Source organism: Coturnix japonica, chromosome 12 (assembly GCF_054131305.1).
Source record: "Coturnix japonica strain WE chromosome 12, WE-NBRP24, whole genome shotgun sequence".
Lineage (NCBI taxonomy): Eukaryota > Metazoa > Chordata > Aves > Galliformes > Phasianidae > Coturnix > Coturnix japonica.
In genome coordinates this window covers 20,046,737-20,118,825 of record NC_140674.1, presented here as the reverse complement: position 1 = coordinate 20,118,825, position 72,089 = coordinate 20,046,737, and the positions used below count along the sequence as shown (strand labels likewise).

Below are 72,089 nucleotides of genomic sequence, written 5' to 3'. Positions count from 1 at the left end.
TGGCATATTCCTATTTCAAACAGAAAATTCTAATTTGTTCTTGATTCCCATACGTATTTGAAAATAATAGCGTTACATTTATGCTCTGGAGTGGTAAATGTTAGCTTTACCGGTTTGTCTCATTAATTTCTAGCATATCTCTTATTGATCAGCGTAAAAAAAAAAAAATAAATAAAAAATTGGCTTCTTTCACTTCACCCAAGAAATTTTGCTTAGGAAAGCTTAATTAATTTTTAATTCTTTCTTACCATGATAGTCATACTATTCAACTTGTGATCACGGTGCTGTTATGCGGAGATTTGTGTGAGTAAGGGTAACCCAGAGACCTGGCAGTCAAATAAGCCAAGAAAGAGAGTGGACAACAGGGTAGTTCTACACTGAGACTGCTCAGTGCAGGACTAGAAATGAAAAACATGGCTAATCTGTTTTAGCTTAGTGCTGCCACAAGAGAAAAGTACAAAACAATATCGTGGAAAGGATTCAGAGAAAGGCTAAAAGCTGATATGGTATCCAGTTAGATACTTGAATACCCCCCTTGATACTTGGGGGGGTGGGTGCGGCTGGAAGGACCTTTGCTCAGTTCATCTTAGTTGTATATATGAAGGTGGTAAGGCACTGGAACAGCTTATCTAGTGCTGTGGCTTATGTCCCAGAGACTTTCAAAGTGAGGTTGGTTCAGGCCCTGAGCAACCTGTTCTACCTTTGGTGTCCCTGTTCATTGCAGGAGAGTTGGTCTAGATAGCCTTCTGAGGTCCCTTCTAACTCTAAGGATTCTACGATATGATAAATTCAAGCAGGTGTATACCAGAAACTGCCCTGACACCCTGTTCTCTTAAAAAATATATATAAATAAATTAAATAATAATTTTTAAAAAAAATTAGAAAGAAAAAAGAGAGAGAGTTGTATTTGTTCTTTAGAAAAGTCCTCAGAAGCATGCAGGGAAGATGAAATTTTCCTTGGAGAGAGAAACAATATCTGAAATTGAACACGGAAAACCTTTAAATTCCCGCATGCTTCTTACTTATGCCAGAAGTCACTTTGAAAAAATTAAATGTAGGTGAAATCCAAACAGGCACAGAAAAGATTTTTGGAGAATAAGATTTATAGCTGTGAAAATCTGGACTTTTCACTAAAGTACAGGAAACTGTTTTTTGTTTGTTTGTTTGTTTTTATAACTCAAAACATTGTAACATAGGGATGCAGAGATAATGAGTCAGAATGATAGTTCAGTCTTTCTTTGGTCCCTCCATCTTCAGTGAAGCTTCAGTGATGACCTCATTTCTGGTACAATATGGTATAAAACAGTGAGCTATGTATGAGGCTTCTCAGCAAAAGGGAGTCTCAGAACTGAAGACAGAAACCCAATTTTCCACTGGAAAGCTTTACTCATAAATTTGAGACTGCCCTTTCCCTTCCTGTATATATTTCACTTGAACTTGGGTTTTCTTTATGTTGGTTTTATTATCTTGCCATTTCCAGTGAAATATATTCCTCCTCTCCATGCACTCACCCAGGATTAAAAAAGACAAAATCTGCCAGAGGAGGAAATTCCTTTATATTCAGAGGATGGATTTTGCTGCATCCCACACACAAGGACCTCGAGTACTCAAATCCTGTTCACCCTAGGACAAGCACATACTGCAAGCCAATGTGATTAAAGCTCTGCAGTTTACAAATCAAAAGCATACCAAGAAATTGTGTGGGTAGCAGCATCAGATCTCTTTGTCTTTGGATCACCCTGTCCGTAGCGCTCTACATTCTGTGTACTTTTAGATCAAGTGAAGATTTTGTTTGGCACGTGGTTGTGCTGTGGAACTCATAAAAAGATGCAACACTTTTTCCTATGTGCAGATCTTGACAGCTGTTCACTTTCCAGGCTGGACGAACCAGCTATGATGTTCTAATGGACTTGTGAAAGGAAATGAAAATTAAGCCACATTTTCAATCCTTATTCTTATGTGAGGTAGTTCACTTCAACTGTACTGTAAATTATTCTTTTTGAGGAAATTACACATCTGAAGCAAAGAAACTCCTTACACATCTCCTCAGTGGGGATGATGGAACACCTGAAATGAGGTAAAATCTCCACTTTTGGAAGAAACCTATTCATTTCAATATCCTTGTCTTTCTGAAGCAATGGCACTACTTCTGGTACAGCTGTGAAGTTCCAGAGACAACTTGCATGACAAATGTTGAAAGAGATTTAAAGCTCTATGTGTTGTTGTAATAATCACTACCAGGAAATCTGCAAATTCTGTTTTTTCAGTTGCTGACTTGGGCTCGACTCAGAATCTCTTAATGCCGTTGCAAGATTTCTTATGGGAGATTGGTTTTATTTTTGCATCAGCTCTTTCTGATCATGCTGGTTTTACTCGTTAATAGGTGTGCTTGTAAACAATTCTAACCCAAGCTATTCATTAACATTGCATGCTGAAAATATTTTAATCATTAGACAGTAAATTAAAAGAATTTCTGTAAGAATGTGGTTATAATTGAAGTCTCTAACTAGCCTTTCCTCAAAAGATCCATATAAATGAAACTTCTCTATGCATTTTTTCATAATCAGTCCACTCCTATTTTGCCCATTGGAACTTCATTTAAAAAATTATTCTGGCCTCCCTAGTGGAATATACACCATATACTTAAGCCATTCTTCACCTTCATTTGACATGATCTGCCTGAAGCACTGCTCTGTCCCACTGTCAGATGGCCCTGTCATGTATACATGGGTCAGCTAACAGAGCAGTACAGTTCCTAAGTGTCTGATACTAACTTCAAACAACAACAGCTCCAACTTCTAACTCAGAAGTTTGTAGTTTTGGGTGCTGGTCAAAAATGATGCTGTCAAGCCGATATAAACCATCTGCTATTATATTTACCTTTTTTGTTGTTGTTGTTTTTTGAGCTATATGGGACTCTGGGTTGGAGACAAGTCCTTCAGCTTAGTCCTTTCCTTATTGAAATTTATGTCAAAGCTTCCTTAACCAGATAACAACATTTCAAATGTTTAGCCATGTGGTTCAAGGCTATTTCAGCTGGAGGATTTAATCAGAATACTAAAATTTCCACCACAGAGAACACTGGGAGAAGTTTTATCACAGTGTTTTGGCAGAAACATTTAATCTAACAGGATAAACACAAGCAAAAGGCAGTGACAAAGCTACTAGCAGAATTAGTTTTCTCAAAGGGGATCTGCCCCTGCCTCACTGTGCAAAAAACACCTGTAGAGAAAAAGGATTTTCACAGTTGACCTGCTGCTAATATGGCTAATAACATAAGTCTGTAGCAATTCACTGTTTCACGATATCCACAAACAGTAAAAGTCAAGCTAATCAGCAACATCACAATTTCAACCAGTATATCAAAAGCCCACAAGAAATAATCTCTCCACTGTGCTGCCATACAGCGGTCACAGATCAGTGTCAGCAAACCAAAGGCACAGTCCAAACTCTTTCATTTTTCAGTATGACGTGGGAGAGAAGTGGTAGCCTGGAAAGTGAAGTTTTTGTATAGACAAGTCACTTGGATATCAGTTTTTGCCAGAGTTGACAGAAGGAAAAGGACAGCAGAAGCAAGATGATGATTCTGGAAAATCCAAATAATAATAAAAATCCACTAGAAGTAATAATGGTTTAAGTAATCTACTTCACCAGACCTCAGAGCATGCCACTCTATAATCTCCACAAAAATAAAACATCAGTATTTATCTGTCAACTCCACTTAATATATAGTCAGCAAAATCAGAAATAGGTCCGCATGAAATAAAATCTGGCAAAAGCACAGAGGCTGCTTTCCATCCAGCACTTTTCAAAATGTCATTGAATGACATATTATTGTATTTTGCAGCACAGACCGCTGCTGCCCAAGTCCTGAGATTTAAACAGACATATTTATGCGATATTCCTGATCTTGTCCATCAACTAATTAATAGTCTTTTTTATGCTTGAAATGTGTTGCAGAACTTTGGAAAATGCTGATTAATTTGCCACAGGGCTTTTACCCGTGGACCCTGTAATGCTTTAAGGAAGAGTTTGGCTAAATGAAATATTTGGCCTGAAATAAAAGTAGTGGAAGAAAATAGAGGCTTTTGAACCTCCAGCCCTCTCCGTGTCATAAGATTATGCACAAAGCACAGAAATTATTTCAAAACCAAGCATTGTCTCTGTGTGTAATGGATGCAAAGCCAGAGCCCTTTGGCTTCCACAGCACTCAGCATCACAGCCAGAGCTTGCAAATCCTTCCACAAAATTGTGACAAACCTGATTACTAAAAAGCCATCCAATCTTTCCATGTCACGTGCAAATCAGCAATCAAATAGCAGCCTATAAGAGCTTATCTGATAAATTCTGTTTCTCAGCTTTGTTACCAAAGGATAAACAGCTAAAACAAAACCTGCCCTTGGCTTTTTCACCATTACTTAGGGTTTCTAGGAGAGGCAGTTTATCTATGTCTATCTGAATGGAAATCATAGTCGTGACCAGGGAGAAAAATGGAATGGAGCCATTTTAAGCATGAGGATTAAAGAAACTGCTCAGAAGTCAAAAAATAATCTGTTAGAACAAGCTAAGTGTAAAAATCGACATCTGTTGTTTTTAGCTTTGGTCTCTTTCTTCTTTCCTTCCAGCATCATCTGTGACTGCTGTTGAAACTATGGATATGATTAAGGGTTCATGCTAACTTATTGCTTCAACGTCATTTAATATCATTACGTCACACGTATAATAATGATGAGTCATGGCACTGCCTTGGATGGAAGACATTTGAAAATAGCATTAAATATTCTTGCAGTGTTGTATTCAAATAAGTGTGCTTTGTTATCTCTTGTGCCTCGGCACTCATTTTTTAGTACTGGGGCAGTTTAAGCAATACTTTACTGAGACAAATGTGTGTGGAAATAATTCTGAAATTATTGGTGTTCAGAAAACCTGTTTGCAGATAAAAAGAGTGATTGTGCAGGGACTAGAAGCATTTGTATGCTCAGGCTAATCAGGCAGAAAGATACAGCTGCTAAGGAAAGACAGAGATAAAGGTAAACATCCGCAAATAACCATTTTCTTCAGGATTGCCCTTATAAACAGTTCTCTGTTAACTGTTAAATTTATTATGAGAAATGTTTTATTTTTGAGCAGCAAAGATACATGATACTGATGCACAGTTCCACACTGCTAATTATGCAGTAATATTTCTTCCAAAGCTGAATCTTTGGCTCTCACTTGTGGGTTGGTTGTTTTGCTTTATTTTTTTTTCTGAAAGAAGATAAAGGACAATGCTGGAAATCTCATCTTAGGAAGACATTCTCCATTCTCTAATAATGTTAGTTTTATCACCAAACAGCATACCATATACATGAGTGGGTAAATCATATTCACTGCTTTGACAGTGTACAGTATATGCACCATGTTTCATCCAATATATTAACACTACACTAACTGTTTATTAACATTAATATATTTTAATGTGCAATATCAGCAGCTTCTTTATGCTAATAATGATTAACTGTACTTCTATTTTGGAAAACAACCTACCTTCCAGAACTGGCAACTGGCCTTAGCCTATCTTCTGCAAACCTTACAAATAGTTTAGTTATACCACAGTGTAGCTGACAAGGTCAATTAGTCTTATTAATCTCAAGTGGCTTTTATAAAACTATTATAACTATAATTTTTTGCTATTTTCTACCAAATGTCTTTCTCGATATCATCATTCAATACCATGGCATCCTAAATCAAGACCTCTCCCAGGCCTACCTCTATAACTTCACTGATGTTACACCATCCCTTATTTAATGCAAACACTTCTGGAGTTCTGATGCTCCATGTCTACACCTTGCTTAAAGAAATGAATATGCAGAAACTTGATCTGAAAATAATATCTGATTGATGTTAATACTTGTTAAGAGGAATTTAAAACTTAGTACACAGTCAAGATTTAAGCCCTGAAAGGGGTCCAAACAACAGAAATTTAGTTTGGATTCTGAGTTACTTGGGAAGTCAAAATAAGATTTATTTAAGTGCTCATAATATGATTGGTCCATGACACGGTGGGGAAGGGTTCATAAAAGTTGCTCCTATTCTCAGAGGGATAGTTTCATATTAATTTTATTTCTAAAATAGGTCACTCTTTGTTATTAAATTACTATTGCGCACTTGATTTCTTTCTTTTATAAAGGGAAACTACAAGACTGACATGAAACTTCGGAGATATTTTTGACTAGAATGTACTTTTAAATGAGACCTACTTCTACTCCTCCTACTCCTTTTCTACATCTGGTATTAATTCCCCTTATTGAACATTCAAATTCAGGATGAGATTATGCCCTAATTTATTTTCTCTTGCTCTGGGTTGGCTGCAAAGCCATTTTTTCCCACTCTATTCAGACTCATCATTTCTTCAAAAGGGGAAGGGATGAAAGGATTATTATTATGGCAGCTCTTTATGATTTATTTTACATTTTCTTAAATGTGTGGCATGGCAGCCCAGGTCCATGGGCGCACACCTACAGATGAATTCAGGAACAGGAGAAGTTAACTAAAGTTAGCAAGTAGATGATGTCACAATTTACAGTGTCTTGAGGGTAGAACTTGAGTAAGGTTATTTTTTACCTAACAAATTGATAAGAATGTGAAAAGAATTCAAAATATCAAGTAGAAAGCAATGAGACCCAAGAAACACACTATGTGCGTGAAACCATGAAAACAGACTCAGACACAGATCATCCAGATTGTGGAAAGAAAGTTCAGAAAGCATTTCCAAGGAATTTGCATGAGATATGCAACCACACTGCAGCTATGCAACCAGCAATGGGCACCATGAGGCCCCTGGCAGTGTCCATCACCACTCACACCCATACAGATGAAGATGTGTCCACTCTATCACAGCTACTTGGAGTTTTGTTTCCTAAGTGGAGGGAGGTGTTATTTTAATTATTATTGTTATTTGCTTTAACATGAGCAGTTTTGTCCCTCTTCTGCTTACTACAGCACAAGAATATCCACTGTAAAGATGGCAAACATGGTAATTGTAGCTATATAGTTATATAGCTCACACATGAGCACACAGTCCCCAACTGAGCAATATTTTCCCACTTCTACCTTTCATTTTCCTTCCCAAATAAGCAAAGTGTCATTTAAAATGCCCACCTTAATTGTAAACCTCCATTATTGTTTAGGAGAGGTGGTCTAGATAGGAGAATGCACTCCAGAATTTTTCCTAAATATTCTGGGAGTGAGCCATAAAGATGAATTCTTGCACTGCACTTGTGTTTGAAATGTAAGCTCATTAATATTATGTTTAAAATACTGGATTTAACACTCTAGCTTATGCATTATTTCCCAGCATTGCCATGTTGACTTTGGAAATAGGTGACGTATCAAGTTATTAGAAAGGACATATTTTCACAGAATGACCCGGGTTGGAAGGGACCTCAAGGATCATGTAGTTCCAACCCCCCCCCTGCCTAGCAGGGCCACCAAACATACACCTTTACTAGATCAGGTTGCCCAGGGCCCTGTCCAACCTGATCTTGAACACCTCCAAGGACGGGGCATCCACAACCTCCCTGGGACAAATTTTCTTAGAATTCTGCCAGCTAGAGGCAATTTCACGGTAAACATATGGTAGCTTTTCTGTGCTTGCTCTAACCTATCCTTGGACTAAAGTATTTATTGTATGCAGCATCTTAGGAAGTACGTGGCCCTTGAGACAACTGAACTGGCGTAACTGCCAAAATAAGTTACGTTACAGCTAAACAATGTTACAGCCAAAAGAAGATCACTGTGGTAGGGGAAGCAGTGGGAATAGTTTTAAAGGGAGCTTAGTTTTCCCAAAGGTCCCATGTTTCTCTACCTTCCACTCTTATCTTCAAAAAACATTATCTCTATTACCTCAACAATCCTTTTAAAGACATTACAGATTATTTCTGTGCGCATCTACATTTCGGTGGCTTTTTTTTTCTTCTGCCTTTGCTCTCTTTAATGTGCAAGAAAAATAACAACTAAAAGCTAGGTGAAAAGGCATCTCAGATCATTACTTCATTAATCACCAGTACCAATAGTCATGAAAAAGAAACAAAAACAAATCCCTCACATTCAGAATTCTCACGTGGATTCTCTTAGACAGCAAAAAGCATAAAAACAAAACCACAAAACTGCTGCATTAAAAAATACAAAATGTTTCAATCTACTGTTTTCAAGGCCTCATTACTATGTTACCTAAATTTATCTGATGACAACAGGTTTACTATACATGTAAAGCAACATATTCTAAAGCAAAAGTAACCTGGTACACAATTGAAGCATTGACACCAAATAAAGTTATAGTTTGTGTATCCGGTTTTCCCATGGTATTTTGCATCTTTGTGACTAACAGTGTACTGAAGAACAATATGCAGATGTTTAATTTACAAACTTCAGTTTGTCTAAGTTTCTTACTCAGCATTAATCAAATAAAGTTCTATCATCATTTAAATGTAAATGACATTTTGTGCTAATGAACATGAAGAAACTACCTTTTAGCCTGCATCCCCTGCAATAAACTCTGCTTGAGCAATTCCTGAGCTCACCCCAGTGAGGCGGTGTAGCACAACAGCATCAGATGCTGTTGGAAACCTCCTTACTTAAGTAAATTTCATAACTAAATACAAAGAAAAGTATGAAAGTATAAAGGGACAGATAGTGAATTCTGGAGATTCAGCACTGAAAGCTCCACAAAAGAAAATCTTTTATAATCTCTCCTTTGTCCGGATTAAACATAATTTTAACAAAGTTTTAAAATAATCCAACAGACTCAATAAATAAATAAATAAATGTCCTTTCTCTCCCAATCTGGTATAGAGCTATAATGATTTTAAGTTTTCATTCAGATGTCAACAGCCTGTATTGTTTTAAACTCTTTTTCTATTCAAGCACTCCTTTAGAAGCTTTGCAGCTCCACTGCAAAAACAGTCTTCACATCTAAAAAGGAGCACTGTAAGGATATAGGGAACTTGTCAAGATACTCATTAATTGTTCTTAAAAGGAAGAAAGATCCCATAGGTCTAATTATTCCCTGAGCCAAGGGTTACGTTTCATATGAGATGACTAAAATGGTAGGGTGTCATCATATTTGTAGCTATCAAATGCATACCATAACAAGCATGAGTGGCCATAGTAATTGAGAACACTCTTTTTGAAGAAAATAAAGCCCAGAGTGGTTAGGACTCAGAGCTGGACTTCATCTGAGGCTCTACCCTGGGGCATACAACTTGCTTTTAAACAGGATATAGTACAATGACAGGTCTCTTATTTATTAAAAACTGGTAATTTCTACTGCTGGTCCAAACTGCAAGTCTGGAGTGCAAAACCTTAGGGAGAATATTGTGAGGGCAACAGAGAGTTTCTTGTGTTCCAAAAGTGAAGATTATACTGAGGCTTAAAGGATGAAGTGTTTGTACTAGAATGATAAATTAGTGCAAATACTTCAAACATCTGTTTTATAAACAATCATTAAATTACAATATGTAATTCAAATCAGTACTGTTTAGTTCCTCTTCAGAGTTAGTTTTCCTTAATCAAGGGCTCTAGACATCTATGATGATGACCTCTGACCCTTCATAACAAACATGAAATAAAAAAAACAACATGTTGCAATACTGTGCTTCAACGGTTACTGAAGTTTAACACATATGTTCTAGAAACCTCATTTCTGTAAAACGAGGAGTTGATTTTCTTCTCACTGAGGTAATTTCCCAAGTGTCAGTGAAGATACTCCTTGTTCATATAGCTGTTGAAAAGAAAGGTCTATAGTGTTTGCAATAAACTTTGATGCCTGCCTTAAGATAGAGCGGCCAGAATTACATTTGCAGCAGAAATAACAATGGCCTCTATTGTATTGATTTTCTATGCTATTGCAGATCTGAAATATTGTCTGCTCCTGTCCAGCTGGAGGTGTTCTGTGAATTTCTAAAATTTAAATATTCATCATCCTTTCAATAATTTCCTCAAAGTTTTAATTAATTTTTTTATTTATTTTTAACTTTTTTGACTTCCCTAAATCTTACACATTCTAAAGCTATAGGAAGTAAAAACTTTAAAGCTGCCAAAAGCCAAAGTATTTTTAGAGAAGGCACTACATATTGATTATAGCCAAATCTCAGTGGACTAAGACACTACATTATTGTCAGCAATTTTACTGCTGCCATTGCTTTTTCTTTTTCCTTTTAATAGTAACAAGTGTCTCCAATGTATTTTATAGGAAACTGTTCTGCCAGCTAGGAGGCACTGAGGACTTTTCATAAGAATGGAATCTAACTTTAAGAGAGAGTAAATTAATATAGTTGCTGTATTTCAGTTTTTATATTACACTGTCAGTCCACAACAAAAACAGAGATACGCTATTTCTGTTGTTTTCGAGGACTAACAAAGATAATCTTGTTCTTTCTTGATCTAGCTATCCTGCTGCAGACTATGAATATCTTATATATAATATAAAAATGTTATGGAAATTGAAATGTATGAAAAACAGAGAGAAAATAAAATATAATATACATCCATCAAGACACAGAGAAACAGGAACTCATGAATATCAGGGGAACTGGGCACAGGCTGTGTACGGACAGTTTGTGAATGACAAAGATTCAGCCCATCTGGAAAATTCTGCAAGACATCCCATTTGGTGCATACTCTGACAGGCAAAGTTCCTTGCTTCTGTTTTCCTCTGTTTGGACAGCTTTCATCCTTTCACCTTGCATACAGCAGAATGCCAAAGGGAGGCTGGGTGCTCATCTCTATCTTTCTTTCCTCATAGGCTTTATCTTTATATAGTGCTAGGCCTTGGTGTGGGGAGCAGGGCCAGACCTCACAGAAATGCCCGGATTACCACTTCTAAAATAAAAAGACTGTGTGACTTCTGTGGTATTTACACCATGCATACTACACTCCTCACTGATGGAATGCTATGGCATGTTTTTATTTCTTCTGCTCCTGCTGGCTCAGATTGACACAGGGGGAACATGTGTGGGGACGGTGTGGCAACTCAAGCCAGATTTCTAAAGTCCCTGGTTGTCCTCTCTCATTTTGAAACGTGCCATGCCTGAGTGTCCCCTGTAAGAACAGCAGCCTGGAGGAAGGGCACCCAAGGCTGTTCCCATAAGGGTCATGTCAAAGCAGAAATGCTGCAGCTGGCTTCCACATGCCCATGGATGGGACAGAAAACCCTTCAGAAAGTAGATGGGGAAGTAACTGATCTGCGCTTCAAAGGACTTGAAGATGCATAGTAACTCAGGTTACTGGGATCAATGAGACCAGCCTGACTTAGGCAGACCTGGTGGGCTGCTTTCACAGTGTACATTACCAACATCAGCACTCTTTCCTCAGAAAAATACCTCTTTTCCTCTTTAGTTTTTGTGGTGTCTTAGGCAAGAAGCAACATGGAGCTATATGAATTCCAAGAACTTTTTGGTGATTTTATGAGCCTTCATGCTTCTCTTCACCAACTCTGGAGAGTGCCCTTCAAACAACTGCTGCAAAGGCAAAGCTTCACATTACCATAGTGCTCATCCTTTAAAATAATACAGTTTTCTTAGCAAAGTTCTAAGCAAAATCTAAAGTCTTGCATAAATTCTGCATACCCAGAGAGCTGTTACAGAGAAAGTAATATGGATCACATCATGAGTATCCCAGCTAAATTCCTAATATACAGCATGGGGCAGCAGAATAGTTCTATGGTGAATTAAATTAGCAGTGGTTTTCTTTCAGCATTTGTTACAAACAAATTCTTCTTTGTACAAATACTGTTATTTTCTTTCTGCTTTTGCTCGTATTATTCCCAGTGGCTCTCTTTATAGTGCCATTTTGCCATTTCTTACAGGTTCCTCTGTACTGTAATTATGCCAGTTTGCTTTTCACGTACACTTCTTGGCACTGAAATACAAAGGTTGGGACTGCACAAAGAAAGGCAGAATAATATTCACAGAATTATTTCTGTCTCTTCAGAGACTGCACTGTTTTTACAACTTTCCTTGTTTTCTCCTCCCTATCCTTGCACATATTTGGCAGACACTTAGACAATAAGATAAAGTGACTATTTGAGAGCAGGAAAAAATTGCCATGCCTGCACAGTTATAAGCACATAGTGCAGCCTACGTAGATATTTTACATGAGAGAAGTGGTTATTGTCAAACATACTGATATTATCTTGTTTGAACATTTTCAAGCTGGCTCTCGGACTATATATGCAACGCTAGCAGTGACGGAGTAGGTACAATATTCCTGCAGTAGCATAGCTCCCTGCAGACGTCAGTAGGTTTTATCAGGCTCAGAGGGAACATCTGACTGTTTACTGCACTTTTGAAGAAGTTCTCATGCTTTGAAGAGCACAGAGCAGACTGAGCTTTTAAAAAGTGCTGACTTTTTAATTCTACATTTTAATGCTCTTTGACAAAGAGCAAGTCTGAAGATTTTGTACATTTTGTAACCAGAAAGCAAACATGCACAGCATTTCCCAGAGACATCAGGTTTGAAATCTGTAAGCAACACGTTTAGGCAGCACGATGGTTGCCATGTAAGATTAAACAGACAGAATTAAGTTTCTAAAATGTTGAGCACTCTTTGGGAGTGGGTGGTAATAGTTAAACAGTAAAACTCCAGATCTCTCAAGATAAGCAACAGAAATCCACTCAGGGCTGCTGCATCATGGTGCTAGACGGATATAAAGATACCTATTTTAAAATACTTGTTCATTGGTATGGGAGGCAAATTTTCTGGCGTTAGCTTGAAACTCTCCCTCCAGCAAGGTTATAGACTAGCATTATAATATCATAATAAGATGTAGTGAGGCATAGGATGAGCACAAGCTTCCCAATGATAGGTATAAGACTATTTTGAAGAAATGAGGAGGTGCATCACTCTAAACAACAGAAAATTACAAAGCTCAGTTAAAATATTGACTCAGAACTTTATGCATTAAAGTGCCTCAGCTTAAGCCCCTCCTTTTTCAGCAAAGCTACCCACAAAAATTAAGTGGGTTAAGTACCAGCATAAGTCAGATGATTTTAATAGGGCATTGCTGCTTGTTGAATCTAAGAAACAAGAAAACGTTATAATAAAGACCACCAGGTTTTCCTAACAGAGGCCAAGAATTAGGTCCTGCATTATTTCCTGTCACTTGAGACCCTGCAGCACAAGCAGGGATTTTTCTGCCTGCCAGCACAGTACGCCTGCCTTTCCCTGACCCCTCATGCTTGTTTGCTAGCCCAAGGACAGGTCATACACTGTGTCAGAAGGGGAGGAGATGCTTCTAGCAGAACAACTTCACTCTGGTATGTAACCCAGTGCAATGGCATTTCTGCTATTGCCTTCCGTTTCCCGCTTGCATTTATCCCAACATAACTTCTCATCACTCCCCAGAGCACAGCAGATACAGTAATTAAATATCTGACTCTACTTCCTTCCAGGCACCTGCTTGCCTGAAAACTGTCAAGGGCTGCAAGCACTGCAATAGGATTACAAGGATAACAAGCTAAAGCCTTATCCTTCCTGATCTGTAAGGTCAGTTATGAAGGAACCAAGGGAACTTATTGTCCAAAATATGACCCACATGCAATTCATATTGCAGTAACCCTGCTGATAGTAATTTACTTATAAATAAAGTTAATAAAAGTTTCTAAAAATAAATTAAAGCAATTAGTAGAGGAATATGAATTTCAAGTGCATTAGGTCCTAATAATCCATTCCAGATGCAAACTGGAGACAGCTAATTGCAGATTATTTCATTCCTTAACTTTTCCATTAATATGCTATGGTTGAGTTGGTGGCTGTATTATAACACTGTTTACAGACGCTGTTTGAAATTACAGGCATACTAAATCCAGAAAAAGTACTAGTGAAATTGAGAGGAAAATTCGCAGTTCATTGAATTCAGTGTCAACTTCCATTAAATTCAAAGGGACACAAGAGTCTTCATGGAGTTACTGAGCATCTGTAAACACTTCCTTGGTAGTCCCAAGTTATTGGTTTATTTTTTCAGTTGACAGACATTGTTTAATATGTTTACATCTTACTACAGAAATCAGAAAATAAAAAAGAATGAGACCAGAGTTTTGATTACACAGCAAAGATTTTAAAAGCTGAAATCTTGAAATTGAAAACAAAATCTGGGTTATATACAGGGTACTAAATAATTATTGACTCCCACTGGACACAGGGAACCCAGTCTAATCTATGCCCCTTTGTATCTGCCTTGGCTATGCAACCTCTTTAGTGTGTCCTCAAAGGCACTTGGACTCCCAGTATTTCAGGTGTTGTACACTTCAAGCTAAAACACTGTTGCAAAGTAAGCAATCTAAGTAGGGAACAATTCAAGCTCTATAGATGCATTTGGAAACTGCTTCCTTCTCAATTGAGCAGCAAAAGACAAAAAATAAAACAATACAACAGATATCAAGGCAGAGGCAGCAGGAGTGTTAGATCTTAAATTTATGAATAAGGCCACAAATGAGGGGAAAAAAACACACTACTGTGACGAGGTTAAAGAGCTTCTCTAATTCAATTAAATTTTGCCTAAAAAACACAGGAAGAAAAAAAAAAAAAAAAGAGAGAGAGAACATTTATCTGAATTGTTCAGAGATGAACAATATTTAAAGCCCATGCCTCTCCCAGCAGTAATTGGAGATGTAATCAAGCATGGTACAAAAGCAGAACTGGCATCTCAGTCTTTTCTAGATCTTCCCGTGGTGAAGATTAGAGTCAACAATACCTTGCAGTTCCTGTGTGCGTGACATGCTATTAATTGTCCACTCATCTTTGTTATAAATACCCTGTTGTGTTGTTTTTATTCGTGTGTGTCATGGCATAACCTGAACGTTGACTTCTGTTATGTCTTTTATTGAATGACAGAGGGTTGGCGCAGCTGCTGAATTTGTATTTGGTTTAGAGCCTACAAACTTCACCTGAGAAGCTTTCATTGACTTCTAGAGTGAAATATTGAATCTATTAGCAGCAAACAGAGTATGAAATCCAAACATGTTTGAAAATAAAATCACAAAGTTTCCTTTAAACCTTGTTTTCTAATTGCTGTTCAGAGCTAAAAAGCAAACACAGGAGCTGAGAAAGCTCTGCTAGTTTATGACTATTAAAGCTTCAAACAAGTGGGAGTGCTATGAAAGGCAAAATAATATTTGTTAGGAAATGGACTGCAGCTGAATTCTGTGTTAGAAAATATCCTGATTGGCAACCATCATGGAAAATATAAAAGACAAATAACATGGAGAAATGCTGCAGATTCCTTAAGAGTGCACAGTACTAATTAATAGTATGGGCAACACAGGAGAAAATTTAAAAATGCTATTTTATATCACAAGTTAGGCACAGAGCCAGGTGTGACTCAGCTGAGTTTCAGTAGTTGTTTAGGCAGGTCACTGTTGGGGTTGCTGCACTGTTTGGAACACTTGACAAGACAGAACTCTGCCAAGAGAGTGAGCTAAAAGTTTTCCTTCACAGCACAGTTTGGAAGTAAAGAAAAACAGCACCGTCAGCGCTTCTGACCACCTTCCTGGTTATGTTTGGCAAATCTGAGACCTACAATCAATGAACTGAGCTTCTCTATAGAGTATTGAATTATAGTGCATCTCAGAAGCAGCTAAGATACCTGGCTAGGGGACTATAAAGTGAAGTCAAGCAGATAAGCCCCGAATCCCAAACAATAAATGTGAAATGCCATAATTCAAATAGAAATACCTTTGGAGCAGTGCATGTATTTATTGCAAACCACAATTCATTTCTTTAAATTTTATTTTACAAATTCTCCATTATTTGCTTCAGTTACGGTGAAATGGCCTACTGTATTTCAAGATAGTTTAGGCTGATTTTATACTTCACTTTTCCATGTCAAGGAACATGCAGACAATTGAACAATCAGATTACTGAAAAGCTGTTAAGTGCCTTGTGATGCAATGAAGTGTGAACTACTTGAGAACCAATGTGAAAAAAATGGCAACTTAGACAATATCAAGGGAAGTCTAAAAGAGAAAAAAGAATAAAAGTCTACTCAAACTGGACTTAATATGCACACAGTCGAAAATTGTGAGAGAATAATATTATTTCTTCAGAGATTTCTCTCAGGATTTTAGGGAGATATACCTCTGTAATATACATTTTGCCCTGCACTCTCTACAGTTTATAAGAGTAATCTGATCAAAAAATGAAGCATGTGTAAGAGGGCTTTTGGACTGACATGTCCCCATGGGAAGAGAATGCCTGAGTCATCCAGAAGAAAAAGAAAGGTTCCCACACCCAAGGTCTGCCCAATCACCCAACCTGCCCAACAGGAAACCATCCATTCTCCATCCCCACCCTTTGGGCCAATGTCAGAAAGCCTGCAAGGTAAGTGACTGTTTCTTACTCTTATAGAATGTCTTTAACCACAGCAAACAAAGAAAAAGAATTTATGAGGGTTGAGTGCCCACATCCATTAAAATGTGTCAAAGCCAAAATATTGAGATACTTTCACAAAGTCCAAAGGATTGCAATGAAAGTGTAAAGATACTTTTAATTATAGTGTTTTACATCAATGCATACTTAGAGAAGATATAACCTACAGAAAGACAGTAAGTCTTTATACAAGGAAAGGTGAGTAGGGTCAGAAGAAATGCACATTCTACTGAAATTAGGGAATGTGGGTACTGTAATTAACAGATCAAATTGGCAGGGAATTGCAAAGAGGATCAGAGGATATAAAGATAATGAGCAGATCAAAGGGTAAGAAGACAAGCACTGAAATAAAGCAGTAGTAATGCAGAGAGCTAAAGAGGAATTATTGACCAATAATTGTATTGCTTTAGGCAATGTATGCTTTGCTAGAACTATTATTAACAAGACCTTTAATGGACTGATCTCTTTTCATAAATGTGGTGTTATGAATGTTAAACGCAGCAAATTCACAATACAGCCACAGAAACCCCTAAAAACTAGTGTACTTACTGCAATGCTAAAGAGATACAGAAGGAATTTGGACTTCAGTGGATGATCGCATGCTTAAGGCAGATTTCTTTGAATAAAAACAACTAGATGTGTGTGATTTTCAAGGATTTGGCATAAGGATTGTTGCTACATCAACAAAAGTTGCAGAGTTTATTCTGGAGTTGTTCTGGAGTTGGTGACAGCCTGAACTATATCCTCCCTGAATCCTTTCCATTGCTGAGCAGGTTTTATTCCCTCTGTGATTCAAAGGAGTTCAAATATCTACCAACAGCAAACCCTCCATTTCTCTGCTACAGCACACCTGGCTCATCACTAACATGGGTAAGATTAAACAAATGAAAATGAAAGGTAACGGAGATCCAGGGGCTTCCAAGTGTCTTGCCAAAGGATCATCGCATGCTAGAGGGGAGTTCAGCCTTGTTTCCATCAGTCCCGAGGACTATGGTCCTCAGGTCCTGCTACAGATGGCACCATGGGACACAATTAGCTAGAAGTTAACTAGGCACAGACATCAAGAGTCTCCTTGTACTTTGTACTGACTGGCTTCTGAACAAACATTTTCAGAATCTCACTCCATTGCTGCCTTACCACTGTTTCAGTTCGCTAAAGTCAAGATAATCCAGCATTTTTGCTCTCAGAATTAGGGAAGAATAACACAGTGAAGCTACGTTTATTGCTTTCTTCATTTTAAAGTGTTGCCAAACAACACTGGTCAGACCCAATCAACATGCTTCTGGGAGTTAAAGTAGAATGTAGTAGGCTGATTTTGCCATGATCACTCCACAGCTGTGGAGCTGGAAGAAATTGTGAAAGCCTGAGATCTCCTGCAGCAGCCCATCCCTAGAAAGGAGTTCTTGGATACACTGATCTTAATATTTTTAATAATCGTACACTGTATTTGCACATGGACGATAACAAAAACTGCTAAAAGTTACCAGATTTATAGTACAACTGAAGTAATCTGCTGGGGGCAACAGAGGATACTCAGGCAAGCTAAAAGACACACACGAAATATTACATTAATTTAAGTCATTGGAGTTTTTGGTTAGTATCTAGGTAGAATTTCTCTGCAATGATAAGCACAAGTACAGTTTGTCTACAGATTCATTCTCCCATTTAGCGAGTCATTAAGAGAACTCTGTAAAGTAGTTTTTGAGGTGTGGATTTTTTCCCCCTCTTAAATAGCAAGCATCTCCCAGATTATTAAGTAATAAAGAAGATTGAAAGTGTCAATCAAAGGCATTTCTGCTGAAGGTAACAGCAAAACTTAAACTAACTGAAAGTCACTCAGTAGTCCAAAACTAAGAGCACTGAGGTCACTCCTGTAGAGAAATGCAAGATGGAGGTACCACTGAACTGAGGCAGCCAGCTGCATTCAAACATAGATTGCAATTTTTATTTCTCATTATCATTCTTGAAACTAAAATAATACTTGCAGTGAGAGCTGCAAGAACAAAACTCTTCTAGAGAGCAAAAGGGAGGAAAGCCAGAAGAATCAAAATGACCATTGTATTGAAAATAAACATGACACGGGACTAATGCCCAGATTAAATATATATTCCGGAAAAACACACAGCAATATTATTCTGTAACATTTATTTTTTATTTTTAATTTAGAGTTAGTGTTAATCATGCTCCATTTTTTACTGGTATAAAACAAATATTTTTTAAAACGTTATTTAATGGCTGATGGAACTTCAGTTAGCAGTACCCATAAAATTTGCAGCTCCGTAATTTGTGGGCAGGAAAAGTTTAATATTTCAGAAGCATCACTTCAGATGTGCAATTCCGTCTGGCTTTCACAATCCTAAATCAAGTCCATACAAATTACTTTCTAAATAGTCCTTGATAAATGGTCAGTCACATCCCTTCCTGTTTTCTCTGGGTTAAAACCCTAATTGTCTCACGTATGCAATAATAATATCAGTCTGCAAACTCCTTTGGAACATCTCTGATTTGCAAGAAATGGTGCTGCCTAGCCTGTAACAGAGAGAGGATGATGAGGTACCCTGAAGTGATTAGACATGCTGCAAGAGCGAATTTAATTTGGAAGATTGAGAGGTGTGGAGATAACTACTTTCTGCCTACACAGTTCTACCACTACTCAGTATAACTGAAGACTTATAAATACTTTATAAATTAAAGAAATTAACCACAGCAGCCCCAAACTGCAAGAACCACCTACACCGTTTGTACATTGTTCTATTAATAGTGGCTAAAACATTAGCTCCTACAGCCATAGCATATATTAAAATGAAACAGAATTGAACAGATCAGAAGCTGATATTCTTCTCCAGGTACATACATGATTTTGCAGGGACTACAGACCTTTCAAACAACAATAATTTCCAGACCCTGGCCCAGAATCATAGCATTTTGAAAAAGAAAATAATAAATGTAATGATTTTAGGTCAATAAAACCCAGAAGACAAAGCCCCAATGGCAGCTGTAGCACCCTCATACTGCTGTGATACTATCAAGACAGAAACTTCTCATCAGAGCCTGTTATGCATAAGTCAGTATACTCTAATTAAGCCTCTTTCTCTCCCCTCCTCCTACCCCAAACTAACCAAAATCATTATACAACTTACCCAGCTCCCCATCCCAGTGCTGTCCCTTGCAATGTGCTTGGAAACCTTGCTTAATCTCACCTGCAATCCAATTAAAAGCATCTAAAATTCACACCTGTACTAATTGTAGATTCACATCACTGCTTTGTAGTCATTAAGTCTATGAGTTAAAGTTTTTATGAGTGCAACTAATGTAGTTTATCAACAAAATGCCGGAACATTTACACGCTAAAACAAGATAATCAGTATTCATGCTTAAAGATTTCAGCAGGGATCAGGAAGGAATTATCTTGTCTTATGAAGCATTTAAAAATGGCTAATTATGTTTGTTCATAAAATTCCATCCTGAAACAACTGAAATCAGAATAAAAGCTTTTAATTTTTTAACGGTGAATACTTAATTTGGCTGAGGTGTTAATTTACAGCAGAAAGTCTTGTGAACATTTTATTATTCACTAAAAACAGAAGATGGGACATTCTGGAAATACAAAACCTGTAACACATAAGCCTTAATCTTCAACTCTACTTTTCTTGCAAAGTTTGGAAACTTACTCCTAAAAGGCAATTTCTAGTGGATGCATATTAGTATGCCATGTGTTTTACAAATGAACACTACCTGAAAACTGCAATGTATGTTGTAACAACCAGAAAGATCAACCTGATGGAATGGCAATACAGGAGATGTAACAACAAATAGACTAGCATGATAGAAAGATGTTACAAAGGAAAGGTGCTTACCTGTCTCTGAAGAGCTCAGCTAGCACATAAAACTCCACTAGGAAAGACTGACCAACCAGAAATCCTTCCCCAGTGCCATCCAGCCCTTCAATAGGATTTGAGAGAGTTGCAACCAGGCTGCACCCCTTCCAGTCACACAGCTGAATTGCCTTCACCTGTGTACCCAGGGCTGATCCAGGGTCCTTTCCACAGGTGCTCAATCAGCAGTTCAGGCCATGACTCAACAGACCACATACATATAATTTCACAGGAAGTCTTCTCAGTTCACCACATAGAGTCAAGGTATTTAAATATTAGCTATGTTCACATACCAGTTCCAAATACCTCTTGTAGACCACTAAAACACAGTCTTGAAATAATCTCAAGTTTTACATTTTGCTAGAGATTAAAAAAAGTAATAAAAGAAGCTTTTTCACCTTCCTACAGTAGTGGGCAGCCAGCAATAGAAAACCCACCCAGAACCTCAGATAGTTGAGGGGAAATAAAAACAAAGCTTTGAGGAATAGTTGTAATTCTGCCAGGAGCTTTTTTCTAATGCATTCTTGCTCCCAGTCTGCCCAGAGTAAATCAACTGGCATGTGGTGTGTACTACAGAAGGCTTGGCCATAGTAAACTTATACAGCTGCACATATCTGTTACACAGGTGCTTGGTTTTAGACTTGTTGGCTGCCCAAGAGCAGTCAGAATTTTTGGCAAATGCCCATGGTTCCACTGACTGGAAAGATAGTGAGAAAGTAGTCAGCTGGCAGTAGCACTTTCCAGATCAGCCCCCAGGCCAGAGCCAAAGCTGCAGTCTCATTCCTCACCCCATATTCTGAATCACTGTCAAATTCCTATACCCATTTTGCACTTCAGGGGGAGGCTTTTTTTGGCTGGAGTTATCAGAACAGATATATTGCAATATGTAGTACCACTGGGAATTGCACTGCAAAACCCTTTCATTATTGATCATTTTGGGGCAAAAAACACTTGTGTTTTTTTCCACTGTGTGGGAATGGAAGGGCAGCAGCCCTTTGTGAACAGGCTGGCTCTTAGCAGTGGCTGTTCTTTGCTAGCCAGACACGCTGCAGGTGTAGCTGAAGCACGGTGATGTTTATTATGTCCCTCTAAATAGCTGCCGCTGATGTTGCAGAACTGGTGCTGAGCCAGTAGAAACACATGAACCATAATTGCGTCTGAGAAGACAGCATTATGATGTTGACAGAGACAAATATATTTATCTGCAAGGTTAGTGTTCCTTTCAGACTAATCTATGTGGTATCTGACAACGAGCTGTATTTCTTGCTGACGATCCATTGTGATAAGAACACTGGAGATGCCAGAGTTCATCTTAAGCTTGTGTATCATGAAATATATATACATTTTTTTCTGACAGTTCCATCAGTTTTCCATAATCTAAGATAATTTTCTCCCCAACACCCTCCTTGAAATAAAAAAATGGACTTAAATTCCTCATGTTGCAAAGATATTTCTGAGCTGATTGAGATTTCCCTCTGTTCCTTGCTATTAGCAGACACATCTGAGTTGTCTATTCGCACAAACCTAAATTCTTTGCAAGTATCCATGTATTTACAGAGCAGTAAACTCTATAAATACCTTGATCAAAGTGGGCCCAAAATCCAGGCTTCCACTTAAATGGAAATTTGGCCTTATCAGTATAACAGACCTAAAGGAATGCCCAAGTCTTAGGACAGTGAGACCTGAATGTCCATCCACAAATCCAATTTATACGCGTAAAAGCTGTTTTAGGAAGCCTGGAAAACTTGTGAGGGGCTTACTTCTGCTAGAGAAAGCCATGCGTGTCTAAGGACCACTGTCTGAAACCAGAAAGCTTTAATGTTGCCTGGATACGCTCTGCAGAGCCCCTGCCAGGTACCCTGAGAACCCCAAATCCTTTAGGATTTGATATTCCAAGGGGGAGCTCCCATGGGATTTCACACAGATAATATTTAACTGTACTGAAAGCTTATAAAACCAAAACTCCTTCAGACAAAACATATAAAATACAAAAGAAAGGGGTTTTAATTAAGGAGATTTTTGCTGGGGAAATGTTTTCAGTTCAAACCCCTTATGACTACTTGCAAAATAGGTGTGAAATGTCTATAATTTAATCAGCATGCAGTTCGCTTATAAATTCATTGACAACAGATTTAATGCCAACATTTTTTGTTGGCACTGCTGTTCATTTTCTTATAATCTTTCAGCAACTTTGGGACTAAATTCAGAATCATTGCTTCAGATATCATGAACAGGAAGAAAGGAACAACACATTTTTTTCTGCTTTAACTTGGAAGCCTTGATTTCTTGTCTCTTTTAAGCCAAGGAAAAAACATAAATTAACACTGCATCTTCAGTGAGGTCAGGTTGAGACATCTAATATGTAATTTTCCAAAGCAATGGCAGAGTGTCTTCAATTTCCTCAAAATAAAGGTTAGTTTGGCCCTTAGTTTTCAGCCATCCACAATGTTTTCCAGAGGTCTTGTTCTTTTAGCTACTTTTGTACAAGTGCTTAAGGCTTTATTTGCTAAAGTGTGGGATATAAGCAAGGGGCTAAATGATACATTGTATTCACATGAATGACAAATGGAGATACTAATTATTTTTCAGTATACAAAAAATGAAAAGCTAGCGATACATTCACATAAAAAAACTCAGTAAAGCAACTCATAAAACAACTCTTCAGAGTGATTTAAGATTTATTTTACTGTTTTTCCTTCTTCCCTCCCTTTATTTAAGAACATGTCACAGACATGGTAGAAATACTCCAGAAAGAGCACTAGTCTTCAAGAAGACCTTATCCAGACTGTCTCACAGCACATACAAAGGACACCTTTGCAGCAAAATATTTTATAGACTGCCCTTCCCAAAGGTTATTTAAGCATTTTAATTAGATTTCTTTTTTCCACAAAGGAGTGATTAGACAGATAGCGAAATACAACAAAAAAGAGGATATCAAGAAAGACAAATGCTACTTCTAAATATACTTGGGTGCTAATTCAAGGCTCTTTGTGGCAGATCAGCATCCAGCATATCTGTGAAGCACATTGTGTGAGCAAGATTCAGTGATGACAGGAAGTTTACCCTTAATAGTGTTTCAGTGGTATGAAGAATATCCAGCAAACAGCCAACGTAGCACAAAATGATTTAGCTCTCCATGCTATTATTAATAGTAGTAACTATGCTAATGTAGTGGGCCAAGTATTTGTGGTACAAATGTGATGAGCTGTGTGAGGAGGTTTTAAAAAAAAACCCCAAGTACAAGCAAGTTTTAATCAGCCTGCTCAAAAATGACCAGCTTTTTGACTATTTAGGACAAAGTCTTTTGAAATTCTGTATTAAAGGTGGTTTTCCATAAAATAACCTAGAAATAACTGTGAAAAGGTAAGCCATCTTCAGTAACAGAGGATGGATTTTCTGCACTCTCATTTGTTCATGTAATAATGGGGATCCCATCTGGTCAGACTGAAAGCCCCAAAGAGACCACCCTCTGTTCCTTATCTAGATCTCTTCAGTATATTAAATTTGAAAAGGAATTTTGCAAGAGCTCATAATCACTAGAACAGAAAATAGATGCACTGAAAGGTTATTACTTTTACAGAAAGCTTCAGAATAATTTATTTATGAGATGGGCTGTTGCTTTTACATACTCTTTATGTTTGTCAAATTTTTGACATTTATTCCTCCCAGATGGGCCAGTAAAAGGCAGCTATTTAAGGTGTTATTGAGGCATACAACTTCCAACCTCATCCAGAAGCAGAAAAGGAGGAGGAAGAGCAATCCAAGGGGTATTTTTAGGACCATCTAATTGATTCATCTCAAGTGGGTAGAAAGCAGTTGTGGAGATGCCTACATGCGTGACAAATAGAGCTCATTTGACCATGCCAAAGATCTGGGTCTTTCCCACCATATCCCAGCGTTCTTCTGCAGCGAGGTCCTTCTCAGCCTTCCTTAGTAGGCCCTTAACGGCTGGTATCTAATGAGCTTGATAATACATAGATCAGTGTTCTACAGGTTTAAAAATGTATCCACTGCGTTCCAGTATACATGGGCCTCTCCTTCAACTGTAAGATAACTCAGCATACAGAATTTTCATAGCTGGAGCTCACCTTAATTGCACAGACGTGCACAGGCCAAAGTCATCTGGGCACCTGAACAGGGAAAGTTAGTGAGTTCATGAACCCAGAGCTTTCTTACTCCTCGAAAAAATGAGGCTAGCAGAAGCACAGGCCTCAGGTTTTCTGGCTTATTTCAACTTTGGGCTTGAACAGAGTGATTTAGGTTTTCCGTAGATAGCCTGAATACTTTCCAATCATGGCTTTGTTCTACAGATTTTGCCATAAAAAAAAGCCATGATTCAGGCTTTAATGTCTGTCTTTAAACTTTTTGGTCTAACAAGCAAATATTGTTTGGCGTGCCCAGCAAAGTTGTAATCTCTTTATATTTATGTCAATTAAATTATGTCTGAAGCAAAGCTTAAGTGCTGTGGCATTGCAGTTAAAGATCAAAAACAATTGTGTTTTGCATTGCAATGTTATAAAACATTGCTATTTCTGCTAAAGAAAATCCATTTTTTTCTATAACAGATTATATAGTATCTTTGAAGTGAGAATTTAAGCAGCTAGTGTTTATAATATGTACACCATTAATCTTCAGACTTTAATCTCTGTAGTCCTATTTAACACAGTGAAGCAATGAAGCTTCAAAGAGTACAGATCTTTTGTAATGTTTATTGAGATATGAGGTAAAATATAAATGAAAGATCTGGGAAATCAAAATTATATCCATAATACTTTTTTAATCTGCTTAACGTATTCAATGCTAGCCACGTCAGATAACTACCACAATACTTGCCTTGATGGTCAGTAATAAGAACATACTGGATTGGGTAAACATATTAATTAGAGCCTGCACATTTCTCCTTCTTGCTGGTGTAATCATTAAATTGATTTTTCCAGTCTGACATGTAATTGTTCCAGCGACGGAATCCTGCTTTCCACTCTCGTTCTGCTTCATCAATATTTCCTGTAAAACATGAAATGGGTTACATTAATCTAAATTTGAATCTCTTTATATGCTAATTGAAAAATAATTCTGATTATCAATGTCATTTGCTCTAAATACATTTTAGGATATTCTTTTGTATCTTTTTTCTCAAATTTGGACCAACTGGAAATTCAGTGACAGATCAGGAAGAACTGCAGATATCACTCAGGCACACTTCACGGGAATAAAGACGTCTATGTATGGGATTGCTGCTTTGCATAATATTCTGCCCATCAAACATGTCATTTTAGAGCCATCTTTTTGTGAAATCCTTGAAATATTAGTTCAATATATCCTACAGTGAAGCCTACATGCCCCAAAGAACATGATATGCAATCTGAGGTAAGTAACTTGTAAAGTTACAGTGAAATCACAGCTTTGTTGAAGGCCACAACTGTCCTGCTGTTAGTTTCAATGAATTACAATGGACGACCAGGATTTCACCCTGCTTCAAAATAAATCTGCATGTTTAATGCATAAGTGACATAAGTTTGGAAAATGATACTGTAAAATGTACATAATGACAATGTAAAATCAATTTCTTTTTTAATTCTAGCCTGTAAAGCATTTGCTGACTAATCCTGTATCCCAAGGTAATATTTATTGCCAAATCTGGTATAGGTATCAGAGCAGTGGTTGAGGATGAGAAGAGTAATAAAAATATATCATTTTACAAGGTTCCTGGAGTATCTTGTGAACAGGGATCACTTCCTCCAGTCCCAAAAGATAATTAACCCTAGAGAGGGATGCAGTGACCTTGCAGGAACAACACCTACAAGTACAAAATGAAAGATAAAACATAAAGGGCTCATTGCATACTGTGGGTCAGCTGCAGAATTTTTCTTAAAGTTTAGAAACCATTGATGATCTATGAATGCCTTTATTCACTTTGCACCTAATTATCTCAGTGTCCCATATTGATGTAGCTTGCTTCCAAAAAATGCAGTAATTGTGTTCACTAGATAACAGCTCCATGAGTTCTTTATGCTCTTTTGACTTTATGTTCTTCTGCTGCAATAGAGCATAGGCCCTTTCCCTCCATAAAACCACTCTTTTCCCCCATTTTTTATGATCTGCCAGCGCTGCAAGTTTAACTGGTTATGTGAAAATGAAATACTTTTGTGTTTTACACATCAGTAGAGAAAATATTCTGGAAAGAGAGTTAACAGATTCAGAGATTTAGTTTGTAGAGGCATCCAGTAATTTGGTTGCTTATCTGCAGTTCAGCTCAACATTTCCAAACCTTTTCGGTCTGGAAATCCAGATGGCAATTTAATGAGACTTTGAAATGAGATTTACATTACTTTGTTCCAGTGAGACCAGAAATAAAACCAAGATACTTTTTCTTGGGAAGGTTCTGTACTTCTTGTCAAAAGTGAAATTGTGAACAAATATAGGAAGAAATATTAAAAAGTTAACCAAATCGCTCTCAGTTCTAATAAGTAAATAAACTTGGTTACATCAGAGTTCAAAGAACAGTTCAGATGATTTTACTTTTTTATTCTGCTGGCCATAGCTGTGATTAACCCTGGGAACACTTGTAAACACTGATAACAATAACAGCATGTTTTGATTACTAAGATGTGCTGATATAACTCTCAGAATTGGAGGGAGAAGACAAACAATGTGTATGACTTTCCTGACCCTAGGAACTCATCTCTGCACATTTCCAATTTAAGGAATTATCCAGGATTTCAGAATCAGATTTTCCACATGCCAGATGAATTGGTCATTTGACATAAACCATCACTGGCATTATTAGGAGAAGCAAAACGTAAATATCGTTTCTTGTCTTACTCTAGTTTTCAGTTTTGTTTATCCAGGCAAAGATTCCATTTATGAATTCAAAAAACTGTTCTTTCTTTAATTATTCAGGTTTTGATGTGTTTGAAGTCTTAATGTGCAGAAAGTGTTTGTGCCCAAAGACATTGGAAAGTGAAATAGCTTTATAATACACACATATTCAATTAAAAGTCACTGGTTGAGAGTATAAATTATGAGACATTTCAGATGGAGAAAACAGACAATGAGAAATTCAGACTTGCCACCATTATGAATCTAAAAGACAAGAGGGTGAAAGGAAAACACTGAAGTAAGAACTTGGGTTCCTATTTGTTTGCTTTTTCAGCGATAAGATCCAGCCTGAAGTCACAAGTCAATGCATCCCATTATCACCAACATCATCAATCTCTTTGAAACAACCACCTATGACTTGGATGAGCTGACAGCCAGAAAGCAGGAAGGAAAAAAAAAAAAAAAAAAAGAGAGATGAGAGAATTCGACTTGACTGATAATTACAGCTCAGATTACTAGGTGCTACAATTCTCTGGTAATCAGCTGATAATACTGTTATTTTGCTATATGCCATCTTCCAGATAGACTCAGGCTATAGATACCAATTAGTCTAATGCAAAGCAAAGAGTTTACAAGAAGGGGGGAGATTTCAGGAGGCAGTGAGTCATACCTTGATGCTCAGAAAGGTCCTACTTTAACAAAGGGGAAAAAAAATAAAAGGTTGTTTTGATTCTTCAACAGTGTCAGCACAGACAGCTGGCATTTCTTTCCACATAGGCATACAGCCCTCAAATTCAATGGCATTATAGCAAAGTTAAATTTAGCCATTTATACCATCATTTGTTGCTCTGCTACATGTGCCAACAAAGTGCTAATCTTGAATTTATTTTTGTAGTATTAACATTAAGATTGAGACAAAGGCCATGTAGCTGTTTTGACACAGTATAATTAATAAGGAATGACAAGCTGGAATTATTTTTTTCTGTCCTCCTCAACAGCTCATAAATGCTGGTACCTACAAAACTTCTTGGTTCATCAGTATCATAAACACTACAACTTTATGCTGCTGTTTCTCTCATGGTGATAGTTTCCAGAAAGAAGAATGTTTACTTCAGTATCTCTGTATTCAATACCTTTTAGTCACATGTATTAATATCAATGTTTTAAAAAAAAATAAATGTAAAATTAAAAAGGATATTTGTTTTCGTATATATTTTTCAGGACTTCAGGTTATTATTATTACCATCTTCCAAATGGAAATAGCCCTATCTTGGGGGTGAAGTAAGAACTGTTCTCCCTCTTACCATCCAGGATGCAAAATGCTGGAGCTGGTAAGAATCAAGATTACAAAGGTCTACAGATGGCTGCCATAGGCACATTGAGTAGAATTTTCTTTGTCAGCTGTAAGTGAGGTTAGTTTTGGCTAATCCACTTTTCTGCATGCCTAAGGAGTGCAGTACGTAGCTCTATGGAAATAGGCAACTAATTCTGATGGTGACTTTTTTACGTCATCACATTTTTAACAGTCTGAATACTCTAAGCATTGTTTTATGGAGTCCAGATGCTGTTGAGAGGTTCACTGCAAACACAGTGATTTTGGTTATTACTACTCAAGAGGTTGAACTTTCCTCTGCCTCTATAGTTAATATTTTTTCAGAGTTTACATATTTACTTTTAATACAATATATTTATAGTGGCCACTTTGAGGTTTGATTTCCTTATAGGTGATGGATGATGCAATAATATCAAGTGAAACAGAAATGCATGCACTATATATACTGGACACTAAAATAGTAATGAAACACAAATGGAAATCTTGGCTACCTGCAGCTTTCCATAATCTAGAGGAAACAGAGATGTAAATAGCTGGGGCTCAGGATGTGTTAAAGACTGCACTGAGGTGATAGAGTCTTAAAGAGATGCTTTTATAATTAACATACGATTGCTCTAAAAGCTTCTTAAGAGTCACTTACTGTTTATTGTCCCTCCAGTGTGTTTCTTTCAGCAGCCATCATCCGAAAATGTTCCGGTGGTTGTCCCGGCGCTCTTGCCCTCAAATGAAACACTAAATGCTGAATGCTCATGCTTAATCTTTGGGTGACTGTGAAGGGAGGGAACTCTGGGTGCAGTCAGCCCATTGCAATAGAGCTACCCATGTATGTGTGTAGCAATTATGTCAAGTTGGAATCGTGAGCCCACATAACACGTCTAAGTCTGATGTATCTGACACTCACTTAAACTCATGTCTTCAGTTATAATTTTATATATCAAAATTGAAGTGGGAGACTTTAAGAAATCTTCCAAAAATCATACAAAATATTTCAGAGATAGAAAGGCCTGAATTTTCTGTAGGTGTTACGTTCATGAGTTTTATTTTATTCCTTCTTAATTTTCTTAACCCTAAAACAAGACATTTATCTATTTATACATATTATTGAAGACAACAGATCTTCTTGCCTGATCAAAATACATAATCACAAAGATACTGGGGACTAGAACTGCCTCAGTGAACCTGCCTTACCCAGTCTATCATGGAAACCTGCTTGCTCAGATGCTGGAAAACACTTGGACCCAGCAGTGGCATACAGAGAAGATGTCAACAGTGTAGCACAACTTACGCAGTGATCACGATGTGGTTCATCGACAAGCACATCCACATCAAACTGACCATTTGGCACAATTAGAAACTTTGTCTATCTGAACTAAGCTTGAACTACAAATTGCAACAATGACATAATGTTTCCTTATGCCTTGTTTTCTATCTTCTTACATCAAATTAAAGTAACCCTGCTTATCTGTTTCAGTAGAAGAAATGATGAAAGAGGCAACAGATGATGAAGAAATACTTAATGTATGGAACGTACTGTTCCAGGAGTTCTTTAGAGCATAAAAGGAGATTGGAAATGCAAAATACTATTTCAGTGAACTGTTACAACACAAAGTATTATTTCATGGTTGCAAGTAGAAACTCTCTCTCATTTCTAGATTAGGATCCAGGAAAAATGATTCTTTCTTTTTCCCTTCTATAAAGTATGACACCCATCACTGCAGCATTGGTAATTTTATCCAACATCTGAACATTCCATGGAAATAGAGTTATAAATGGAAACACAAAGGCTTAAATTGAATTATCACAATAATACCAACCAAACGAGGCTTGAATGAAACAATTTAGATCAAGGTATCTAAAAAAAAAACATTTTTACCTGTCATTTCCAGTACTTTGGGGAAAAAAATATTCCAGAACCGACACTGCTGAGCACGTAGTTTTGTAAGCACCTCCGAATCATCAGTATTTAATGTTAAATATTTTTGTTCAGTACTGGTGAAGACTGGCCATCTCGTTCCATTGATCAGGGTCCCATTTGGATTTCTATGTGACAAAGAGAAACATTTCATTTTGAATGAGAATTCATTTCATCATATCACATATAGTTGTTTGTTTTCTTGTTTTTCACTCAACAGTTATTTCAACTTAACGTTAGTTTGGAATTAAAGGAGTACACCTTTTTAAGCAAGAGAAGAAAAAAACAAAACTGATTGAAATATTTTTTGGAAGTAAAATTATACATAGGTTGCTCTTAAAGTAATGCCTCTTACTTATTTCTATGGAAACTGCAACAGACACAAAAAGCACAACAACACTATTTGATAGAGCAAATTCTCAGCTACAGAACGTTATTGTCCAACACAGTCACCACCCTCAGGAATGCACTTCTGCCAGTGATGAAGAGTCTGCAGCACATACACATAATAATCTGTACCAGCTGGTCACAACCTGTGACTACTGTTGCTATCATCACTGCTGAAATGTACTACCTACCACCTCACTGTGCTCACATCCACTGTTTGGTCTCCAGAAACATTCAGCAGACATCAATGAATGTCAGTGGGTATCATTTTTTCCCCACACTTTCGCCTCATATGCACTACTGTGTTCGATTCTGTTTTGCCAGATTGCCCCTTTGCTGCCATCTGTAGTAAGGCAACAAAATATAACAGGTCAGCCAGGCCAGGCAGGATGGGACTTTGAGCAACCTGGTCTAGAGGGAGGCATCCCTGCCTATAGCAAGGCATTGAAACTAGATGATCTTAAAGTTCTCCTCCAACCCAAACCATTCTATGACCCTGTGACTGGTGGAAAGGTTCAGTCTTTACTGCCATTCCATCAACTGACTGTCAGGGCCAATTTAACAAAATAGGAGACATTACTTTCATAGCAGCCTTTGTATATACACTTTACGATAAAAATACTTGATGAAATGCTATGCATAAGCTACATGTGTTTAATCTGGAGATTCTAACAGAAGCTGTAAATTACTACTGGTGCCTTAAAAGAACAAATAAGCTAGTTCAGAAAGTTCCATCATTCATGGTTTAGTTTCAACATTTCAGATCATTTCAGATAGATAAACCAATTGGACTAAATGGCTCCAAAAAAAATGCTTCAAAACTGTCTAAATTCTACAATGGATCTATACTGTGAGAGAAAGGAATTAATTCCCATGAAGGAAAATAAAGATCCTCCTTGGACTATGCTGAGCTCCACTAAAGGAGTGCCAAAAAAAAGAACAATTTCAAATCTTCTGGAACCTGGGAAGAGCTACAGAGCATTTGGATCTTTACAACACAGACTCTGCACATTAAAGAATCACAGCTGCTAGTATTAAAATAGTTGTGATAAATATTTATAATACAATAGAATTCATAGGGCTCTAGTGACAAACATTAACATTCAAAAGGACAGACAGATCCAGCTTTCCCCTTCAAAAAGGGCAACATGTAGCATCTACTGGATGGATCTCTATGACTAGAGAAAAAAGGATTTGAGTGTTTAAAAAGAACAAAATTAGAGAAAAAATGAGATAGAATATGATATTTCAGAAAAAAAAAAAAGTGGATGATCTGTGACTGTTTAAAATACAAATCTGTATTAACTCTGAAGATGTTAGAAAACAAATTAAATATCTTATTTCTGTGCAAGTAGGAAGACTCATTTTCTTTGCTGGAAGATGACATCAAGGAATGGTTTTTAGGGCAGAACAATGGTAGCTGATGATCCTTGGCAGGATAAATTAAGGAGCACTAGAAGCTTAATTAATTTGCTTTTCTCCACTTTTCACCAAGACTTCCCAGAGGGCAGCAATCAGAGAGGAGTCCAGCATGCATGGAGCCTGCTAGAGTGCTGCTTGCCACAAGTAGGAACAAGGCAGTGGGTGTAGGTGGGAGTAATCTGAGCACAAGAAATAGCATTGACATCTCTTAGTCCATGCAGAATGAGTAAAACATTTGCCCCCTTTCAGCTATCTGCTTTACTCCAGAGTCCATAGCACCAAGTATCTGCCACTTACAGAAACATGATGTTACAGTAAGAGATTCAGCATGCCATTTCCTGGTTGGCTCACTTCCTTACTGATATTTCTTTACTAATTTTGCTCTGATTAACTTATGGCACCCTTTTAACCGCACATTTATTTGTGACTCGCAAAAACGACAACTTAAGCAGAGCTGACTTGCACTTCATTTCAAGATCAGAACGCTAATGGTGCTGTCAGTATTCATTTAACAGCTTTTATGCTGTGAAATAAATCATGACACTCCGTGTTATAATTTGCAGGTGTAGGGGGGATTATACAATGGCTACAGATGTATTTTACTAAAAATTATTGAAAGAACTGTCAGAAGAATGCAGCATTTTGAAATATGTGAGCATGCTGATCATGACATTCTCTCTAATTTCCAGAACTCTTACTGTTCAAAGACATATCCAGTAATTTCCATCTTAGCTTCCCTACTGAAAATTTCTGAAGTTAAAAAGCAGCTCCAAGTTACAGCAAAACAGAGAGATCACAAAAGTGTAATGTTTAACTGGTAAGAACAAGTTACGATTATGACCTTGCAGTCCTATCGCAATTACATTTCATTCCTTCTTGCTAATAACTTCACAATGAGTATTGCAGGGCACAGAAAAAGCTATAAAATACAACAGTGTCTGGAGCAAACTCCAAGTTTAACAATATTAACATAAAATAAAATTTAAAAGTTTCACGAAAATATTCTTACCACTAGAGGAATCTGATACACTTGTAACAACTGGACAGATCAATACAGTTGGAAAGGCACTATGACAAAGATGCAATAACAGATGGATCAGCACTATAAAAAGGTGTTATAAAGGAAGGGAAGAAAATTGCTTGCCCATATCAGAAGATGACAGGTTCACAGGGAAGAGCTTCAGCAGGAATAGATCTCCAGAAAGAGATCTTTCTACATTGGCAGTCAGCCTTTAAATGAGGTCTAAGCCAGGCTGCACCCTCTCCAGTCACACAGCTGAATTGCCTTCACCTGTGCTCCCAGGGCTGACCGGGTTCTTTCCCCAGGTGCTCAATCAGTGGTTCAGGCTGTGACTTAACAGTTACCATACAACGCCATACAGCCCCACCTGTGTCCACCTGGGTTTGGCTGGATGATCTTTGCTGACATATTAGAACTTCCAGATACTAAAAACAGTGCTCAGAATTTCTATGGAAACCTGCATCCTGTGGACTTCAGCAGCTTCTCAGACCTCTTAACATTTTGATGCTCTTTCATTTTCTGATACCATTCATTCCTCTCTTCTTTAGTACATTTCACTTTTGGCTACCTCAGTGCTGTTAGTGTGGCCTGAAAGCATGCCCAGTAGGGCTTGGGCCACACTTCTATCATGTATCAACTTCATTAAACACTAAAAACATTCCTTAGATCTCTGACCTTATCCTTAAGCTCTAGCCAGGAAATATCTTCCTTTTGTTCACAAAATGTGAGGTTCTTCACAGAACATTTTTAGTCTATTTTCTATACAGTTTTTACCGTGTGCAGGAGATGTAGGGCAATGGAGAAGTGCAATTATTTGAATTGCTCCCAGAGAAGAAGTGCAAGAGAAGAAGAAAAGAACTTTGATGTAAACAGAATTTATTTCTGTATTTCTTCTATTTTTTTTTGCATTTCATATGCCATGAGGTTACAGGCCAGCATCTTCTCTCTGATACTGACAGCACCTCACTTATAGTTTCTCATTTGTTTTATAAAGACAAGTGTTTAAGGTAGCCATACATTTTCACAATAACGTGAAAAACAGTTTTCAGCAGTTCAACTGTACTGAAGCTGCTCTCATGCAGCTTCATATATATATATGAGTGGGAGCTCATATATATATATGCTCCCACTCAAGTTCATAAGCTGTATTGTAATCCTTGGATCCATGGAATTTGCTCTTTTTTCTTTCATTTACTTTTTGAGAGATCATACTCTCCTTTTTTGGGTATTGCACAGCCATAACTGTCAATAGAATTTTATCTTCAGGACTCATTCAAAGGAAACACTCCAGATTTGACAGCCGGACTGAAGAGGGCTTCAGAGGAGATCATTCACTGGAGGTGCCTGAGGCCAGATTGGATGGGCCCTGGGGACCACAGCAGGGGTTGGAGCTGAGTGGGCTTTAAGATCCCTTCCAGACAACCAAAGCCATTTTGTGATTCTATGATCATTTCTGTGTATTTAGTGTTCTTCTTCCGAAACTTCAGAAAAAAAAAGAAGGTTAATTTGTTTCAGATGGAAAATGCAAGAACCTGAACACAGTTCTGTTTATCATAATCAAAACGCCAACATTACCATTCTCATTAATATGATCAATATAGCCTGGAAAACAACACTAGCTCACTGCGTATTTATTAATATTTATAGCATTAATTTGATGGTTTATCAAACAAATTCACAAAAAATTAATTAATCATTGATTTTATTATTATTATTATTTTCTATTTCACATTGTTTTTGTGAGTGAACTTTTAATAGTTTTCACTCTTCTGTGGTGTCTCCATTTAACAGAGAGCTTCTTTTGCACTGTAACATTATATTTTGTCATCCACAAAGAAAAATCTTTTGTGATAGATCTCTTGGAAAAAGGCTTAGACATAATTTACCTTTGTAAAGAGTGTTGCCAACACTGTACCACATGCTGGTTTAGATTGTCCCATGCATTCACTCTATTCCTATTTAGCTGCTCTGTTTATAACGGGATCTAGTTAGCACCTTGTGTGCTTCCCTAAAGAAAACAGCAACAACATTCATCTATTATTTCATCCATCTAACGCAGATTTATTATACAAACCCAGACTCACTAAGAGATTCATAGACTGAAAGAACTCTGCCTCCAGTGCCTGGCAGCCCCTTGCTCCAGCCAGACCTGCCTGGAAGTCCACAAACACACATCGCTTCTGCCTGGCTGCAGCTGTTCATAGAGGTACTGCTCCCTGAGAAGAAGCACATACTAATTTCCCCTGAGCAGCATGTTATTGCTCTTAATTGTCTCTTCAGTAGCTGCTGGCTTTCCTCTGACCCTCTCTGAAAGCAGCTCAGCAAGCTCGCTGCCTGCAGTCTACCCTGCAGAGGATACCCCATTCCTTTCTGATTTGCAGAGCAGTGGGAAGGTGGCCACTCTGTGCACAGCTTACCTCCCTGCTACTCTCATCAGTGCAGCACCAGTCAACAACACAATGCACAGCAAGGCAGTTTCTTTCTCGATGCCTTCTGCAGGTTATCACCACACTGGCATTCTGCTGGCATGTGTCTCGTTAGCTGAACGAGGTGCCTGCTGAGATTAATGAAAGGTTATGATAATACTGCTTCACCCTCTGCTTCCCCTGTGCAGTAAGAATTGAAATTAAATGGGGACCTGCTCCTGCTAGGTGCAACTTTATTGACTTCACCAGGGCTGTATCTCCGTTGATGCTCACTCTCAATTTTGCCCCCTTTTCTTTTAAACAGCTGGTTTACAGGGAGGAGAGAATGAATGTGAATCATTTTTATTAGCTTTCATGGCTCCTTGCAGCTATCAGGCAGTGCTGGCAATCAGCTGCTTTTCATGGGATGCCATTTTACTCTGTGTTACCATGGGCACAGGATGACAGGGAGGGGGAAGTGCATCCCAGCTACCTGGGAATGCAACAGCAGCAGTAACGCTGTCTCTTGCACATTTTCTGCAGCTGCATAACAGTCTTAAAGAATTATGGAAACAGTCATTTCAGAATCAAATAAGAACTACAATGTCATTGCAGAAGCTGCTGAAGCCTGCACAAGTACATCCCAGCAGCACAGCCAGGGCAGCAGCATAGATTCTAATGCAGTAGCTCAGTGCAGATGTGAAACTTAGCAATAATGAATGCAATTAATACTGTACTTTGAGTTTGCACTGGTAGAATTGCGTAACAAAAAGATTTTTTCTGTGTTATAAACTTTGGTTGTGTTTTCTTCTAATGTGTTTTCATGAGGGTAAAAGAGACTAAGAGTACAGGGCAGACGAACTGATTAAGAGGATAAGAGAACACCTGGGCTACAGGGTCAACTGTTGATATCCATAAGAGGTGGGAAGCAGAGTCATACTGGATACCAAACTCACAAGGGATACCACAGACTAAACTGTAATGATGCCATGAATAAACATAGCTACTTACCTTAATAAAGCAGAATGTAGATAAATGAAAAATTATAGGATGATGAGGGCTAATTAATAATAGCATCACATGACAGGTCCCCACCAAAGTTCTAGCCTCCCAGCTCTCAGAGGGATAGGGCATAGCAGTGCTTTACTCTTCCTGCAGTACAAAGCCTGACTCTCTCCTGCCCATGCCTCAATCAGTAAGCAACCCCTTTGAGGGTATCATACGTTTTGAGGAAAGGCCATGAGATCTGTAGCCTAAAAATAGATGTTAGTTTTCTGATTTATTAATGGCTGTGTTTTGTAGGACATCTCCATTAATCATGATGGCACTAAATAAAACACCCAAACAAATATCTTTAAGTACTTCACTTAGCATTCAAGCCAAATTGATGAATCTTTTTATTTTTAATATTATTATTATTTTTTTACAGCCTGGCAGAGAACACATTGTTGCTTTCCCTTCTCTATCTGGGCATGGAGCAGTGGTTTGCTGGTGGAAGATCACCCCACATACCTGGCTGCTTGTGCAGCCAAAGAGCCAGAAGCATTTGTGGCATTAGTCAGGCAAACATCTCCAGATATCTCACGTAATTTCCAAAGGCCGTGATGCATAATATTTATAGCTGTATTCATCTTCTTGTCACAAAGCAACCCCTGTCAGGCTAACAGCAGCTCTGGGTGGTGGTGCAGTCCGCACAGGGACGGTGTAGGCCTGTGTACAGCATTGTTCCCAATGTATGACTGGGAATTTAACAGATGTTAAAATCCTACCAAAAAGAAGATCAAGTACTTGTCGAATCTTCTCCAACCCCCAGACAATTTGGTCTTGTGCTGGTGTCTTCCCACCTTGCTATTAGTTTCAGATGAGTCACTCTCAACTAGAAACTGGAGCAGGCCATGGTATGGAAGACTCAAAATCCTCTTTACCTGAGGGCAGACCTCAAGCTCTTGTAACAAAGACAATGAACCTGTTCTGGAGCCTATCCTTAGAGAAGTCAGTATAGAAAAAGTTCAACAAGCATCTGTAACACCTGTAAGAAAAATTCTTAGCTTTCAGAACATTTTCCCAAGTCAGCTTATCATTTACTGTATGCTAAAAGGATCTGAAGGACTCCCTGTGCAAAATCTCACTGTATTATGCCAAAATATTTCACATTAAAACATACTCTTTGAGACTTTCTGTTGTTAGAAACTGCAAAAGCAAAGACAAGATGACAGAGACATTTTCCTGTGCATTACCTAAGGTTTTTGGATTGTCTTATTTAGAATAACAAGACAAGGGGAAGTGCCACTCCTATATAAGTGAGTTGGAAAGCTGACATTCACAAATTAGCTTTGATGTCACTTAGTACTCTTTGTACATAATACCACATAACAAGTTACCTTGCTGTTTTTTCTTTAATTGAGACAGCTCTCCATGGTTGTCCTTGATAAGAGCTAATCACTAACCAGCCTATCTATCCTGATGGTTTCTTCGTGCAAATGTCTTGACATGCTTAATATTTTGTTTTTAAATATCTTCTAAAGGTCTTTATCCTCTCAGAGTAGTGGAAAAGAACTATCCAATCTATCAACTGAAAACTCTGAGTGGTGTCATTTATAATAACCAAGCTCTAAAAACTTCCATACTGAAAGGTGACAACTCAGACAGGGATACTGTCAGCCTGCAGCTTACTGGGTGATTTGAAAGCATTCACAATTATCTATTTTATACACTAAGCTTCTCTGAAGCCTCATGGCACTGGCATTCTCAAGATATATGGCTTGTGCTCCTCTGTCACTAAGAATAATGGTGGAGTTTACAAAATAAATAGTTTAAAAGCACTGATTTTATTTTTATTTTTTAAACTAGAATGTGATTCTTGAAAAAAAAAATGTAACCAGATTCTGAAAACCTGTAGTAATTAAAACTTTTTTGTTTCCTTGTTCCTTAATGGGAGATAAAAGCCATTGGTTTTGATCCTGTGATCACTGAGCCTTACTCGGATTTCCACGGTACTGAATGAAAGGACCCAAGTGATTTAGTACAAGTATGAGAGTAACTGCAGAGCTGAATCCTCCAAATTACTTTTCTTAAGCAATTGTTGACGGAAAGTTCATTATTTTTTGTTGTTCTCACTTACAGATTGCAAACATAAGTTCATTACCTAATGACCAGAAAGTGCCTCTGAGTCCCTGCTAAGGGAAACTGCTTTGCAAGTTATATTGAAGATAAACATTATTTCTTGTGTTGATCCTTGAAGAAACGTGTAGGATCCAGCTGGCATGCTTTTTAACTGACAGAAACTGGAGAAGGACCTTGCAACTAGGCTTTCTTACGTCTTCACAGGCTAAATAAAGCTCAGGATATTCCTTCCAGATTCCAGCTTGGTGACAGCCGTGGTGTGTTTAAGTGTCTTGTCTTAGAGTATAATTTAACATGATATGTGTTATTACAAACAATATCAGTTTCAGGAAACGAAGTAACAAGCTGTTGCTTCTTTTTTGATCTTATTGTTTTCTGCTGAAAACTGATTCATGACAAGTTCATCAAGTTGAAACTATTCTTGCTTGTGCACGTCTTGGTACTTATGAATTCCTGCTATATAGAAAGGATTAATGAGGAAAGTCTTAAAACATTGGCCATAAGTAATACAGTATTTGAGAAATTCAGATCCAGGATGTTCTGCCTTAGCAACTTGGGCATGCTTGCAATGCATCTAAGAGCTCATTGCCTTAGATCCCTGGCTCCAGGATCAGAGTCTGCTATGGTATCAGAAGTTATAACGAGCCAGGCCAGCTAAGCCAAATACCCAGCAGTTACTCCTAGGTCTATGCTGCAACCCTTGCACTTAGGTTTCCTGCATTGTGAAAACGTTCCAGCAAAGCTTTGTTTAACATACCTTGCATCTGATTTGTTATTTTGGTTGGTGTTTGAAGAGCAGCGCAACATATTTTGAAGAGAATCAGTAAGTTAGAGGCTAATCCAAGTCCAAACAAATGGGGCAGGTTATTTGACTTCAGAAAGCTTTGGATCAGGTCCCAGCTGGAGAAGTACATGCAGCTATTTACAGAAAAAGCTTCTCTCCTTTTGGACAGAATTCTCTTGGATGATTTCACACTTTCTCTGGGACTCGAGGTTCTAGTGTGAACATTTACAGTCCATATTTAAGTCATTTTTGAATAGACAAAAGAAAGTCCAACTATGGCTTAAGACTTTTTCATTCTAAGGGAATTTTTTAAACTTTTTTTTTTTTTTTTTTTTTTTTTGTCAAATCCTCCTGCAAAGTATTTTCTAAGACCCTTATGACCTTACATATGGTACTGATTTTAGTTTTCAAGGACTATTTTTCAAAGATGCTATTTTTTGATACTCAGCAGAAAATCAAATGGAATGATAGCTTTTAGTCTTACTTGTAGAAGCTGAGGAGGAGAGCTATTTGGAAATGAAATAAGGTGCTGAATCCTATTGGGACTTTGAAGGTGGAAGTTATTTCCACAGAAGGTAAGTAAAAGGATAAGTAGACAGACACTGACCCAGCATTTATGCTTCCAGTCATCCACTGAAACTCACTTTTCTCCCTAACAACCACACTTTTTCTCACGGCCTGGGAAAATCTGAACTCACATAGTATTTTAACTAGAATTGTTCCCTGGAAACATCTAAAGAGTGTGTGTAAAAGGAGAGAAAAATGTTTTATTTCCATGGAACTATTAATACCACGTTTGAAGTTCCCAGTGGCTTTAGTAAAAATTATCAGTCCTATTGGTTGTGAGAAAGAGTAAATACTATATTCATATCTACAGGGCTGCTGTTTCAGTCTCTCACTTTCTCTGCCATTGATAGAGTTTGTTCACAGACAGTCATAAACTGTCAGATAAATGGATGCAATGCTTTCCTTATCTCTGAAGCCCAAATTTTAAAGACTGGCTGAGTAGTGGATGCTATACTACGATGTAATATTTGAGATTTGTTTTCAATTGTAATTGCCCTAATCATGATTTCTTTTTAAGATGGATACTCCTCATAGCTTTGAACCAAATAAAATCATCTGGATGTATTGTGTCGTGATGGAATTGATCACAGCAGCATTTTTCCTCTGCTACTACTGCTTTATTTCTGTTGGTAGGAAGACCAAAAGCAACAAACTTCAACTGCCACAATTGTAATTACTTCCTTATCTCTGTTATAAATCCTCTGTGGGTTTGACATATGTAAGTTCAGATCATACGTATTTTTACATCAAAAACATTAAAATTATGTCCCAGCACTACAACATCCTCTAAATCTGATCTAAACTCCATCCTAGAACCAAGAAAGAGATCTCTAAATAAATGAAACAATATGTGAAGAGGGGGGGATATCTGAGCCTGTTTCAAGTCCTTCTTTGTCAAAATTAAGGGGACATTTGTAGAAACTAAAGTATGCACACTGCTTCATTTCTAGGAAAAAAGAAAAAAATCATTTAAACCTCTAAGCATTTCTAGTTGTGAAGAAAATTCACTTGCTGCTTGAGAACACAATGATGAATAAATACCATTCATGAGAGACAGATACTCTAAACTTCATTAGTTAAAATAAAAATTACAGTATTTGAATGGCAGCTCCAATAGAATGTGAGATCTCCCTGGTGTATGTTTGAGACAACACTCCATATAGTCTGAACTCTGTGAAATTAGGAAGTTGTTTTATTTTCCGTCAAGGAAAGGTAAAGAACGCAAGCCAAGGCCAGGAACATCTGGGAAAGAAGATGATAGCAGCAGCTTTTAATTTTATATCTGCAGCAGATTATAGTTTTTTAACATCACTAACTGCAAGTATGAAATGTCTGACTTCTATTTATGCAGCTCCTATACTTGTGAGGACAGAATTCCACAAATCCTGTGAATAAATTGCTAACTACATTTACTCACAACTGACTTCTCTTGCAGTTGATTGAAAAAAAATAAAAAAATAAAAAAAAATTAAAACATCATATTGAGCTACCTTTGAAAATACAGTTAGGTAACCTCTGCTGCTCCTCATTTCCTCTTTTCTCCCCTTTGCCACTTCCCCGGAACAAGCCAATCTCCAGTCTTGAGTAGTAAATTAGAATTTGTACCACAGAGTTTCCATTCCTTGTGTGAAACTCCTCAGTAAGACTTCAGATTAATGTTCCAGAATCAACCGGTAAAATGGGGTTTGCAGACCTTTTAAACTCCAATTTCTGTCTTTTGATGATGAAACAAGGACTAAGCTGTAGAAACACCACATAGAAGAAGACTATCCCAAAAAAGAGGATTAAGTGCGTGCGAACACTAATTAGAACTTCAAAGTGACTTTTGCTACCATCTCTTTATGTATCTGTAGTTATGATTTAGGGAAAGTAATCTCTAATTCTAGATTATCTGTGAAGTATATTGTTCTTACATGCGAACCCTCTTTACACGTAATTTGTAAACAGGTTAATACATGCATTACACTGTTCACAGATACTTTCACCTAAAAATACCCCTTAGCAATTATCTGAGATATCTTTTTCTTTTATCTTTCCATCTGTTTTTTGTCCTCTCTTATTTATGTCTTTTCTTGTTCACCTAGCCTCTTGCATCTGTTAGCATCTCCCTCTCTTGTCTTCCCATCTTCTATACTTACATGCACTACATCAAATGCTAAATGATTTCCATCCAAGCTTTCTATTCTCATCCCCAATTTTAGGGTAGAAACCATTCCACGATTTTATCTTAACTCTTGGAACAGTTGTATCTCTTAACCTCTCTCTCTTCCCCAGAACATACCTAAGCAGGCTTCCTGCAGGGCTTGGGTACAGCAGGGAAGCACATCTGGTATGGGTTTCTTTACATATCTCTTAGTCACAAGAGTAGGTAAGAATTGCATTCAAGACATTTCCCCCTCTTCTTGCACATGGTCAGCCAAAGGCAGCATAGTTCTACTAAGACCCACCTCAAAGAGATTCTTCATATTATTTCTTCACTTCTGCCTGTGTACGAGTGTTTGCATCTCTGCCTACATCTCCAGACACAGGAAGTTCACCTTCTACACCTTCAGCACTGTGGATTATCACTGGTGGTTTTGATCCTGCAAACTTTGACAGTATTTCAAAAGTATCTGCAGTCTTTTCAAGCTGTGACTGTCACTGCGGTAACTGAGAACATGTCAAAACTGATTTATAGCCCCCACAATTTAACATGGAGTTAAGAGCTGAGTTAGAAATCATTTTAGGAGCAAAGAACAGAGTCTCAGATGGACAAAAGAATTCAGGTGCTTAATTCCAAAATAAGTCATCTTAGAGAAACCCAGACTAATACAGTTTTCTGTGCAAAGCTGAAAAGGTTATAGCAGAACTCTTTTTTATTTTATTTTTTAATTGAAATCCGCTGATTTAATCATGAAGCTTTTTAGTTCTCCCATCATCAGGAAGAGAATCTTTACCCACTGCTCCTTTCCTGGCAATTGCATTAGAGCTCACTCTCTTCTGTAAGGCATTGCCAGTGCTATACTCAAGGCAATGCTTTGCTTTATAGTTTTAAGTTTTAGTTTTACGACTCGTTCAATTACTCCTACAATATTTGGACATTTCCTTAATAGATGTTCTCATCTCATGTTTGGAAATAATGATTTGACTCATCTTTTGCAGAGAACTAAATCTGTATGGATAGAATTGCATTTGCTGCACATATGAAAAGCAACAAGACATCTTGTAATTTTGCAGTATTTGCAATATTAAGCCAATCTAAACAATTTGTATCTCAGGCCTCTTTTCAGAAGATGACTGAATCAAATATTCTCGTTTTCAGTTTTGAAATTCAATGACAGCTTGTCAGCTTGCAAGCCAGAAACAGAGATGACTGCCAAGAGAGTCTAGTTACTGATTTTTTTTTCATGATGCACTATTTTCAAATGTATTGCTTCACTCGTTTCCATTACAGTTTCTGAATACAAGAATACATATGGACTGTGGAAAGATGATGAGCCGCTTTTAAGTGCTCCAGAAATGAAAGGTGGAGAAATAGGTATAGTGAACAATAGATTTCCCAAAGTTAAACCATTTTTTACACATGTAAATGTCTTCCACAGTATTTTTTCACATCTCACTATTTCCATAACAGAGAATGTGAGAATGCATGCACTGTTTTGAGTCAAAATTAAAGCTTTGCTTTTCACCAACACAGGGAATGGAAGATTTTCCTATCACCAGATGGCTCAGTGGCATGTAAACCTTCTTAGTAACTGAAATATTTAAAAACTTGAAGTGGATGGAAGGTTTATTTTATCTTTTTTAATTTCCCAGTATATCCTTCCCCTTCCATACGCAGATGATATAGGTCCCCAGTTCAGTCTCTTTTTTGGACTCTATATGAGGCTGTTGTTCTGGTTCTCACTGCTCTGAAACTACTATCTATAAACACGCTGTGATAAGTTGGTAACAAAAGCACTGAAATTTATTATACGTCTACCAGTGGAACATCAGGAAAAGGCAATAATAACCGGGCAAAGTGCTTCAGAGCTTTACTGGGACAATCAAAGCCTCACAAATTCCCTTAAAACATAGGAGGAAATATTTCAAAGGCTTCACTTTATAGAAAAAGCTGCAAAGATTTGTTTAAGCAGATGTAAAACTGGCAGCGGGACAAGTTTTGCCAGTTTCCTTTTATCCAAAACATTTTTCACAAAGCCTTAAAAAATATTATCTCTGTACATTCCACTACAGTCTTGAGTTCATCTGATTTGTCTATCTCCTCATCAGTTTACGTCACTTATATCTAAAAAATGCAGTTACCAAACCTAACAAATAAAGTAATGCAAAAAGCATAACCTAGCAACCACTGATTTGGGATGCCATATATTTTTTCCTGATAAATAAAACTTCCTCTTACCAGAGTTAGTGGAGCATTCTGCTGGTCATGATTGATAATACCTGTTAGTGTCGCTTGCTTTCAAAAGCTTTCTCCAGAACATCAAGAGTGCAGCAAAGAATTTTAGAAGCATCTCAACATAAAAATTTAAATTCATTTCTATCACTGCAAAATTCACTTAAAATCAAGTTTGCTGGGAAGCATTCAGAAGGCCAACAAACTAATCTTTTCAGTGAACTTCACCTATAAACAAACATGATTATATCAAGCCTGAATCAACCCTTCCATATAGTACCAACATCACACTTCAGTTTTCATTTAAATACAATCTGGCTGTGTTTCTTTGCTTATCCAAATTTTGATGATTAGATTTCTATTCAACGTTATTAAGGCTACTAAGTGATGCTCATCTGCCAATAGTCTTAACACAAGAATCGGATGAGGAGATCCTAGGTGAGGGGAAATGGAATAATCTTAAACCCAATCAATTTTGGAATCTGTTCTTTTTCATAATATAAATATTATGCTTGAATTTTATTTTATTTTTTAAAGAAAGCACCACTAATTACCCTCTTCTCTCCATGTCTGAGATTTCTGAGGGAGCAATGACAGCGTTGCTCTCTCAATGCTCAAGCATATGCCAAGAAAAAGCATTGGATGATATCATGGTAACAACACTAAGAAAAAGCTGGGTTAATCAGCTGAACTTGCTTGATACTGGAAGTACAGCCAGTAAAAAATTGCTTTGATTTTGAAACAGCAGGAGCATCTAAGCCTCAAAGCTTTTGACAACGAACCCCAGGAATTAAATGGCAGTTTGGTAATCTTTGCCTTTCTCTGCATTTTAGGGGACGTTAGCATCCACCCCACACCCAGTGGCACTCTGATCAGCTCTCTCAGAATAGAAGATTGTTCAATGGATGGATCCATGCTCTTTTAAACACCGAATCAGAGCATAGTACTTTTCTCCACATATAGCACATACCTGCAGAATCTAACAGCTAACCTGTTCCACTGATTACTTAGATATGCTCTAGGAATAAATCACAATCATATTTCTCAGAAGGAATGCTGGAAATGTGCAGCTGGAGGGGAAGATAACCACAAAGCCATCTGTCTTGCTAGAACACTGCAGTGAGTGTCCACCTGTATCTACCTGCCAGCATTGGGGTAGCTTTAGCTAGAAATAATCCTAAGGGCTGAGCCTAAATGTTGCTACCAGGAATCCCACAGGTCTCCCTGTATTTCTGAGAAATAGAATCTGTTCCCAGACAGAGGTCAAATCTTTTCATCTGACCATTTTTAATCCAGTTGCTCAAGTGAGAGTGAAAAAAGCAGTTATCGTTTGAGTCAAAGTGGGGGCTTGTAGACCCCTCATGAGAAACACAGAGCCAGTGGCAACCCACATCAAGCTGCTGAGCTAGAGGTGAGCTGAGCTGGGTCTTCCTGGCCAGAAAGCATCAAAATAAAACTGACTTTTACCAGTTCACATTAACTCTATCTTATATCCTTACTTTTACAGGCTGTTCTTCCCTCTCTTGTACGCCTGAACTTCTGAATATTAGCATATTAGGTCAACCACCCTCATTAAGACTTGTGCTGATATTTCTGATTTCCATCTTTTTTTGCTCAACTTCTCCTCATCTACTGGAGACATGAATAGTAATTTTTTCCCCAGATGCTTGTCCTTTGATCATGACAGAGTTGTCTATAAACATTACATCAAATGGGGCTTCCCCATTTCTATATAAATGTTTACTGTGTGTTCAGAGGTGCTGGAGAAACAACAATCAGCTATTCCTGTTGGAGTCACTAACAATTTTTATTCCCTAACTCCTTTTACACTATGAATATTAAACTTAATAAATCTGCAGTCTCAATGATGAGAAAAATAGCACATAAAAGGTTAATAGTGACCAGATCATTTACTGGTACATAAATTGCATGAGTGTATTTTTGACCCTAATGCCGATGGTTTTTTATACTTGTGTTGGAAGCAGAAGGAGGGGTTATTTGCTATTTGCTGTGGAAACCATTTGAAATTTGATCTGTAGGCTAATCTAATTACAGTGCTAATGATAATCAGATGAGATGTCTGGACTGATGGCTAAAGTCTGCTGTGAACTCAAACCTCAGAGAACTTAATTTTAGCCAGCTACAGCAACAAGGATCGTATACTCCATTTTGCACAACAGGTAATTGAACTTTATATATGTATGAACATATACCATAGAATCAGAATCATCTGAGTTGGAAGGGACCCTTAAAGGTCATCCAATCCAAATCCATTGCAATGAACAGAGACAAGCGCAGCTCAATCAGGTACTCAGAGCCCCGTCCAGCCTGATCTTGACAGAGCTGTAAACACTGTTCCGCAATATCTTATTTAGACCTAAATTTCTCTTCTGCTAATAAATGATTCAGCTAAATGGAAAAATCTATGCACTTTGGATGGCTGATATCAGATCCTGGTTGCAACACATTATAAGGAGTCACTGCCCTTCAATGAGAGCCTAAGTGACACCAGCAGTGTTGTCATAACATCTCTCCACAATGAGGCAGTTGTTATCAAGCTTTGCCTGATCTCATCATGTAGACTTCATCTTGGGAATCTCTCACCTGCACTCTGGTATTGATGAATACACAGCTCATTTCCAAAACATGTGCCTGTGCTGGATGCATTTATCTGCATTAGCCTTTCACTCATAATTCATAGGGAGTGGTACCTCCAGGTTCCAAAACGAGAGGGAAGCAGGAAGAGCTCTAAGATTACATTTTGCACTTAATTTTGGTAGAATTAAATCAATATCAATATATTATGCTTTTGATGAGTATATTCACCTGTACGGTCATTAATCTGAGTTAAAATGCTCATAATTTACAGTAAATATATATGTATATTTCAAGATCCAATACATAAATGATATAGAACTAGTTAATATAATTAATACATCAACATAAAAATACACCCTCTGGAAAATAAATAAACCAACAAGTCATAAGCAAATCCATTTAAAAAAGGTTTGCATATTAAAAAAAAATGGTTAGCTCACCACTGCGTGTAATCTAAAGGGGCCACAAGGGAATTCAGCAGCTGGGCTTCCCTCAGGCTGGTGCCAGCCAGGAAACGTGGTGGTTTTGGAGCTGAATCAGAGCCAGCACAAAAGGGAGGACTGTGGGATTGGGGCAGATCAATTAACCATCATGCATGGGCACGCAGCAGCTCCTAGCATAACAACATGGTCAATGCAAATAACACTTCCCTTGGATGAGTAAACAGGGGAATATCAGCTTGAAATAGAAGACAGATGACACCTGTAATTAGGACTCATTGGGGATGACAGTGTTTAATTCTAACAAGGAAAGTTCCAACAAGGTGTTGATGAATCACAGTTCCGAAAGAGAGACACAGTTATTATTCAAGCCTTGGAAAAAAATGTGAAACAGTGAAAAACTCGAGAGTATAACCTGTTTTGTTCAACAAGAAAAAGGATTAAGGGTTATTTGAATAGAGCCTAGAATTCTCTCTGCTTGGAACACAAACTGTAATACAAATCTCAGAAACTGCCAAACAAAATTTAGCATCTGTGAAGTTAAGAACTGGAATAGGCACATTCTGATCAGACACAGAAGTTCTTTTTATAGCTGTAACTGTATTAAGTTAAAAGAACCTGCCAGTGCTTGTGCTGGATTTTCTATCACTGGAAATGCCTAAATCCTACCTATGTTTTATGTACAAAGTTGTATAGACCCAGTGAGCATTATAGTCTCTTCTGATGTCAAATCTCCTAAGAAAAATAATTAGATACTGTCCCAAAATTAATTCTTCCTTTCTAAATCTACATGTCCTTCACGAATAAAAAGAAAGGTACACCATGGCATGCAGAATCACAGAATGGCCAAGGCTGGAAGAGACCTCAAGGATCATGAGCCTCCAACTCCCCCACCACAGCCAGGGCTGCCAGCCCCCACATCTAATACCAGACCAGGCTACCCAGGGCCCCATCCAACCTGGCCTTGAACACCTCCAGGGACAGGACATCCACAACCTCTCCAGGCAGCACTTCCAAAACCTCACCACTCTCATAGTAAAGAACTACAATACAGGATGTTAAAATTTAAACATTTTTAAAGAACAAATTAGGCATTTGATTCCATATTTTCACAAGCACAGTTTTCTTCATGTATAATTAGGAGAGAATGCAAACCAAGCTTCTGAGAAGACAAGATAGCTCCCCCATTGCAAGAGGCTTGCAGCCTGGAGACCCATTGTACATGGCTCTGGTAACAGCTGTTTTTCTTACTGCTCTGAAATGTTTTCATTCCAAACTTAATAGTACACTGAGAGAGTCCCAGGATGCCACCGTGCAGAGCAAGAGCTGCCTCACTCTTCTCCTGGACACCAGATAAATAGACTGAATGAAGGGCTACATTTAATCCATTTCAAACATCAAAATGAAATATGTTTATTTGCTTCTTATGCAGGCTAGTACGTATTTCATTTAAGGATGAGCCTAATGGAAATAGCAAGTGATTTGTTATCGTCTTCAGTGCAACTCAGGATTATACTTACAGTGCAGATGGGAACATAAAGCTTTCTGAAAAGAACATCCAGCAAACTGAATCATTTCATCTTGTGAACATAATAGACCTCCATGTTTACACGTGCGTGGTCTGAACAAATTACATATTACAGCTACGTGGGCTTTGCTCTTACTTCTACAGTTTAAGGCCTTCAAAATTTTAGCAATTTTATTTTTAAAACTTGAGACCATTAACTTCCTTTGCAAAGGCTGCTACCATGGTAAAAAAAAATGTTTTGTACTTGCTTTCATAGAGGGATGGACATTATTCTCTTAAGCTCACTCATCACTGTGAACTACTAACAACAGTTTATTTTACTAAGATGGTGCTTTTATTGTAACTAAGACAGGAATCCCGGGTAGCTGAGCAGTTAATCCTGCCTCATCATTCTGAACAGACCATCAACACAGTTTGAGTTCTTCTGCCTGTGCAATAACAACCATCTGACCAACCAGACTTCTACAGCAAACTTACCCAGTTTTTGCAAAACTTGCCCAATATCTTAACATGGACCGGCTCAAGATTTCTTCAGCTTTGGTGTAATTAACTCTTCTTTCTAGAGGCAATCCGAACACAAATTCAATCTCATAACCGTGCATTACTCCCATCCACTCTGGCCAAGGGAGCTTTGAGGATCGATGTTCAAAGAAGTAAAAGAACACATTGTTCCCTACTTCTGCAATCTTTTTGGCAAACTCGAGTGCAGGACATATTATATGGTAGTCCCCAATAACATCATCCATGGCATCACGGTAATGTTCTGGCTTTTGCTCATTTTCCCAATCCGTGTACTGAAAAATGATAGATTCTATAGCAAGTGGGCTCGCTTGTGGAAAGGATAGAGTTAAAGCTACTTCAAATTGTGTTTTATTGATCAAACTATCACTGTCCTTGCTGAAGCCAGGGACTCCATATACTAGAAAACTCGTTCCTTCATCTTTGTTAACACCAACCAAAACCTGTGTTTGCTTGAAAATGCCATTCTCAATCAGTGTTTTTGGCATGTCCATGAGAAAATCACCATCCACAGATGGACAAAAATAAATGTGTAAAAGAGAGAAATATTTTACTACATAAACTTCATTCTCCAATATGTCCTTGGGATCCTTATCTTGGAGGCAAAGAATTAGCTCTGTCTCATCGTTGGTGGGACACTGAAGTTGTTTAGCTAAAGCTACTGTTCTCCTTCTGGCTTCAGATGCTGTAATTGCAGCCCAGGGGGCATTTGCAGATCCACTTTCCATGATGGCTCTTGTGAATAAAGGATAGCTTTTAGGAGAAAGGACATGGTAGCTGACAGAAGCCGAGCCAGCACTCTCTCCGAATATAGTCACACTTTTTGGGTTGCCTCCAAAAGATGCTATGTTCTCCTGGACCCACTGAAGTGCCAATCTTTGATCAAATAAACCTGCATTTCCAGGAACTTCCTTGTTTCCTGGCAAAGCCAAAAATCCTAATGCACCAGTTCTGTAGTTCATGGAAACTACAATGACTCTTTCTACTCTGGCTAGAAACTTGCCATCATAGACAGGTAGGGAAGTTGACCCAGTCTCAAAGCCACCCCCATAAATCCAAACCATGACGGTTGCATTCTTCGGCTTGGGAGAAGGAATCCATACATTAAGGTATAAGCAGTCTTCACTTAGGTTAGTTTTTGGATTCCACATCTCTGTTCCAGGAAACCCAGGATAAGATGTATCTATAAGCTGGTAACAGGAGTTCGCATGTTTAGTTGCATTCCAGATACCCGACCATGGCTCAGAAGGCTCTGGTTTTTGAAATCTCAGTCTACCAACAGGTGGTTTTCCATAAGGTATTCCAAGGAAGGCTGTCACAGTCCCTCCCAGTACCTGCAGGTTTGTCCCTCTTACTTTGCCTTTCTTGGTTGTAATAATATTATCTTCAGGCACTACCTTCCTGATAAACATATGTAGGAGAAGAAGCCACATAAGAAATTTGGCACAGATGCTCATCCCATTTGCCCAAACCATGATGCCTGAAAGACAGGAAAAAAGAAATTCAGGATTATTATTTCCATGCATTAACATCAGAGCGAAACTTGTTCATTCAAAAAGGATGCAGATCATCCCAAGGGTGCTTAAAATAAGATGGTGCTTCAGCACAAATCTCAAGCAGTCTTTAACATACCCTGTTAGTCTTGTTGTAAAAGCTATGTTTAGGATTTAATGATTAGTACAGTGTTACAGAACTTTGTTACTAAAGATACATAGAAGTAAGGAAGTTGGATCAGAGAATCACATAAGTGGTCATAGGTTATATATATACAAAACACCAGCAACCTCACACTGCCTGCAACAGGTGACTTCACCACTTGTATTTCCACCAGCATGATTAGTGGAACATCTTATGGTCTGTGGCACAGAAAGCTGTGCCCAACGAACCATTTCTGTGCCCAATGAACCATTTCTCTGCCAGGAGTTTCTTTAGCAACTTGAATGCTCAGATAAATAAGGGCAGATAATAGATATCACTAGCCACAGACTTATACACAAACATGCATTCTGGGAACATGGGGGCTGGGGGTGGTGAGATGGGGGGAGGAGGAAGAGCTAGAAAGCAAGTTTTAATCCAAGGATTTCCAATTCTATTTAAGCTTTTAGCCATGTTCACATCACAGCATGCGCCTGGGCTGATGCAAACCATCAAGACCACACTGCTGTGAACTCCAAGCATCCCTGGGTGGTCTCACTGCCCTACCCATATATCTTCAGAGCTGAAGGTGTTTGAGCCACTGTTCAAAGGGCCCCTGAACTGAGTGCCAGCTCATGAGTTTGACTGGGTGACTGCAAAGAGAGCTACACCAAGACCTAAATGAAATATCTCTTGCAAGACCTTATTTCCCTAGAGCAACGTAACCAAGTTCATAACTATCAAAATCACTACAAACAGTATATTTCTATGAGTTAAAATTAACATTTAAAAACAAAACCAAACAAAAAAAAAACAAACAAAAAAAAAAGTTTTTTTTCTTTTTTTTTTTTTTATATTTACCCTGGTTGTGATTCATAGTTTAAGGATCGCCTGATCTTTTCTCCCTAAGAACTAAGTAATAGCTAACATCATCTTAAAGTAAAGCATATAGATACTACGTACCCCATTTAAGCACACTAGTAGACCTATTTACCACAGCCTTTCCAAACACCCTTAAAAATACCCAGCATCAATCTCTCAAATTCAGAAAAATTGCATTTACATAAATCTATTTCTATGTCTTACATATTTGAAAATGCTCAGCAAAGCTTTCCTCTATTTTTTCCTTATTGCCCTGTTGTACATAGCATACTCTGTCCAGCCACTTTAATGAGAAGCACTTGTCCTTAAATGGAATGAGGCTAATTTCTGTGGAAAGTACAGCTATGTGCCCGAGATGAGCTCCCCTCCCTTGTTTGCATACTGCTAGAAACAAACTAAGAAAATAAAATAAAAAAGGAACAATTTGTGCAACAAGGTTCTTGACTTTGAGAGGGCAGCAAACATACAGATGAGAACCATCAGGGTCAATTGCTCTAGTTTTAATAAAGACAGACAAACAACAGGTAAACATCAGAAAAATAAACATGTTATTATATTTTAATTTGAAAGAAAAAGAAAAAAAAAGGTGGTGAAAAAGGATAATAAACTTGAAGTTTTAGTCTAACACTCCACCCAACCTTAAGTGTGGCATGTAGGAACCTGTCCTCCTGAACACCAAATCTCACAGAGCTGTCGTGTCACCATGTGGTCCAGCAGCTCCTACAAAGTCCCCATGGAGTTCCCCTCACTGGTGCCTGCTTATTTTTTGTCCGTTCATTCCCATAACTAAATCTTTTAAGAGCTGGATTAGAAAAGCCATGTAGGGATTAGGGTAGGGCTAAGCTCTTTGCCCCCCATCTCACACTCAACCTAGTAATGGTAATAGTAGGAAGTATGCATCAACCACAAAGCACTGTGAGGTGGAAAAAGTAATTAAGTCCATCATTTCAGTGACATTTTCTCTTCATCACATATTCATTTCCAATTCATGACCCTGGGACTGAGAGATAGCAACAAACTGGAAATAGTAAAAGGTTTCAGTGTCATTACCAAGAAAACAAATGGCAATAAGAAAAAATAGAGTTGTTAAAGGTCCTGAGGCTTTTAATATCTAAATTGTAATTAAAGTAAACTCCCATCTGCCCTCTCCAGTAAATTAAAAAAAGAACGGGACAGGAATAAAACACTGTAGTAGCACTGCAAAACACACAGGTGTAACTTTTGATCCCAAAGGTAGAAATTTTAGAAGAAAAAAAGAAATAAGCAAAGATTCAGTTCTGAACCACCTCTCCAACGATCTCTGCAGTAGCATAGATGGCATTTTAAAAGAAAAGCATGAAACAGATCAAGCTTAAAACACACAGAAGTTTTATACAATTGAATGAAGGAGTCTGCCTACTCTCACGTTACTCTGCTAATATTGACAAAACGTAACAAGGGCAGTTTATTAGGATACCTTCGATATATGACCAGTAATACATTTAATAAGGTTTCTCACGCTGCATTAAAACAAACCCAACAATGTAAACTTAAGTTTATGCTGAGAAATGTTACATGAGAAAAACAAATATCACGTATTACTATGAAAGTAAATCAGCAGCAGAGTACTCCAGCTCATCAACCTTAGCAGAGCAGAGATATATCATGTAAAGCATTTGCATTCATTAAAAAGCCACTTTTGTGGTAGTTTTCTCCACCAGAAGTTAAACAGAACATGCTTTTATATTCTTATTCCACAGGGGAACACAACTTATTTCAATGATTGTTTTGTCTCCTCACAAATCTTTACCCAGCCACAAAGAAAAAGAAAAAAACTACATAAAATAATAAAGTCACTATTTAAATAGAGAAGATGGCTGAATTAATAAGTGATTTCTGGCTCAGTTTAATTTACTCAGCCCAGGGTCCCTTAAATAACACCAAGGTCTGATTCGCACGCCTGCTTACTCGTTCCATTTGCAGAGGAGAGTATTCCCAAGAGAGCAACAAATGGGCAGAGCAGAGCGTTTTAAAAGATCACAATCCCCGTGCAAATCAAGCGAAACTGTAAATTACCCCTGGCAGACAGAGACGTGGAAACAGAGAATCACTTACCCCACTTCTATTACAAGAACTACAAAGTTTTAAAGGTTCGGGATCTTTGAATACTTCAGGGAAAACGCAGTGTGCAGCTGCTGCTCTAAGCCCGTAAATTGGACAGTACTGACATTATAATCAACTGTTTCTGACACAAAGCTCGCGAGAGTTGGCAGCAGCAACTTGATCTGCAGGCAGCATTCCCTGCTAGCCGACATCTGCTCCAAGGCACATTGTACTGCTGGGGAAACGCTACAAAGGGAAACTTCTTTTGGGGAAAAATCAGCTATCCACTTCTATAGGAAAGGAAAGAGGCAATAATTTGCTTTTAGCACAGGGCAACGCTTTGATAATCTGGGAAGATCAACGGATTTATAAATACATTAAAACCCTGCCTTTCTTTCTTTCATTGTGCACAGAATGCTGCCCATACCTCTTGATTTTTTTGCTGCTGTACCGCTCAGTGTTTGTACACTGTGAAAGTACTTCAAGTTTTTGTTTTCGCTGTAGCATAAGTCACTATTTTTGGTTATAAGCAACTGTTGGCAGATAAAGGAGGAGTGTCTGCTGTGCGGACATGTCAACAGCTGGCAAGCATCACTGGCATTACTTGACTCACTGCCATCTGAGGGCTACTGCTGAAATTTGCTCTGCGCGGTCCTGGCTTTGCAGTGAAGAACTGCACCCATATGGCATCACACAGTGCCTTCTCTCTCAGAGTTAAAATTAGAAATCACCACACTGCTTACTCTATGGGATGTCCTCCTTTCACCTGAGCACGTTAAGTGTTGTTTCCATCAGAATGCATGGCTGGGGGTGCCAAGCCAGTGTAAGTGCCAGAGCTGTCAGGGCTGCTTGTAACTCCTGCTGGGTATTCTGTCCCCAACTGGGAGCAGGACCCATGGTGTTGCCTGTGATGGAGTTGATTATGTCATTTGCAGACATTTTGAAGTACAGAAGAAGGCAGAAGAGAGAAGAGGAAAGGAGAAGCTAAACTGTATACACCATGCTTACAAGATGTCTTAGCAAACTTATGTCCCTGAGCTACCACATGAAACCATGCCTTGGTCTTGGGGCTCCCAGCCCTGAGCTCTCTAATGCCTCTCAAAAGGAAAAAAAAAAACACCCCACTTTTCCACTATTCAAGGTTTGCTTCTACCATCAGCCTTTTCTTCCCTTTAGAGCTCAAAACAATTACTCTCCCTCTGCTTAATAATCAAACTAGAGCTACATTTCGATTACACAAAAGCAATATTTGGCAATGCATAGAACAGAAATAAAGCAGAAATAAAATGTATGAAGTTTATAGACCTTAACGTGGAGACCATAAATGATTTTTATTATTATTATTATTATTTTTTAAAGAAACTAGCACATGAAATAAGTGTTTTAATAGAGGAAAGCTCAAGAAAGCACTGCCATGTGGTTTATGCTGATAGTTTTATCTGTCAGATATCTGATCCTGGAAGTAGACTGTAAATTGCAGGGATATGACCGTGTGAGAGAATATATCCCAGTCTAAACCTAATTCAGATTATAAAGCCCCCAACTTTTAGTGTTGAAGTATCCAATATAGTTGTTAGCTTGAAATTTAGAATTCTTAGCCAGAATCTGGAACCAGTTCCAGAGGCAATCCAATCCCAGGTGATTAAAATGTTTTAAGGGCAGTTTCCTGTGTGAAGCACTATGATTTGCTATCTAAACTAAGGCAGTTCCACATGTTCTCTGACATGCACTGACTTTCTCTAATGCCTCTTTCAGGAGCACTGCCAGGTGACACACATTTACTTCATTACTGTAACATCAGAAAAAAATGAAACAAAAGCCCCAAATCTCGTTAGAGGCCACTTCAATGAGCTATTTCTAATGCTAAAGACAAACCACTGCACTCAATGGTAGAACAGCAGCAGGAAGCAAACAGTCCCCTGAAAAGGTGACCCCCATGGCAAGTGAGTACTCAGGCTGGTTTGGGGGCAGTAGGAAATGCTGTCAGTTCTACCTTGGCATTACTTGGCTGCCATCAGCCAAGACAGGTTGTGCACATCATTATAATTCTTGACTACTATACTTTAGTCCAATGTTAGTCTATACTTAAGAAAAGTAAGCCTTCTTTTATGATTTCTTCTCTAATTAGAAAAATTAACATATAAATTAAAGTTCCACCACCGTGAGAGTGAGAGGAAACACTTATTTTAGTTATTACTTAGCTTACTAAAAATACCTGAGTGAGAATTAGAGATTAAATACACTTAACGCCTTTGGTAATTCTTTGGCCATTTTCTCAGTTTTCCTCTGGGAGCATGAAATAAAAAGGATACAACAGCAGATATATAGAGAGTGTATATATATACATATATATATATTTATATATATATACATACACACACATCAGTACTTTCAAATTCTACATCTATCAATCTATCTATCCATCCAACTATATTTTGAGGTCATGTTTAAGGCAGAGTTCTCAACAAAATCTGCACCAAATATGAGAACTCAACACACACCTATGAAATAGACCTCCCACTGATGTAGGAATTTTGGCAGGAGAGGTCCTATTTGGAAAGAGGTATATTTCAGATGTTGACAATGGAAAGCAAACGCCTCTCTCCCAGTATGACATCTGAGCTTTCAAGGCCAGTTCAGATGTGAATGGTTCCCTTCTCTAGATTTGACCCTGCCCTTCTGAGCCATCTGCAGCCTGAGAAAGAGCACCTAGGCTCCCATGGGAATAAGTGGGCTGAAAAGTTTTGCAAACAGCACTTCAAAGCAAAGGCAGTCACACGTGAAGTGCGTGTGGAAATGCTATAGTACACGAAGTAGGAAACATTCTTCTTTTCTTAGTTGCTAAGAAGAAAATCAAAAGGAAAATAATGGCTATCCTAGATGAAATGTTCCATTGAAAAAGAAAAAGAAAATAAAAATGAGGAGTTTTTATTTTAAATTCCAGCCTTGGTAAGCTCCCCTGGGGCCTCAGCTACCTCCAGTCGCAAGCTGGGTTTTCCCACAGAGCAACTGGATGACCTTGACTTGCATTTCTGAGAAAACTGCTAAGGCCTGAGAAAAAGCTGTAAAAAAAACAAACTCAGACTGCACAAGATAAGAAAGGTAAAACTGCAGATGGGAACACTTAGCAGCTCAAAGACTTAAGGGGGAAAAGAAAGAAGCCAAAAGCTGTGAAATCTTCAGGTGAGAAAAACAGAAGATAGGTGTTCAGTGGCAGCGAGGATCCACTACTGCTCAGCTTGAAAGCTTCTATTCACACTATGTGACTGCACATATGAAGATATAAACTCAATTTAAAAATAAAGGTTTATTATGCTTGCAGAGCATCTCTGTACAGTAGTTGTCCACACACGGTGACCCTGAGAGATATCATTACCTCTTTTGGTACTGCACAACTCTAGATATTTGTTAATGCAAAACACTGACACAGTAAAGAAGCCTGGTGAGACTGAGTGTTACTAGGGGCAATTGCAGCTGTCTCCAGACCCATATGAAGTTCTGCCTTTATGCTGGTTATCTGAAGAAGCCTCATTCCAGAGGTGCTTACAGGGTGAGATGGGTAAGCCAACAACAAAGCAACACACACTACAGTTGGGGGAATAGGTGTTCGCCAGAACCAAAGAGTAACAAAGCAGAGTTTGGGACACCTGTGATGAGTTATTGCCATCTAAGTGTTAGAGCAGGGCTTCTGTGAGCAGGAGGGGATTGTCTCAACATGAGGCTTTTGCTGGGGACCTTCTATATGTTGATCTCCTACACAATTCATTTGCAGAGAAAACTGCTATTCTACTGTTTTCTAAATGTTCTGAAATGCCAGCACCCTAACCCAGGATGAGCCTTTCCAGACTGTGACAATGAACACAGAATAGTTCTGTTCTGTCCAAGCAACCTCAGATGTTGCTTGTGACTGGCAGGAATTCACAGCAATATTTCTATTAGCAAACAGTTAGAAAAGTCATGAGAGTGAACTGATGTGAAAAGAAATTTGATAACATCAGGAAAGATGTCTTGGGTACATATCATGAAAATAGATACCACTTCATTAAATATACAGAAGACAATAACATCCATATAAGCCATTAAACATGATTATATTTTCCTCTTATTGGTTCAATTATAATCTACTTCAGCTTTCTTCTTATTACTCTAATTATAGGTTGGTATAATTTCCTCTTTATTAGTACAATTATGGCCTGCATTTTTATAAAACTCTTGGAGAAGTCTGAGCCAATGAGGAAATACATTGAGTTGAAAAATAGAGGCATTACTGTTATTATTTCTTTTGAATGTTCATTTACTCTTAATTTCCTATAGTATTCTTACATAACCCATTACTTTGTCTCATATAAGGTTTAGATTCAATAAAGAAAGTAAAGAAATAATTAATGTATGCACAACATGTCTTGCATGACAGTATTATATCCTTGACGTTAATTATGTAAGAAAACAGGCCAGACCGGAGTGTCAGCAAAGAGCTGGAACCTTGTGTGATCATAATTAGGTAACCTGACACACACAAAGAACTTTTCTTTGCTGTCTTGTGATAATACATTCGTCAGCTGAAGTCATTAGTTATGCAATGCACCAAAAGCAGAAATGCCCAAGCAATACCTGGGCAGTTCTCAAAAACCAAGGTAGCCTACCACGTGTGGTACGAAGTTTGATCAGTAACAACCCACCCTGCCTCTATGAATAGCAAAAAAGTCAGAATTTAATCTTGAATAGGGAAGGTAGAAACTTCCCAATTCTCACTCTTCATTTTAGACCTCATCACTAATATGATTTTCCGTCTTTCAGTTTTAGTGACAGAGGTGTGTTTCTCTAATGAAGAAGACATAGAGGTGTTCAAAGTCTTGGCTGAAGTCCTTACTGATTTCCAATTCCCTTTCATCCAACACACTGAAAGAACCAAGGCACACACCAGGACCTGCTGGTGGGAAATTACAATGGAAACAAGTTCATTGTGCCCTTGTCCACTCTTTAATAAATGGCTCATGGCACCTGGATGTGTCACAGCAACAGACTACAGTAAAGATAGTTTAGGTGAGGTAAAATTTCATATCCACAAATGCTCCGTTGCTGCTCTACATGTGTGCATTGGAGAGGAAACTTCTGCAGCCCATGCGTTGTTGGTGGCAGTCAGGCTGGCTGCACCTATCCAACAGATCTGCTGAAGAAAGAGGAAGGTGTTGCTGGTGGTCACTGGCATCAGCCCACGTGTTATATTTTTCCTTGCTACAATCAGAGCAAAACTACGAAGTATTCCAGTTCTTTTTCCCTTACATTATGTAATTCACAGAGGATTTGATCTTTTTGCTTACATGATTCGTGAAAGAAATACAACTCCATGAAAAACAGATGACCCTAGAAGAGGTTGTGCTTACTTTGTTACCCCATGGCCCAAAGCACATAGGCACAGACTGACCTTTTGCCATAGGGCCGTGCCCAAAGATTATTACACTTATGGGAGCTCAGGCACTGCTGAGTGATGCTATAGTCCTATCAGAAAAGCAAACTTCTCAGGCTGAGTGACTTTTGAACAGAAGGCCCCTTTGCTCTGTGGATGTGCAAGCGTTGTGTAATCATGAAACTCATTATAAACATCTGTGCAAATTTTTCAGGAAGATGCTATGATTCGTGAATATTGGGTAATTCATCACAGTACCATCTGCTTGAAAAACAGTCATCAGGGCAGGTGGCGTCGTGGCAAAGTACAGTACACTCCCACAGCTTTTGCTATATGTCTATGTTAAGTAGGCAGCATCAACTTAAATGAGATACTATGAGATGCTGCATACATATTTGCAGGGAAATTTTGCATCCAACAGAGTTCTTGAAATACTAATCACATTCAACTATTACAAAACATTATTTTGCATGAGCTACTCATTCATTAGCCAACTTCATTAGTTCTTTACCTGTATTCCACTCACGATTACTCTGCGTCACAGTTTCCTGATGGATGAACCGATAAACGTCTCTTTACCTCCTCTCACATTTGCTTGCACCAACAAAGCCAGAACAATGCTGACTTTCTCCAGACCCTTCCTATGTATTGTGCAGTAAGGTTTTAACACCAGAACCAATCTGTATATGTAATTTCCCTCAGCTTGGACTGCAGCAGTTTGAACAGAAAAGGAAGAGCTCAGTGCACACAGGCAGAACGTGGCACTGCAGGCAGACCCTGCTCACCTCAGCTCAGAGACACTGAGCAGAAACAGGAATGTCGATGCTCTGCTTATTCTCTAATTTCTGCCTGAAGGCAGGTTCAGTACAAACCGCACAGGGACAGCCTGTAACCTGAAGGACTTTCTATTTACCTTACCAGACCAGAGATACTGGGAAATTAAAAGATGTGCCCAAATCGTAAGGAAGTCTGAATTGCATCAAGACACACAGAGTATTAAAACATCATCCTTCCAGGTTTTGTTTAAATCCTTCACATTTAGAGGGATTGTCAATACATTACTGAAACTCAAAGACATTTCTGATGGCAATCTTGAATGAAAGCAACATCTCCATTCATCTTTTCCACGCTAAATGGAAATCTTCCCTTGAGATTCTAAGGCTGCGTTTTCAAAAACGTCACCAAAAGCAACGATCAAAAGAACTCCCTGCCAGCTCCTCTAGGGCTCCTCAGCTGGTGGATGTCCCATGAGGAAGAACAGCCCTTAGAGCAGTCTGTCCAGGAGCTGCCAGGGCCTGTTGTAGCAGCCACAAACACAGCTGGGAATCTCTGTGCACAGTAATTAATCATAATAAAGCTTGTAGTGAGGATTTGGTCTGGAAGAGGATTCGGAAGGCACAGATGGAGTATTGTGGCACCAAACCACAAGCCTGCATTTTTGCCAAAGCAGCAACCCACTTGTTGAAGAAAAACAGAAACCACAACCTACAGGTAGGCAGGCATCACCACTACTCAGGTTTAACAGGGTTTACCTTTCAGTGCCTCCAGCATTACCTATCCTGCAGGGATACACTTTCATAGAACATCAGTGCATTTCCCAGAGCCTCTAGAGGAACAAAGCGCAATGGTTAAGAGTTGCTTGTGGAAGCACTCAGTGATTTTAACTTTCATGTTCATGCAAAATATCCTGTCAGCAGCTGATGAAAACATCCTAACGTTTGGAATGTCACACAAAGAAATGCAGAAGCCTGTGGTGTTTCCTGATTAAGCACACTTGTCCTTAAATCAAACATGAGCTGTCCTCTCCAATGAGAGGGCATTTGCTGGTGATTAGGATTTAACAGCATGAAAAGCGAAGGGCAATTTGCTAACTCTCCTTTGCTGCCTTGTCTCTTCTCCTCCTTTTATTCTTATTCCCATTTTTAAGTCAGCTATTCTAAATGTTGCAAAAAAAATCGTGCAAGATGGAGACCTTTACCCTGGTCTATTTGAATTAACTAAAGGGAATTTTATTGTTGATGTATACAAAATAAATCTCTCACAAAGAACTGCTAGGCTTTCACATCATGGTTGTGAATTTCGATGGTGATTGAAATAGGACAAGTAAACATCAGGTGAGAGTTGTCCAAGGGGAAAAAAAACTTTGCATCTAATAAAAGTGGCATCTGGTGGAAGCATGCACAGAGTAACATTTGTCAGTATACACAGCCTAAATCTACATGACTGTAAGGCAACAAAGTTTTGTGAAGTATTTATAGGAAGCTGTTTCCCATCCACTGAAAAACAGAGAGGTCTTTGCCTGAGATAGATAGGGTCAGTGAGAAATGAATCATAGAATAGCCCGGGTTGAAAAGGACCATAATGATCATCCAGTTCCAAATCCCTGCTGTGTTCAGGGTCTCCAACCACCAGACCAGGCTGCCCAGAGCCACATCCAGCCTGGCCTTGAATGCCTGCAGGGATGGGGCATCCACAGCCTCCTTGGGCAATCTGTTCTAGCGCATCACCACCATCACTGTCCAGCCTCATAAACAGACAAGTTGCAGATACTTAGAATTCAAGTGTCTGACTGACAGCTCCTGTTGTCCCCACACTGCCTCAAAGGCACGTAAAACAGGCCTGATCAGGGCTCACCTTCACCCATTTAATATAAATCTTTGGCAGGACACACAGGAGAGAACGTCAGCGTGGATTATGAGTGCTCCATTCTATATGTCTGGCATGACTGCAGTGCCACTAGTGGGCAGGACACTGGCAATGTCCCCACACATTGTGCCAGCACCTCCCACAAATATCAGCATATCTGACTTGGACAGGATGCCTCGAGTTTCTCTGTGGGCCAGCTGTTACATTGCATCATGTCACTGCATAGAGTATAGCTATTAATGATTTTCAATGTGATGCACTACATTCTGACAACATGTGCTTCAGATGCTGCTGAATCACTGGGTCACGGGTATAGATACACAACCCCAACAGCTTATGGAAGTACAGCACCAACAGTTGTTACCCACGTCTGCAACAGCACCCTGTACAATTAGAAGGCCAACACACACAATGTTATTTATGTCAAAGGAAAAAAAAGCTGAAATCCCAAACCTGAGACTTCACAGCATCACTGCATGTGAAACATAACCTGAATTTAGGTGCCTACCTACCCTCAGGTTAGTGACTAAATGTTAAAAACTGCTCTTCTAAATCACAACAGAAAATACTGCAGCTCATTTTCTTGGCAGACTGCTTGCACTGCTTCAGTTTAGGAAGCAAACCATATTACAATCATCACAGACATGTAAATCAGCCAGAATTTGTGTTTATGTTGTTGCCCTCCAAATTTAAGCAGACACTAGAGATTTGATACCAATTTTGGAGCAATGAGAACAGACTTTGGTAGGCACATATGGCAGCACACTGGATTTGTACCATGAAATTGCTACACCAACAAGAGCCAGTTCATCCCCCAAGCATTGTAAATGCTGATACAGCATTCAGTTTGTTGACACGAGTGGCTCTGTGAAAGTAACACAAACCCTCTCTTATGTTTCCTTCATTTAACATTTACCTCTACAACAGATTAAAACAGAACAATAAGTATTTTCATAAATTCCAGCACACTTCACATTTCATGTAGTTTTAATTGCACTAAAATAAATAAATATTAGCTCAAATGCAAGTTCAATTGCATTAACCATATTACCATGCAGACCAGAGCTCTTAGACCAAGACTATAAGTCAGCTGTATTCAGAACTAAACTACAAAGACAAAGTAATGAGAAACACAAGAATTTATGGAAAGGAAGAGACCTATTCATTTATCTTTTTGTATATCCCTTTGCAGTCCCGTCCTGTTTATTTATTCTGATAACCTCAAGTAAAACAGCATCTTACAAATGAACTAATGAGAAACAAATTTGATTCTGTACAGACACTGATGTGGCTTCCTGGGAAGAGAAAGTCCTGGATTTCCCTATGCAGATGCCTGATCTGATGCATTAGGATAACCATAAACCACCAGGTTGTGCTGTTGCCCTTAAGCAGCGTGTATCACCACAGAACTCTGCTGCTGTGCTCACCCGACAGCAGTTATTTGCCTGGAAAGACCCTCAAATCCTCAAAAACCAGAAATAAACTCATCCCTCAGACTCATTTTCCTCTTGATTTTACAGCTCAGTTTTTGTTGTTTTTTTTCCATAGGATTTTGGTTCGCTTTGTAAACCACTGGCAATGTTTGCTGGCCATGAAATTCAGGTATGAAAATAAATAACCCATCTGCACAGGCTTAGGATGCAAACAGTGCAAAGCTGAGCTGTGAATTGATGTTATGCTCAGTGCAGCTTCCAACAAACAATCCCCTTCATGTTCATTGCTGCAGCTTGAATTCACTACTGCGCTTCCCCTTACATACACACAGATGTTTTCTAGGTCTCGAAGTTAAGGTACCATTTCAAAAACCAGCAGTGGCATGGAGCAACAGGAAAGATCATCCCACATAGGTATCTGTTTGTTTTGTTTATTTATTTATTTTTTAATTTGTCCCATCGAGAGAGCATTAAGCTTTATGCTTATAGCACTAATCTAAGAAACTGCATAACTACTGGTAGCCTGAAAGAGACTGCATCAGTGTACCCTATCCAACACTACCTCTTCTTTCATCTCAGTGGTGGTAACATGCCAGCACAGGCATTGCTCTCACACAAGATATAACTCCATTATTCAGTTCCCCTCCAGGAACTGGTACCATCTTGGCTTTTGGATCACAAGTTAGTTGCAGATGACAAGGTTGCTTTCTCTTCTGAAACTTTCCCAAGGAACCCAACACAATTTTTGCTGCAACCACAGTTACACTACTATAGCCTGCTTCTCTCCATCCATTTAGTATTGATGTGGATTTGCTCAGAGAGGGCAGATGTTATGTAGCTGAACAACTGCAGAGGTTATCAAATTTCCTGTTACCTGAGCAGCAACTACTGCTACCCTATATGTCAGTATTTTAGATGTAGTGATAAACATCAAGGCAAAAAGTACAGAATATTCAGAAAAATTAAGCACTAAGTAAAAATCCCCGATGATTTGAAAGGTTAACTATCTTGCCATATGAAGCTGATAAAAAGAAAAAGTTAATAGAGAATTAAAAGAAGACCTAAGGAGATAATTTAGTGGTACTTGTAGGTGGCTTATGATACAACTCATGGCCAAAGCTGACTATGGAAATCTGATAACTATAGGGTAAAAGTAAATTTCTGCCATGGATTAAAAACTGCTCTTGAGATAGAGAAGACAAAGGAGAAGAAAGAAGTGCTAATTCTTGACACACAGAAAGGTTAATATCGAGTGCCCCAAAGTTTGCTGCTGGGACTGATTTTTGCCAGTTTGAATCCCAGGAATAACGTAAGAAATGGTACCAGCCTACTCAGCAAATTTTCTGAGCTCCACTACGACAATAAGTACTTGTACTTGCTTGTTTTACATCATGCTCATGAGCCTGTTTGCCTTAACCAGTGGTAACAGCACCTGCAAGGCTATCATGGCACGCAAAGACAAAACTTATCTCGACATGGTTAAACGTCCCAATGTTCCAATGGAAGATTCTATGTTATTTTTGATTGCTCATAAATTAGAACAAAGGCAATTAAATATATATATATATATATATATATATGTTCAGTGAGTCTGAAGCAATGTAAAGTAGATACAGATTACGTTTTTCCCTTTTATACTGAAAAAAATTCTGTGTCTATGCTGCAGCTGAGGATAATGCATTGCCACTGCAATGAATGAATAGTATTTAGCACGAAAAAAAGCCACAACAACCATCTTTAAACTGCAAATAAAGTCTGAAAGACTAGAAACATATCATGGATTTAGGCAGACTTTCAATCTGGAAACAAATGGGATACAGTTCATTTTCTAGTAAATATAACCAATTACGAAAAATGGTAGATGAAGACTCATGAACCAATCACGACAAATATTAACTCAGTGAGAGCTGCCTCACTCTCAAAACAAAAGTCTAACCAGCTCAATAAAGATGTTTGCTTATTCCTCAAAAGCAGCCAGAAATCGCTGCTAGCATGTTGCAGGTGGCTGTTATTAAGAGGGTAAATCCAATACAAAATGTAGCTGCTGTTCCACATTCCAACAACTTTAAATTTTCAACTACGTAATAGAAAACAAGGAAAATATTCAAAAGTAATGTAGCAGGAATGTCTTGTAGGCAACAGGAGCTTTAAAATATGTTTTACACATTTAAAAGCAGTTTCACTCCCAGTTCTGCTCCATTTTGGACCAGCAAAAAGCAGCATAACCCTTTCAACTCTACAGAATCTCAAAAGCTAAAAAATTGCTATGGTCGCATAACGGTTCACATTAGAGAAATCTGACTTAGTTATCCAAAGCACATCTATGAAGAAAAACAGACTAAGAACAATGAATACTTACAATATAGAATATAAATTAACATTCAGTTCTACAAACAATAGTTGGCTTTATGGTATAATGCATATTTAGGCATCATGGCAGGAGGAATTGGCAGAAAAAGTTGAACATTTCAGTTGTGTTGTCAGTTGATGAAGCAATGATATTTAAAAAAAAATCAATTCTCTTATGCCAATGTGTATTGATTACTATGAATATGTAATGTTTTCACGTACCTTGTGCTGCCTACTGTAGGGCCACCTAAAATTATGTTCTTGTTCCAAAATTGTGATTGGAAAGTTTCCCAGCTCACACAGAACATTTGCTCTTTTGAGAGGATAGTAAGTTATTGCATTTTACTTCTAATTGTGCATTGCACGAGTGGAGTATATAGCATTTGCCTTTAATTCACAGTGTGAGATTAGCAGCTGTGAAGTCCTGAAATTTCCCATAGAGGAACTGATGGAAGTCAATATTTGACTCCCAACTAGACAGAAATTCAGATGTTATCCATGATCTTAATTGGCATCGATGAGTATACCTGAAAATTTTATGATATCTACAGTGACATAAAAAGCATATATATTTTTCAGTAACTCCCTTTTTCTTTTCTATTAATAACAAAGATATAAATTAATTGACGAAGGCTATACTGAAAACAAAGGTTCATTTAGTTAGAACTCTGGCAACACCATTGCCTTAGATTCTTCAGTGTTACTCAGCTGTTAAGAACACAGTTTAGTTAAGCTACAAGGTTTACTAACCACGATAATCCAAAAGCACGCATTTGCTGGAGCAGACTAGTATCTTTTGCCCACTATTTCTTTCCTTCTGAACATGTTTTTACATAATCCTTAGAATCCCTAGGACTTACCTTTGGAAGGCCTCAGGTACGCAGGGATGTCCAAAAGGATAACCTTGATTTCATTGCCAATCCTTAAATGAGGTCTGGAAAGGGGTGGATCCTGGCTTCAGCCCTCCCAGTCACTCATATGTATTGCAATGCACACACCTGAGCTCCCCTGTGTTGGCCCTGCCTTCCTGCCAGGTGTTCAATCACTACTTCAAGCCGTGACACAGTATTTCCACTACAATTATCTACTCTGACCCTATTGGATAGCATCTTACTTGACATAGAAAATTCATTAATGTATGCAGTATTACTGGAAAGTACATCAGTATCTCATATTATATGTCCTAATTCTGTAGAACTATTCCATCAAACCTATGCTAAATTAGCTGGAGCTATTGAATGTTACTGTTTATCCCGGAATGCATGACATGTTTTGATTTGACTTTACAAAACAAAGTAAACTCAGATAATAGTTTGAGATGAACACAGATGCAGAAATACTGGCAAGTTCTCTGAGATATAAATTTGGCTTTCTAACTTCTCTCCCACATTTCCTTGGCTGCTCAGCATCACAACTCAGTATCGCATCTCTCAAAGCCATCAGCAACAGTCAGCCATGTGCTGCAGTGTTGTTATATTCTTATTTGAAAGTGAATCCATTGTGTTTTTGGCATTGCAGAATAATATGCATAGAAGAAAAAGTATGAATTTTAATTTCAGCTACAGTCTATCACCATACTAAAACACCACCTAGCTTCTATGAAGCCAGGCTGATAGAGAGCAACCTATCAAGACCAATGGAGCCAAGATGTTACCAATGGGAAAAAATAAAAATAAAAGAAAATTAAAAAAAAAAAACCAAAACCAATAACAAAAACCTACACATAGAAACTATAAAGAAATCACAAACACATAAAATGACCCAAACACATACACAAAGAAAACACAAAATCCAGTTTTTGCTGGATTGAGAGCTTGAAAGCTTTGGAGTATTGGTGGTATCTGGATGAACTGTGGCTAAGGATGAGCTCTGAGCAGCCTGCTATCACAGAAGCTTCCCCAGCACAGCACCCTGCAGAGGCGCCCTATCCTGGTAGACTTCAGCTAATGGGGTTTGCTATCTCATGGCATGACCTTAGCACCAAGAAAAACACATCTGAAGTCTCACCCTTATTGTCAACAATTATATGACATAAGAGTAGCAAGAAATCAGCTGATAAGCGTTTGTTCTGCTTCTCACGTTGCACAAAGGTCGCCTGATAGTGTTATCAGTTAGAGAGATATAGCTGCAAACTGTGGTGAAAGTGCATTTCTTATGGCTGGATTTTTGACAATTGGAAAATTCCCAGTGAGAACTGAGAGAAGGAAGCACCTGACCCTAAAACACTTCATTTCTGCCTTGATGTCACGCTAACACCTTAAAGAGAAAGGAGTACATACAATTCCATCCCATACTAGTGAATAGTTTTCCTCTCATTTGGTTCACTCAGTCTAACACTAATTCTCACTCCAATACAGTTTTAAGGCTGATCGTTGCTTTGGCCATGATAGATTTAAGAGATATCTCCCTCCCTCCCACACCAGACCCATTCCCAGGGGGATGACCACACCTAAGTTGGGTGCAAGCTACTTTAGAAAGGCATCTTTCTGCTTACCTGTATGCATCACAAAATCATGCAGTAGTACACCCTCAGTGTGACATGGAAGTACCTATACATCCTTTTTTTGGTTGTCCAAAATCAGCTGCATTCAGATATACTGCAAAACTACACAAGAGAGGTAACCATGCAAATAATAACTTCTTTGTTCTCCTAGAGAGTATTTTGCATTTTTGCTATTGAAGAACACATGGAAAGGACCGCAAAAGTACCACTTTCAGCCATTAGCTATTACTTAGCTGTTCCTGCAGCAGAAGATTTCCAGTTTCCAACTTAGTATCTTTTGCCCACTGCCTCTGAAGAACTTGAAGCATAGGATGGGGTACGCACAACTTTTCCTAGCTTTGGGTGTAAGGCAGTTCATTTCACCAAGTGACACTGTGTAATTGCAGGACTGGTGCCATTTCATGTACCCTTCAGCTGGTCTAGGGTCACTATGGGAGGGGCTATAGTGAGCTCCCAGGCTTTGAGGTAAGGACCAAACCCCCACTGGCACAGCTCCCCAGCCTGCCCACTGCAACATCAAGACTATGATAATGTTTCTGACCAATTGGTAAAAAAAAATAAGGGTGGGGGGAGTGGCATTTATTTCTTCCTTTGCTCAAACTTTCCTGCCTGATCAAATCAGAACTTCCACCTCTCCCATTTCATTGTTTCTTAACTTAAATAAAACAAAACCCAGAAAAGACCAACCTCGAGAGCTGATTTCCTCTCTTGCTGCTCCTTTCTTTACTCCCAGAAGAGCTTTCTCAGGCTGATCAAGGGTTGCTAAGTAGCCAAGCTCCTTATATCCACAAGTGCTGTTTCACCTGGCCTGCTGTCAGATAAGCAGCTGGTTCAGGAGCCAGGAACTTCACATAACTCACAAAATATGCTACTTTTAAAATGTAAATAATGTACTTAATTAATAACACTTTGGCAAACACCTTAAGGAAACACACTGCTGCTTGACTTTGATCACCCATCTGTGCATTTCCCACTTTGCCAAAATCTTTACCTCTTGCAGTGAGATTATAGCTGCTGAGATGAAAGGAGGCTCACACATTCACACCAGTGAAAGAGCAGGTTGCTATAATGCTCATGAATCCACTAAGCAAAACACAACCATCATTCACTGCAAACTACAAAGGTATGTTTGCAGTAGAGGCAGGCACAGCCACACCAGCCTTGGGTTAGCTAATTTGGTTAACAATTAACAGATGGCAGGAGGGATGGTGATTCTAAGACTTCTCAAGAATAGGGATACACAGACCAGTGTGGGTCTTCCAGCTCCTCCCAATTTGTTTTCTAATTGTAATACTGTGCTGCTTGGTCTTCATTGCTACCTTTTGTTCTGGTGCAGGGAAATGGTTCTTAGAATGACAAACTCATGAGGAAAGCCGGCTGGGATTCTTGAGTTAGTATTTCTGCTTAGTTATACAGAATGTAAGAACACACAGAGTGGTTTACATGACTTATAAATAAACATCACTGCACCTAAGGAGCACTTCGCAGATGCCAACCATGTATTACTTCACTGAAATAGACTACTTGTGTTGCTCATTCTGATTGTTACCCATGGTCACTGAGACCATGACATTTCACCTATGGATATTAGATGTGTTATTCCATATACATTAAGATAGTTCTGCCTTTACATGTTGTAACTTGTAAACATAATTTACCCACATGCCATTAGACTTCACTTGCAGTTTTGATCCTTGGCCTATTTGTATAATCATTAACTAACTTAATTTCCAAGAATTGTCAACCTAGTTCACATTACATTTTTACACAGGATATTTCTGGTAGGATAAAACGATGTGTATTGCAGTCAAGGTTGTTTTTGTCCAACCCAACCAGCTATGTTAATTCTAAATTCACTGTGTTACAAAAACCAGAATAAATGTTTTCCAAGTAGAAGAACAAATCTGGCAAGGAATAAAAACGATCATCCCTTTAAAAGCATAAAACAAGTGTGCAGAAATACAAAATGTACGTTTTGAAAAGTGTCAGAACTTCTTACAGTTTGGTGTTAATGTATTTTTTCCCCTCTCTTTTTGAGTTTATTTTCAGTCATTACCAGTCCTAGTCCTTAATCTGTTTAATTACAGGCAATGTATGAATTTACCTGAGGATAAACTACAAGCACAGGGACTGCAGCGAATGATAAACTGATTTTCTAAATAAAGATAAAACACTGTAATCTTAATCAGACTGTGGAGAAAGTAAAGAGACTACGTGACCAAAAGATGCAAAGAGTATTCATTTTTAAGAGCAATTTAACCAATGCTATTTCTGCATCTCCTGATACAGGCTTTAAAATACATGCAACTTGCACAGGAAACTTCTGGAAGATGCTCGTTTTTTTCTTTTTAGGTCTGATATTTCATAGCAGTGTAAGAAATAAAGAAGAATAATTACACTGTGCATTTCAGTAGCTGGCATTCAATCTGATTTTTAAGAGTCCTAAACTGTTCCACTTCCATCTCTTCTATTATTCAGCAGTTTAATATGCTGCATTTCCTGATATATACATCAAACATCTCTCATCCTGTGTTGTGTATTCCCTTTATTTGTAATTTTTTTTCTATTTCAGCAGAACCTTTTTAATTCCTTTGCTGAAGGCCAAATTCCATTAATATTTCCAATCAATTCCTTTTAATTTCACTGTCCTTGTTGACTCTAGAATAAGCATTACTGCCTATTTTATTAGGATTCTATTTCCACCTTTTTCTAGATTGCTATCAAAGATGGAGACCTGGCTCACGTTACCAATGGGTGCATTACACCCCTGGATATTTCCAACCATCTTGTTACACAGCTTTTTTTTTATCTTAACTTGTTAAATTTGCCATTTGACCAATATTCAATCCTCATACAATTGTCTCCAGCGATGCTGACCAAAATTAATTTTTCCATTAGGATTTCATGAGATATTGTGAAATGCTTTTCTGAAATCCATCTATCTGTCAGTGCTACCCCATTTTTCTCCCTCTGTCTAAAGCTCATACCTTCAAGCGAGTGTATCAAACTTATTCTTTATGCAAAACATTGTTAATTCTGGGATTTCTTTTTGTTTGTTTTACATTTAAATCTAGATAAGGAAAATAAAATATTTGCATATCATTACAAATCTAGTTGCTTCTCTTCATTCACTGACAACAGTCACAAAACAGTCGCTTTTGGTTGCATTAACTCATTGTGTTGTGGATCTGTGCTCATTACGAATAGGGTTAGGGTTTTTGGTTTTCTTTGCAATTAAAGAGACGTTAGCTTTCTATGATCCAGAATGTATCAGTCATTTCTAAGTCAATAGCAAATTCCCAATCACTAGAATGAGCTTCAAATCAATTGAGCATATAAATTGTTTCTTCCTTCATTCTAAGGGATTTTTACCAAAATTATGCTTTATATTCAAATTTCTATCAATTCAAGGGAACCGAAAATCACATCTGAATCTATGAAAGATTTAAAGAGGCCTTTGAATAATGAAGAAAACCATTGAAATTAAAGAAACCCAATGGCTTTTATTTTATTGCAAGCATCTTTTAAGACTTGACAGCAGTTGCAGTGTTCCCCTAATTTTTGCTATAAAAAGGAAGTAAAACAAGAGTTTATTGGAGCAATACTTCATAGTGCCCTACTTCTGTAAATTGTCTTTAAG

The 72,089-nt window shown here is 38.2% G+C and overlaps 1 protein-coding gene across 7 annotated transcripts; it reads right to left on the bottom strand.

Moving 5' to 3' along the window:
• Positions 1-22,939: 22,939 nt before the first annotated feature.
• BCHE (butyrylcholinesterase) lies at positions 22,940-69,584 on the bottom strand. 7 transcript variants are annotated; one of them, XM_085513678.1, is made up of 5 exons: positions 69,441-69,538; positions 69,137-69,260; positions 49,471-50,992; positions 30,305-30,471; positions 22,940-25,283 (listed from the first exon to the last, which is right to left on the bottom strand). In XM_085513678.1, the coding sequence occupies exons 3-5, from the start codon at positions 50,985-50,987 to the stop codon at positions 25,156-25,158; spliced, it is 1,812 nt and encodes a 603-aa protein (XP_085369804.1). In that variant the 5' UTR covers positions 50,988-50,992; positions 69,137-69,260; positions 69,441-69,538; the 3' UTR covers positions 22,940-25,155. The 7 variants fall into 7 exon arrangements, with proteins under 7 accessions (XP_085369804.1, XP_032302446.2, XP_015727513.2 ...); XM_032446555.2 differs by lacking the exon at positions 69,137-69,260 and having other exon boundaries at positions 69,441-69,584; XM_015872027.3 differs by lacking the exon at positions 69,441-69,538 and having other exon boundaries at positions 69,137-69,263.
• Positions 69,585-72,089: the final 2,505 nt, after the last annotated feature.

Bases quoted from the DNA above. Each gene is read 5' to 3' on its own strand.
- BCHE (XM_085513677.1), bottom strand. From the start codon at position 68,807: ATGAACTGCCTTACACCCAAAGCTAGGAAAAGTTGTGCGTACCCCATC. The intron at 50,993-68,683 runs GCTAAGTAATAG...CCTGTCTTTCAG, and splicing joins AATCTTCTGCTGCAGGAACA to GCATCATGGTTTGGGCAAAT. The intron at 25,284-30,304 runs GTAAAAATGTTT...CATGTTTTACAG, and splicing joins CAAAGTACTGGAAATGACAG to GAAATATTGATGAAGCAGAA.